The following is a 72,089-nucleotide window of genomic DNA, read 5'->3' as shown; positions in this document are numbered from 1 at the left end:
GGAATTAATTGTATGTAATATCCTTTAAGTAACCATTGAAAGCATAACACACCAAATGGCTTTTGTGTCATCTGTCAGCAAGCCAGGTTTTAACCTCTGCATCTTGGATTAACCCCTTCAGGGCTGCTGCTGCTTTTGTTGTAGGGTGATTAAATGCATAAAATAAAAACAATCTGTGTTTAAACACTTGCTTGACCTTGGGTCAAAAACAAAGTGTTAATTTTCCCAGATTCTGGCTGGTTCAGAAATAGGGGAAAAACAATTGCTCTTCACTGATAGCAGATTCTTATTTCATCCAGAATGTTAGAAAACTAGCAAATTTAGCTGTCTAGGTTTATACTAGAATGCCTTATATTCTTATTAACAGGATTTTGATGCCAGCTCTAGAAGGCGTACCTTCCGTTTGTGTTAGGACACGAGCTACACATCACTTTGAATTTGTTTATTCATTTGTGAGGGAGGAAAGCAACACTGATAGGGAGAATACCTGACACGAAGGTGAGTCTGCAAGGTGTCTGCTTGTGCCATAGGACAGCATGGTAACTCTGTATGGGCTTTTGGTCTTGCCTCAGGCTGCAGAAATCCCTAAAGCACCGTAGTTGGATTTCTTGTAGCTCAGCTTCTCTTCATGCTAGTGGATTTCTAGCTGGCTGCTTGGTCAGTAGTGTATGAAAGTATGCTCCTGGAGCTTCTTCACCATCACAAGTGGTAATTCACTCCTAAATAGTGTATGTGCTTTCCTGGAGGTAAAGCACACTCCATTTACTGTGCATAGGAACAACCAAGAAAAAGATATTTTGCAGTAAATTAAGTGCTTCTGAAGGCAGACTTTCAGGATACATTGCTGCTGTGAAGAAGAGGATCATATTGTCTGAGCTTAGAATGCTTGTCTTTCTTGTGTGTACCTAAAAGGTGCACCTTGGAGATGTGTTCCTTTCTGAAAATAGAAATGGGATTGCTGTTAATAGAAGCATCTGAAATTTGTTTATATATACAACATGGCAATCAGGTCTGTCCAGTGCCATCTTAGCAATTAGATGTTCTTTGGACACTTGATATTACTCTGTTTTTGAGAATATCCCATATCTGTTGCCTTTTTGATCTCCCACCTTCAATACGAAAACTGTCCTGTTATGTATTCTTTTTCAAATGAATTAGCTTCTTCACGTATAGGTTAAGGTGATGGATTTGAAACAGTGGTGAGGGTATCCTACGGCCTCTACTCTTCTCCTGTTATTAAGTCGGGGCCAAAGGTAGCACAGCTACAGATGCGAGTGACAATGGCAGCCAGGGCTGTAGCATTCGCGACAAAGGCAGACGCTTTCTGATGGAAAACAAAAAAGCCTCCTCCACAAATCACATTAAGCCCTTCTTTGCATTTTGAGAGGCAATATGTGCTTTTTCACCTGCCACGGCTGTCATCTGGTGTGTGCCATGTCTGAGTAAGACAGCGTCTGCAAATTCATCATCTGTGTCTATGCTCCCACACAGAGTGTTGCAGCCCGCGGATCCATCTCCATTCTCTGAAAAGCTCCCACCTTGCTTGCTGGCCATACGGCATGTGGGCCTAGCCTGCAGGGTTTATGAACTCTTTCCCAAGAAGGTTCTTAGTATGCATCTGCTAGTAGGGATTTCAGAGATGTCCAGTTTTAAAGTTCATTTTTTTTGTGGGGGAGCTATTTTTACTTAATTTTGAATTAAGTGCATAATGTTTCTATTTCTATTTTAAGCTCTGGTCAGATGGCAATTTGTATGTTTCTGTGCATCATCACCTAAAAAACTGAAGAACACATGCTTCAATGTTGTATTCAAGCCAATAATCTTGGCTGGCCACTTTATTTTAATTGGAGGCTGAAGTGCCTTTGAATTGAAGCGGGTATTTAGAAACAATCAAGACCGAAGCACCAAGGCTTCTGCAGAAGCTGTGACACTGCTTCACTGGATGTGGGACTTGGAATGTGTTCACATGCCTCATAGCGATGTAACGCAAGATGACAGATTAATTAAATATTGGAGTTGGGCCAAGCAGAAGACATGGTGGCCCAGCAGGTGCCCTATTCCCCGTGTGATAAATCATGTTTGTTCATGCACTCAAAAACTCATTAGGCTCAACCTGAGTTATTTGGTAGAAAGCATTATTTGGGTGAACTCATGTACAGAAGGCTCTTGCAGGGGGTGGCACTGCAGCCTTGGCAGGTCAGGGGCTGCAAAAATAGAAAGGGTTAATCCAACCAGGAGCTCAGTAGTGACAAAAACAAAACAAACAAACAAAAAAACCAGCAAGAGGTGTCCATAGCTTGCTTGCCTCTGCAAAGCTGTGCCTGTTTGGTTCAGGGATGCCACCTGGAAGGAGACATGGGAACTTATCTTCCACAGTACTTTTTCAGAAAAGGACTGGAGGTGCTGCTTGGATGCCCTTTCCCCTCTCTGCCATACTGCTGGAGGATTTTGGTATTCCATACTCAAGCTTGGAGTTTGAGCCTGCTTTTCTGCCTCCTCCACTTTTGTCATGGAGACTGCAATGAGCAGAGTCACAGAAGACACATTACTGGGGGGAGAAGAATAATTTATGCATTTAGGAGGAAAAAAAGAAAAAGAAAGAACATTGTTCCTCCAGTCTTTGATGTTTATTTAGTGACTGAGTATCAATTATCTGTTTAAACAGGTTTCATTACAGAAAGTGCAAAACCCCTGAGCTTGTTTTAAAATATGCTAATCCTTACTCAGGCAGGAAATGGAAAAGACTCATTTACAGTTTAATTTCTAATCCATGTGGCTTGACATGTTGTATGCTGGAACATAAATAGAGAAGCTGGAGAGGACAGCTCTCTCACAATAAACAGGTGCTGCAGCTTTGTGTTTGCTGCTTACCCTCTCTGATCATATGTCAAAGCACGAGCTGCGAAATGTCAAGCGCAAACTGTTGAAATCGTTCATTCTGGGCTTCTCCTTTTGATGGATAACATACAGCCCAGAGCTTGTAAATCAACACTGATGAGGAGGAAATGAGGAAAGCAATAAGGAGCTCATGTGGTGAGCGCCCACACAAAGAGCTCTTGGAGCCCATGTTTTTGGCTGCAGATACCACTGGAGGAAGGAGCAGCTGCCCTTGAGCAGCTCCTGCAAAGGGGCTCTCCCCATTTTGACGTGCACAGAGATTTGGAGACATGTCTGAGACACTGAAGAGCTTACCTCCAGGGAAAAGGCAATACATTGCTCTTGCACAAGAGCAAACTTTAATCAAACTGGGACCATAAGGCAGGCCCAGAAACATCTGTAAAACGTGCATTTCCCATGAAGGTCCCTTTGGCGGCTATAAATGTTTGGGGATAAAAGAAATCTTCCTTTTTCTTGTTTTTGTTTTCCTTTCTCCACAAAGAGTTGAGTTGCACACGAGCTCCTATCCAAGTTGTCCCTTTCAGTAGCAATTCATGACATTTGTAACTTTAATGGGACCAACTGATCCTTCTAATGAAATATTAATTGGTGGGAGATAACCAGGGCTCCCATCACAATGTGCAATCCATTGCCAGATGCTGTTGTTTTCTGGATGAAACAAATTATAATCCTAGCACCTTCAGACCTGGGTTCTTCCCCTTTGATGCAGCTGGGATGAGGGTGGAGTTGACAAACCTGAAAAACTTTACAAAAATGGAAGTGTAGCTCCCTCTTGAAATACCTGGCTCTGAAAACACTTGAAAACCTGGGGGGGCAGGTGTGTTGGAGCCCAGTGAGGAAGTCTAGCTGTGGTCCTTGGTCCAAATGGTGCCCAGAAAGGGGGCATCATTTTTTGCAGGGTTGGTGTCAGCACATCTCCCATGAGGGAATGAGGATATTTGAAGGAATGGGATGTGGTATATTTGATGTAGAGCAGCAGAGTTTAATTATGGACAAGAACCAAATTGATATTCATAGGGTGATAAATAAATAATGTATATGCACTTGCAGGGAAGGACAAGAACATTTTTCTGAAGCGGTAGAAATAAAATCAGCAAAACAGAAATTAAAAACAGATCTATTTAGTAGAGCTCCTGGTTACATGACAAATAATCAGTCTGAGGGCTCAATACTTCTGTTTTTCAATGAGTCATTTGTGTCTGGCCTGAAAAGGTGTGAGATGGACGGGGTCACATTTCTCATCCTCTGATCTCTGCTCTGAGATTTCCAGCTGACATTTTCTCTAGGGAGTGACTTGAGCCTTGGGAGGCTCAACAGCCACAAAGAGTTAAAAGGACAAGAGGATGCCCAAGAAGTTGATTTTATGGTGATGGAGGCAGAGAGAAAAGTGAGGCGGGATTTTTCCTGGTTGGCTGAGCTAGTCAGGCAAGCCAGTACACAGCTGTTCAGCAGGAGACAGTTTACATATGAGGATCACTGCAGCAGCACCGTAGCTGCCACTGCACATCTCCTAAATAGTTTGTGCTTCTGAGCAAGCTCCCCTCTGAAATGTGTATCTTTCTTTAAGAGAAGTCTCACTTGCACATACAGCTGGATATTTCTTGTGTATGCTGCTGCAGACGTGAGCTTGAAAATGAGAACGAAATCGTCCCAAATGAGAAAATGAACAGCAGCAGCATGTTGTACTCTCAGTGCAGTTCTTTAAGCTTTACTTTTGGATTTGGGGAGTAGATCTGGGGGGTTGCCTCATAATAATACATGGTGCTACTAGTGTTGCATTAAATATTGAGAGAACTGGCAAAGACTGACAGAAAAGAGCAGGTGGGATGCATTAGGGACTCAGGAGACATGTATTTGTCCCCTGAGCACCTTCCTGTGTTTCAAAACTGCTTATTCCTAGCAATGCCTAAGACAGCATTTTGCCATAAAGCAGAACACATTATATTACTGAGTAACATGTATTTCTAGAAATAAAATGAGGGAGACCATCCTTGCCCAAATCTGAGTATTTTTATATATATATGTAAATATAAATGTGTATCTGTAAGAGTTTTAGGATAGCAATGCTACATGGAGGTGACAGCAGCAATGTACTTGGCCCAACAGGATGAGGCAGCTCCTCTTGCTTTTCTTGAGCACTGCACAGAGCCACTGCTGTCCGAGAAACTGTAGGAGGCCTGAAAATGCTGTCTTGGCAGAGAAGGGTTTGACGAGTATGAAAAAATTCACTTTTAATTAATTTTCTTCTTGTTTAGTGAAAGCACAGACAATGTAGCGTGGAGGAACAAAATCCGAAACAAATTGCTAAAGGTAGTAATAATAATTTTTCTCTTGCTGATACACTTTTTTTTTTAACCTTGGCTGCTGTATCTACACAAATGTCCTTTAGTAAGAATTAAAAGAATAGGCAAAAGCATACTAGATACGTTGTTTGAATTTCAAGGGATCTAGGAGGTTTTCCAGTTTTCCAGGAGATGTCACCAGTACTTTAAATCCTTCACTTTCTGTTATGGAGATTTCTGTAGAAACTGTTCTTCAGAAATACAAACAAGGAAGACTACAATGCTAAGGAGATGGGAAATGTTGGGTTCTGTTTGCATCCATTGTGGGTTTGTAACTGGCTAGGTTTGCAAGCCTTTAGGCACTGTGTATTTTGGCAGTCTCCTGCTGCTGGGCTTTTGATTGATGTGTGCTGCACTGTGGTGTTTCCCTTTCTTTGCTGGTTCTAAGTGTTAGGCTCATAGCTGGCTCTGCAGGTCTCGCACATCATGGGAATTAGCAGCCTCCAAATCCTCCCAATCCCCCGCTTTCATGACCATAAAGCAAATTTTTGCCCATGTCCTCATAGAAGCCTTCAAATGTGATTCAGCACAAATCAATCAAAAGGCAATTTAAAATGTTTGAAATGTTTTTTGTTTTTTCTTTTTTAATTAAAAACCTCATGGGGGTGTGTTTTTAGGATTGGAAAAACTGTTTTGGGGTTGAGTGGAGAAAAAGTTGTATTCGTATTTCTGTTTCATCATCCATACTTGATTTCTGTAGGAGAGGTAGGAAGAATGTGGTCTGGGGCATAAACTGGCAGAGCTCAGTTGGCTTTGCAGTGGCTGTGCCAAGGTACTTGGCTGCAGGAGCCAGGAAAATAATCACAACCACAGATAGAGCACTTTCCACCTGAGGATCAGAACACAAACAGGGAAGCCCATTGAATCATCGTGGCATGTGTCTGCAAGGGAGAGCATCACTGGGGGTGTCAGTTAATTTTGCTATCATAGGTATCTTTGTGGTAATAAAGGTAAAAAAAAGGGATGTGCAGCCCACATATGGCACAACTGTGAGAATAGAACGCTGTCCTTTGCATCCTGCTGCTGGTGAAGGCAGCAGCATTACTGAAAGATACAGGTGGTAATATGGGGGTGTTGCCAGCCTGGATGTTTTCAGTCTGTTTTTATATGGCTAATTGGTAAAGATACAGGATAATGAGTGGAATAAAAGCCTGAAAACATTTCATTTTGGAGCTCACTGTGAGGAAGCCACAAAAGCAGGCGCAGGCACTGTGAAGAGATGGGGCTTCTGTCTTCCAAAATCCAGCAGAGTCCTATAAAAACCAGTCAGCAGATAGGCAGAATTAGAGTCAGTTTACTTCCGAAAATGAGTACTGTTGGGTTGAAAGTGGGCAGATCCACTCACAAGGGTCTGCTTTGGGGCTATCTGATCTAACTTCTACGTGGTTGTAGATAACATCATAAAGTATTGAAAGTGCTGGTGTATGATTTTTCACCTTGCAATAATTAAATGCTGGAACACTTGGTAACTGCTAGGGAGAGCTTGGAACAGTGCACAACAAGTACTGAGCTAAGAAAGCTGTGCTGGTGTAACATGATTTCACAATCATTTGTACTGGCTTCTGGCAGGGCATTTTATTAAATGATCTTTTAAAATAGGTTGGTTGAATAAATACAATCAAAAAGTCTTCTGGTGAGTTAGATTAGCTTAAAAAAAAACACTGCTAAGTAATGGCTGGGTTGGGCTTGGAGGTGGAAAAGAAGACAAATCTATTACGTAGGATTGTGTGGGATGGAAGGATCTCCAGAGATTTGCTGCCTTATGTCTTTTCCTGTGCTGGCAGGTTACTTGGCTGTGGTTTAGAAGTCTGATCTTAACTGTTTCTTCCCTTGTTTAATTTTAACCATTACAGCACAGATGTTGATGCAGTTGTGTCTAAGTAGATAGGAAGCTGCTCTCGGGAGAGACGTGATCTTCTTTCCTGTCAGTGTAAGATCAGGCAGTGTCATTTTCTAGACCCGCTTGTGCTACTAAACTTAAGAAATTTTATGCTGGAGAGCAAGCTTGTTGCTTGAGATGGTCCCTGGATCTGGTGTGAGACTGGGGAGGTGATCTTTGCCCTGGGGAGATGATCGCTTCTCTGTACTCTCTATCTCAAGTACTCTATTCAGTTATGGGTCTCTTACTTCAAGAAAGACGTTGAAGACCTGGAGGATATCCAGAGAAGGGCAATGAAACTGTGAGTGGTCTGGAGCACAAGTCTTATGGGGAGTGGCTGAGGGAGCTGGCGTTGTTCAGTCTGGAGAAGAGGCTCAGGGTAGACCTTATGGCTCTATACAACTGCCTGAAAGGAGGCTGTGGTGAGGGAGGGGTCAGCTTCTGCTCCCAGGTAGCAGTGATGGGCCAAGAGGGAATGGCCCCAAGTTGCTCCATGGGAGGTTCAGGCTGTGTTAGAAAACATTTCTTCTCAGAGTGTGATGCATTGGCACAGGCTGCCCAGGGAGGTAGTACAGCCATCATCTCTGGAGGTGTTGAAGAAGAGGGAAGATGTGGCACTGAGGGACATGGTCAGTGGGCATGGTGGGGATGGGTTGATGATTGGGCTGGGTGACCTTAGAGGTGTTTTCTAATCTTTATGATTCTAAATAGGCAGTGGATTTGGAAAAGCTGATTGCATTGGCACTGCACTAGCAGGAGCCTAGTGAAATCAAATCCAGCTCTCTCCCATGTGGGTTTTGTGGTGTTGTATAAGGAGTGAGTGCTTTCCCTCAGCAAGATGTTGGTAAGGGCTCTTCTTCCTCCCAGCACTAGTTTACAAGAAACTTGCAGCATTAGCAGAACAGAAAGTACAAACTGCTTGAAATTAGGCAATGGGCTTAAAACTTTATCACTGTACATATATAAGTTCTCTTTCCTTAAAAACTCGTATTCATGAGGCAACAGCCTCTCTGCTGAGATGGAACCTGAAAGAAGGAAGAGGAAAGGCAAGTAAAACTTAGTGTTAAAACATACGTTGAAGAGTTCATAAGGGCAAGCAGAATAACTGTGAAGGCAGAGGAGCAGCAGGGTTTGATGGACATGGCAAGAGAGAGGTGAACCAGGTTTCTTGCTGCAGCTGGTGCCCATCTCTTATCCTCGCAGCCTTTAATCCTGCTTGGCCCTGCCACTTGTCTGGGAAATTATAGAAGAGAAAGGGCGCTCCTTCTTCTTTCCTTCTTCTTTCCTTCTTCTTTCCTTCTTCTTTCCTTCTTCTTTCCTTCTTCTTTCCTTCTTCTTTCCTTCTTCTTTCCTTCTTCTTTCCTTCTTCTTTCCTTCTTCTTTCCTTCTTCTTTCCTTCTTCTTTCCTTCTTCTTTCCTTCTTCTTTCCTTCTTCTTTCCTTCTTCTTTCCTTCTTCTTTCCTTCTTCTTTCCTTCTTTTTCTTTCCTGTTCTGAGTGTCCTTTCTGGCTGCTGGGCTCCAGTGCGCCTGCGTGCTGCACTCCCTGAGCCATGCTTAATGTGTCCCCGGGAAACCCAGCCCTCCGTCCACTGGGACTGAATTTCAAGGCATATCCCTATTAGCTTATTTTGATGTTTTTATCTTTCCGTGATTGGGAACCATTCTCTGCAGCCAAAACAGACACTTTCCCAAAGGCGTTGAGTGAATTTTTAGCTCTCCTCTGAGGAGTGGGCTTCAATAAAAGATGAGGCTGCTCACAGCACTGACTGGCTGCAGCGCTGGAACATCTCCGGCGGTTTCTGCCTCTTGCTGTAAGTTTACACTCGTATGAACATCAGCTTGGCTGCCCCGTGTTGCTGTAAGTGGAGGTTTGCACGCAAACATGGCCTCCACAAAAAATGGCCTCAGGCAAAAGCACTTCCCAAGCCAGCAAAAGGCCATGCTCTGCAGGATCTCCAGTGGGTAATGCTGCTGGCAGTGCGGACATGCTTCATGTTTTAGCCATGAGGTCTGGGAGTCTCTCCCCTCCCAGCAGGGCTTCTCCATCACACAGGCAGCAGATTGCTGGTTACTCACAGTTTGCACCAAGGGGCACATTGCACAGCCAAGTTTGGTTCAAGTGTGAGAGTTTGTTGGGGTTGAACATGTAAGTCCTACTCTCTGTGGGAATGCCCGGAGGCCCTGGCCAGGGTCCCCAGTGGGCTGAAGTAGAGATAGGTGTGAAAAGGGCATAGCAGAAAAGTGGAGATGAAAAAGCTCACGGCAGCAAAATCAGATGAAGTTAGTGGAAGTACACTCCCAAGTCGTTTCAGTACTGATGCACTCAAAATAAGGAGTAATTAAATCTATGCCTCTCTTAGTCTTTCTTATGCATTCTACATCTGCTTTCTGGGAATTAAAAAAAAAAAAATTGAGATTCTGACATGCTGGAGCAAGACCAAAGGAGAAATGCAGCAAATTCTGGGGGAGTTGAGACCTGGGAGTATTAGAAGGATACAGGAGCCACAGGAGAGAAAAGTGATGCCCGTGGCAAAGAGGATGAAGCCGGTAACTAAGGGGAGATGATTAGTTTTGCTCTATATTTGCAGGACTGGTTTTGAAAAAGGCATTTTCTCAGCTGAATATTTCATTTTCCTTCAGCAGCTTATCCTTTCGCGGCTCTCTGCACTGCATCAAAGCACGTGGGAGAATGTTGTTGCTGGAAATGGAAGTTGGTAGAGGGGAAAGTTTTCAAAAGGAAGCAGCTTCTTGGGGTCCCAGGACCCACCGAGTTCCAGGGAGGCTGATTCAGATACTTTTGAAACAAGTACGGAATTGTCTCCCCCTGTCATTATTGCAGAGTCCCCAGCAAGCAGCTCAGACTTCTGTAATTCTTAGATCAAAGATGACAGCTTCTTTTCAGTGTGGGGTTCATTTCCCCACTGGCTTCAGGGTGGATATTTCTTTACCCTCGTGTTACCATAGGGTTGTTGATAATCATGTCAGAAGAAACAGCAGATATCGCCCGTTGTTGCGCATTGTCCTGCTGCTTAACGCCGCTCACTGCAACCAAGGGTAATTCTGTAGATTAAAACCATGGTGCTTTGTAGGGAAAAGCCAGAGCAGAACCGAACACAGCAGTGTTATTTATGACCATGTTTGTTTCTGTTTTCAAAGTTGGCATTAAAAACCATCTAAAGATATCAGAGTGAAGTGTGTAAGGAAAAAACAATAACTTCCAGCGGCACATTTTCATTAACTTGGAACTAAAAAAGTATACTGCAAAATAGTGGAATGTTTCTTTGAAGCTTTTTTTTTTTTTCCTAACCTTTCTATCAGTGTTTTCTCAAGCAATTTAATCAGGCAAAAGCTTACTTTATCATTTGTCTTTTTTTGACTCCTACTGTGGTTTCTGACATTTTGGGAAATAGCTCATTTAAAGTGTTGGAAAGAAAGTGGTGTCAGTTATTTATCGAGTTTTATGCCACAACTTGGGAAAAGTGATCTTGATTCACTTATGCCAGTAGAGATTTCATCACAGGAATGAACGAGCATTTTTCTACGGTGCCTTTAAATGAAAAGAGCAAAACCTTCCCGTCACTTTTTCCACTTAGCATACTTTAGAAATATTAATTGGATTGTTAATGATATTGGTAGATCCATAGCTGTTTTAAATGCCATAGCCTGGTTAGTTAATATTTGCTCGTATGAGCAGTATTTAAAAAGCGTTCCTTATTTCTCATACAGTGCTCTCCAAACTCTGTAACTGCAACAGGAGCCGAGAGCTCCTCAGAGCCCAGTGTTCTGATGGGAAGTGTGGAGGGCAAAGCCACCAAAGAGCAATTATTTCGTTTTGAATGCTTTGCTGAACGAAACCGTCCTGACGGGAAGCTCAGTGGGGTGCGAGGAGGATCGACGTTTGGGGTCCGGGAGGGTGAGCGCCACTGCCAAATATTTCTGAGCACTGTTAATCCTTCTGGGAATGCTCATGGGCTTAAAATGAGGTGCCCGCTTGAGTACCTTCCCCTGTCAGAGTCCAGGCGTAATGATGATGTTGGTAGCAAATGCAGCAGGAAATAAGCAGATCAGGAGGGTTTGGCACCCCGCCGCTCTTATGTTACCAACGTAGGCATGTAATTTTTAAGACTTCCTCCTGCTCCCTGCATCCCCCTATATCAAAGCTTGGGATTTTTTCATTCTGGTGTATGGGGCGATTCTTAAATGCAGGAAGAAATACATCCAGTATCCACTTCTCCTCCGTGCTCGCTGATTAGAACTGGAGAGACTCGAGAAGTGCTCACAAAGGACTGATTAAAAAGTCGGGAAAAATGAGTGGTCCTTCAAACAGTGCTCCTCATCTGCTGCTGTCCGCACTGCGCCATTCTCTTCACGCTCTTTTCTGGGGGGTTCACTGAACCCGCTGCTTGTTGTGGGGAGATCCTTGGAGAGGGTAGAGGCATTTTTTCAAGACTCAGTCTGGTCTCTGTGTGTTTAACGTGAACAAATACTTCACAGCTCCGCTTTGACAGCTCTGAATAAATACAGCTCTGGTGTCGCCACACAGAAAGAGTCAGTGGTGTTTCAGCAGGACAAAAGAAGCAGGTTTTTTTTGGAAGAACTTTATAACCAATAACCTCTTTGGGTTTTGTATTTTAAATGGTTTATGTCTTTTATTGTGCGTGGACTGAGGTAAAATGTACACACACTGTGTTTTGTGGGCATTTCAAATGTAATTTTTTTCTGAGCAGGACAAAACCAGCAAACACTTAAAGTTCACATACTTTCAACTTTCCCAGAGTTCCCACTTCAGAATGAAAACAACATTATGGGCAGACAACGGGGCTGTGCTTTGCAATGGGAAAAGGGAACGGGGAATGTTTTGTTCAGGCAAAAAGAGGTTAAAAAGTACCAGATTGTGGCATAATTACCAAATTACGGCATCTAATTTGTAGGTTTAACTTGCTAATTATGTGTGATACATGGGTGGCTAAGGGTGAATACCAAGCACTGGAAGCCTTCCTTTTGTCTTTGTAAATTTGTTTTGATTAGGGGGAGGAAGAGGGAGAAATCTGGCTTCACCACATGTGGCTGCGCCTCGTTCTCCCATGCCAGGCAGAATGAATGGCAAATGCTCAGCATTGCAGCGATTTGTTCTTATTAATAGGAACAGAGGGCACGGCAGTCTTGTGTACTTAGGGGGCTGTCGCTGCCTCTAACCTACATACATGCACTTTTTCAAGAAATAGTCTGGCAGTGAGGACTGGCACCCTGAAGCTTTCGTTTTCCAAGGCTGTCAGGAGTGCTAGCGCTGATATTTAGGACACGTTCGTGTGTTCGTGCCAGCCCTGTCTGCTCACAGCCACTCCACATTCTATTCTCCCCTTTATAAATAACTGTCAGTGTTTGCTAGTCAGCATTAAGCAAGATTATTTTCCTAGTCAAAAATGGATGCTGTTACATTCATCTTGAAATGGGGAGTACACTGTTCTCCTCTGCACATGATCAGCAGCCTTAATATTCTTGCCGCTGAAATCTGGGGACTGGAGCAAAATGCAAATGGCCACAGAGGAGATGGCTGCTTGTGAACCTGACAGCGAGAGAAGCGAGAAGGAGCGAAATGACCTACATTTTGCTAGAGCAAACCTGGTCACTAATGAACGACAAGAGCACATGGTAATTCCTGCTTCTGTAGGTGTGCATTCATTGTGCCTATGCCTGTAGCCAAACCATCATCTGCTTTGAAATCACCCCGAGATATTAAACAGCTTTCTAGAAAAGCTGCTTCACCCATACAGCAGATGTATTGAAGCTGAATCTTCTCGGATTGCAGCAGTGGACTTGCAAAATTCAGCCAATATTGTCAAAAACCAATGAGGCAAATGTAAACATTTCAGTTGTTAAAGGAGATGTTTCTGTGCAGCTCGTAGCTGTGTTTTAGTTTCAAACAAAACCAAAGCAGAACACAAATCGCAACCAACCCAAACCTGGCAACTGTTTTCATTTGAATTTCAGTTTTAAGAACTTGCAGCCATTCGAGGGGGGTTGCAGCCTATGCTGATTAATCATTAGCAGCAGCACAATGCACTCATATAAAACCTCTTCAAATCAAAAGCAATCCTGATGCAAGACAGATTTAAAGGGCTGTACATTGCACCAGAGAACCATGTTTTGCTGTGCAGATAAGGGAAACTGTTATACTAAGCTTAGCTGTATTAATGATAATAATTAAATATGGAATTAAATACATTCTGCCGCACATAAGAGATACTGCAGCAGCAACACCTTCATTAATATGAGATGTAGAAATGTGTTGCCAGGAGGTTGTGAAGTCAGTATTTCGTTTGCTGGGCTGATTCCACTCTTATTCTCCCTCCCATAAATTCATACTCTTAAAGGAAACTGGTTATGACGGTATTTATTGCTGCTACAAACAGGAGCCGCAGGCCATATTGTTGTACCTTGGAAATTAGAGAAACTTATAGTTTAGAGTACACGTGGGAGGACTGATACTGCAATTATGGAACATTTCAGTCATTCAGAGCAATCTTTATTTTGGGGAACTGTATCTGTCCTCAAAAGCTAGATAAATAAATATGTATCATTTTGGAGAATGTGCGTGCTGAAGCAGAGGAAGAACTGAAATTAAAATGTCATAACTAGACAGGCAAATGCAGGGTTTTTAGCCTTCTCTTGTAATTGCAGATCTGTTCTTATAATAGCAGATGCACTTTTTCAGTTCCATTTACTTTCTGCTTGGGCTGGTAGTTGGCGTTACAAATCCTTGGGTCATCGATAGCCTCGCTGTCGTGAGACCCTGTGGCTGGTGTCCTGTCACAGCAGGCAGATGTGACAAGTATTTAAGAGAAAGGGGAGGCACAGAGCCCCAGAAGCAGATAAGCTGCAGTGACCCAAGGGAGCAGTTGGGCTCCCTGGGCAATGCAGCTTTCCTTGGCCAGCCGATTTACCTCTGCAAGTGGCATTTGCACAAAGCGGGTGCACCCTTCAGGGACACCTTTCATGTCTTACACAGAGAAATGAGAACCATCTCCCAGCCATTGTTACTGAACTGAGGGGAAAAGCTGCACTTCCAACATACATCGTAATTTATTTTTCCTCACTTTTACCTTGTGTGGCTCAGCGTGAGTGGGACATGTTTGATTCAATCCTAATTATTTTTTTTTCCTATATTTTAAATCTCAGATGCTGAAGCAATTTACATTAATTAAACTTCAGTTGGCTTTAAAATTGTCATGTATCAATTTCAGCAGCATTTACAGAGAACAAGATAGATGATTTAAATTACACGCCATATGGGGCAATGCTAGGGACATTTGCTATCGTGTTAATTGCTTAAAGCTACGTTTTCTATCCCCCTTCTGAGTGAAAGACATTTGCTCTCATGCTTACTGAATTAGGTGAAAGGGTTTCCTGCTCAAATGGAGTATGTACAGATTTCTGCCACTGCTGCTTTTTGGAGGTGCCCCTCTGTGCTGCTGCAGGTGTGTTCATTTTTGTGAGCTGCAGATAGCAACGTGCAGGTCTGTGATGAGCTTTGCTGAACTGGCACCAAATGCGCTGTTGGGGAAGGGATGTGAGTAGGAACCAGTGTGCTCTTAGGTTGACTGTGCAAATACAGGTGATGGGTACCACAGCTTCTCTGGGCTTTCCAGGGTGAGCTGCAAGGCAGCATAGAGTCACTGGTTTTCTAAAGTTTGTGAGCAATATTTTTGAATGAGGCTGCTGATTCTGAGTGCTTTTATTTGGGGAAAACCAGTTTTAAATGCGTTCCCTTCACGAGGAGCATGGACTGAATAGCATCTTCCAGAGAAATTTTGGACTGGAGACCCTCTTTGGGTGAAACATCACTCTTTTCCTCAGTTCTCCAAAAACATTCACATCCTTCTAAGGTGCAGAAGAGGGCTTGGTGAGAGTGCAGGAATTCAACCCACTGAGCAGAGCTTTCCTGCTTGGAGATGTCTCCAGCTGAGCGCTCAAAGGCTGAAGGGGCTGAAAGCAGAGCTCTTGGTCTCGTTCTGAACCTGTGCTGGGCAGAAGCTGCTGCAAAAAGCTCTCCGAATATCAGCACAAATCAATTTCCCTTGCCTGACCAAAAAGCACTGGAAGGTTCCCCCTCAGCCAGCTTCCAAAAAGTGGGGAAGTAAGACCTTGCAAGATGTTAGGGATGTGCTGCACAGCCACATATTGTGCTTGGCAATAAATTTCTGCTTCTGTCTGGTGCTTCCCGCTTGGCAATATTGCGATGGGATTCTCCCACGTTAATATTTTAAATGAATAAATAAATATCTGATGAGGTACTGTGCATCTCTGCTATCTTTCCATAAATCCTGCGGAAGGTAAAAAGAGAATTAAAGAGAAGATTAAAACTGCCTGTGTGATGTATGTCTGCGGTGTGCGGTAAACTCTCGAGGCATTTATGCTGTACCATGTACATTCCAAGTTACATCCATTTAAAAGAGAGCACGTGTGTGTGTATCTCTGTAAATGTAGACGTATCCATAAAGACCGTGCAAGAGGGTCCTGATTTTTTACTGTATTTCTAATGGGACACTAACAATGATAGACTGTGGCAGCAGACTGTTTGTAAAGCATTCGTGTTTCATAAAAGATATAGAATCATGTTTTCACTTGATTTTGCTCTAAATCTGCATTAGGAAATAAGCCAGGTGTATAGGGGTTGGGAGTCTTTTGTTACCTTTCGGGGAAATGTGATGCATTTTTTTCCCTCTGGCTCTGCATTGCAGAGCCTGGTTCTGGCACGAGAGGATGCTGAGCCCTTTGGTCACTGCTAGTGAGGAGTGCTGGGCAATGAAAGGCTGTGTAGAGTAGCTGCCTGATCTCCATTAATATAAGTGGAATTCCCAAGAGCTGTGCTGTGCTTCAGTGCAAATATTAATATTATTTGCAGCATTATAACTACGTTGTCCTGCCCTTAGCGCAGATCACACCTGCCTCACTAAGTTTATTCCTAGAATCAAGTCCCTGTTTTCTGTAGACTGCACAGGAATATTCCACGTTGGCACAAGTCCCCCTAAACCAGGAATGAGGCTTGCACGGGCTGTGCCATGGCACTTCCCATCCCGTTGGAGCATGCTGGAAACAGGGTTTGAGGGCCAGTTCCGTACCATCCAAATTGTTAATTTCTCTTGAGTCCTATGGCACTATTTCCACTTCCTAGGGAGGGTCGGGACTTTTGTGGACAACCTCTGCATGTCAAGACCTTTCCCGATTTAAATTGGCTGCAAAGTAATGAAACTGTTTCATCTGAAAATGAAATGCATGGAGAAAATCCATCTGTATTTCCCAGTTGTAGAGCACCCCATGAGTTTGTAGGAGATTGGTGAGGAATGATGGCTGATGAAGATCCCTTAAAGGCATCACATTCTTGCATTTGTATACTAATGGGGAAGTGAATGTCCCTCTGTACTCAGCGCTAAGGTCGCATTTTGAGTACTATGTTCAGCTGGGGCCTCTCACTACAAGAAAGATGTTGAGCCCTGGAGTGTGTCCAGAGAAGGGCAGCAGAACTATGAGGGGTTTGGAGCACAAGTCTTATGGGGAGCGGCTGAGGGAGCTGGGATTGTTCATTCTGGAGAAGACGAGGCTCAGGGTAGACCTTATGGCTCTATACAACTGCCTGAAAGGAAAGGAGGCTGTGGTGAGATGGGGGTCTGCCTCTGCTTCCAGGTAACTGTGATAGGCCAAGAGGAAATGGCCCCAAGTTGCACCAGGGGAGATTCAAGCTGGGTGTTAGAAAACATCTCTTCTCAGAAAGAGTGGTGATGCATTGGCATTGGCTGCCCAGGGAGGTGGTGCAGTTGCTGTCCCTGGAGGTGTTGAAGAAGAGGGAAGATGTGGCACTGAGGGACATGGTCAGTGGGCATGGTGGGGATGGGTTGATGATTGGGCTGGGTGACTTTAGAGATCTTTTCTGGCCTTAACAATGCTATGATTCTATGATTACTGTCACATCAGCTGTGCACACAGAATTCCTGAAGTTTCTTCTAGGAAATTCTGTATTTACACATGTTACTTGTTGTTTACCACCCAACATGGAACTTTGATCGATATTTCTGAATAACAAAGGTTTTTACTGATGGGAAACGTACAGTTGACAAACAAATTGCAGTTGGGAACAGCAGCATTATTTTCACCAGGAAAACTCTTATTAGTGATAAACTGTGACACTGGCTCATTTTTCAAAGTGTTTCTCTCTGAAACTTTATTAACTCCCCGCTGCGTGCTTCAGTCATTTCTCAGCACAAGCTGAGAAGCTTTCTGTCAGACAGGTGGAAGAGCCTGGCCACATTTTGGCCATGTCTTTCCTGTGCCCTTCAGGTTCCAGCCCACAGATTGCTCCTGACTGAGCCACACAGCCCTGAAGCCAGCAGCTCCCACACAGACATTGTGAGGAGCTGCAGGAGGAGGTCGTTGCCTTGCAGCTCCCCAAGCATTTTTCTTCCCTCTGGTTCCATGTTTGTGTGCTGTATTCCTGGTACCTGCATTCATCAGCTGTGCTGCTGTAATAGGCTATTGCCTGCACGCTAATAATCTCCTGTTCTTTAATGCTCTCTTTCTATTTAATTAATCTATTTATGATAATAGTATGTCTCGTTTTGCGCTTTCACTCTAGAGGGTGTGTTTGTATTATCCCACTGCATAGCATTGACTGGCCCTATTATCAGTTATCATTAAAGGCAGAGGCCTGGCCTGCCAATAATTTTTCAATTAATTGCTTAGAGGTTGCTTTTTCTCTGCTTTCATTTTTTTTTTTTGCCAGTGAGTATGAGGTCTCTAAGCTCTCTGTCTGAAGTTATTTATTTTTTTTAACACAGCAGCTGTGTTTGTTGCACACCAGGGGATCACAGCTCACGGTGGGAGGGGTGCTGGGCACCGCAGGTGCTGGCTGTGCTTAGCCCTTTGCAGGCCCTTGTAGGGCACACACTGGCCTACATTATGGGAAACATAAATACTGATGGGATGTCAGCATTTAACATTGTTGTGTAGTGTCTGAGAAAGGGACTGCCACATTCAGGTCCCTGGAATGAATGTATAGGCTGCCAATACCCAAATGATAAAAGTCACTGTGTTGCATATGAAAGAATCTTTTGCTAGGCTCCTGAGGTGAGGTCTCTACAAGGCCCCTGAATAGCAGAGCAGCAAGCTGTTTTGCATCTCCTTTTGGTGCTCAGCCAGCAAGGCATGACCTGAAGTTTTGTCAGGGGGTGTTCAGCTTGGCTGTTAGGGAACATTTCTTTTCAGACAGAATGGTGATGCACTGGCACAGGCTGCCCAGGGAGGTGGTGCAGTCACCATCCCTGAAGGTGTTCAACAACCATGAGATGTGGCACTGAGGGACATGGTCAGTGCGCATGGTGGGGGTGGGTTGATGGTTGGACTGGACGATCTTAGCGATCTTTTCCAGACTTAATGATTCTATAGGTCCACTCTGTACAGTACAGCAACCCAAAGCCCAGTCAGCTTGTGGGAACCTCGCCAGCACCTGAGGTTGTTATCTCGCTGACTGTGCTGGCTGCCACTGTGCTCTTTAGGACTCCTTGTAAGAACTCCCCTTGCCAAAGGGGAGCTGTTTGTACATAGGTTTCCTATAAACACTGGCACCATGGAACAGCAATAGACCACCAAGTATGGATATTGGGAAGGCTCTTGTGAAATAACGAGGTGATGCATAGTAGAAACATTCAGTGTTTTTACTGTTGTTTATAAACACTTCATTATAGGCTTGACCTGATTACCTTGAATCATTTTTTTCCAGCCGCATGGCTACTTATTTCCTTCCTGATTCTTCCAAGTGTTTTATTTTTAAGCAGATGCTCTTTGGAATCGTATTCATGCCAAGTTTTGTCTTATGCTCTTTATCAGTACAACAGCATGAAATATTTAATAAGAAGTTATCACTGTGGCCAATATGAAAGATTAAATAGGTCTGTCGGCCCCAGTTCCTGAGGAGGAAACCTAGTATTCTGAGTCAAAACAAACAGCATCAAATACACAGATAAAAAGTCAGATGCCAAAGGCAGAAGGAGCAGAGCTATTTTTGATTCTAAATTTGCTGTCTTTGAATTTAAGTCAGTCTTCCCCTGCAGAAGAGGGAACACAATAGGGAGCAAACACAGAGGGAACAAACCCTTGGGTGTAGGATCCCTGCAAACTGGTGGTCACCCAGTTGGTCTTGTTCTGCTTTTATCCCAGCTCCTTGTATCTCTGCCTTTCCCTCTGCCTGTATAACCAGCTGGCTTTTACCCCACACTCTCCTGGGGCTCTGCCCAAATGATTTAAATCTTTTTGGGTTTTTGCCATGGTGCAAGGAGTTGCAGAAGCCGCCTCCTCCAAAGACTGTTAACGGGGAAAGCCGCTTCCCGGCATGTCTGCTGGAAGCCCCCAGGGGATGACGGCAGGAGATGGCTCACGTGGTGATGGTATGTCTAGACGGGAAAGTTGTTGAGGCTTCCTTCCTGGCAGCCCTGTTGGGGCCAGGTGCCAATGTGAGTTCCTTTTCCTGGGAGTCGTGCTCTCTGGCACAGACATCAGTATTTCCCGGTGGTTTGTGGGGTTTCTGTGCTGGCTGCCCCACTAGAAATGCTACTTCTTCCCAGAGAAGCTAATGCTGATGCACTCAGTGTCTGCTGGCTATTGGTGCTTGTTTCCCACGTGTGATGGCTCTTAGGAAGCTACAAAACAGTATCTGTGCTCTGCGGCTGTAATAGTGTTTTAATTCTTGTAAAAATGTGTACGTGACAGGCGGAGGTGATCTCAGAGGGGACAGATAATCCTTGCAGTGTGATAAAACGCATGTAATTTTTTTTTCTCATTTTGCTCTCCATGAGAGTCATATAAAGACTGGGAAAAAAAAGTCATTTCATTTCTTACACACATGCTCCAGTGTACAGCTTGTACTGGGAAGACCCTTTGATCACCTGCTTAGCTGCTGCCTGTCAGCATTTGATATTCTCCTCTGTGTGCCAACAGACCCACGGAGATGGTGGAGTTACTGTACCTGGAAGGGTTAAAGAACTGTGGAGATGTACTGAAGGACAAGATCAGTGGGCATGGTGGGGATGGGTTAGAGTTTGGACTGCATGATCTGAGAGATCATTTTCCAACTGTAATGATTCTGTGACTCTATGAGCCTATGAAGCATTGTTGCCAACGTGACTTTCTGCAACAAGAAACTAAGGCTAAAGTAAAGCTGATCCAAGTCTGCATGGGAAAGGTGTAGGTGCTTCAGGTTTCTTCAGTTCCTTCTGGTTAGGAAATTGCAGTCCCTGTCAGGGAGGAAAGGCCCTGGCACTAATCAGCCCTACACAGCCAAGCCTGACGTGCAGCCATCGGCCTGAGATACTGTGAGCAATAGAGACCCTGCAATTATGTCTTCTGCTTTCCAGAGCTGCGAAGTCTCTGAGCAGATAAGAAGCTAAATTCATTGAGTAAATTATTCCACTGTAAATTATTCTCTCAACTCTACTGATTAGTTCTTACCTTGGAGCATACTTCCTGCCTGCCTGCCTGAAGGAAAGATAAAATATTGAATTATACAGTTCACTTCACAGCACCATGCATTCCTAATCTTATAGGGATATAGGGGTAGATCTTCAGATGATGCAAATCAATATGAATAGACAAAATCAAGTTCTCTCTTGAGCACAGCTTTCCTTCTGAACTCCTCAGACCGAAGTCGCTTTATGCCAGCAGAGAGGTTAGGCCCTTATCCTCACGGCAAGCTTTGGTTCGCTTGTTCTTTTTTTTGCTGTTGTAGGATTTTCAGTAATTACATTGATTTTACAAAGGAAAACATCGCTGTCCTCTCCAGCGACCTCCAAATGGATTTTGGTATTTGTTTGCAAAGGGTGAATAAACATTAGCTCCTTTTGGACAGTTTAGACTGTCCCCAGGAATATCAGATCTGCTAAAGGGGAGACTCTGCCAGTTTTGATCTGATTTAATAATGCAAAACTTGAATAGAGGTAACAGATGTTATTAGATCCAACCTCATGCTATCTGTCCGTCAAAACATTATGAAGTCCTGAAATGATTAATAATGTCACTGTAATAGCCAGGAAGCTGTGGCAGTGAGTAGCTGCTGCTTCTGGAGCACTATTGTGGCCATGTGCTGGCAGCGAGCTGCCTGTGTGCAGTGGGCAGAGGATGTGTGCAGGTCAGCGTGCCGTGCCAGTGCTTCTCAGGCTGCAGAACCACTTCCCTGTTGATTTTTCTTTTGCCAGTGGTGTTCGTGTCCCATAAGCTTCCTGTGCATCCTCTGACCACAGCTATTCTTGTCTTAGTCTCAATGAATGACTGCATCTATCTGAAATGCACACATACCCTCCCCGCTTCCTTAAATACATGGAAGGTTTTACTCTCAGATGTGAAGTGACAGCCCCAAAGGCAACCCACCCCCACAGAGAACACAGGTGCTCCAGCTTTTACTCTGATGAAGCATCAGAGTAGGACAGCAGCACTGAAATGCTGCTGTTTTGGGATGAACCTTTTTTGCTTGATGAGTGGATGTTTCCATTAGGAATATGTTGTGAACCACATTTCCGGTGCAGCCACAGTCAGAACGATACGTGCAGTCATATTCATTGGAAGGAGAACATCTGTAGCAGTTGTAGTTTATGGTTACCTGATCCCACTGCGTGGTTTCTTTCCTCAGTGCAGAAAGATAGATGCCCCAAACTTGCTGCCAGAAGCGATGTTTTATGTATTCTTGTGGGGCAAGAGCTGCAGGCTGGAATCAGCTCAGCAGGTGACAGCTGTCTGATGTGAGTGGTCAGTGTCTTACACTGGTTGGCAAATCCAAGATGCTGTTTGTGGGATGCAAAAAGATATCTGGAATCAATCCCCACGCTGCACTTCTTCAGAGCTCAGTATCTGCCTCATTCTGCAGAGGTCCTTGAACTCATTCAGTACAAGGTCTCATTTCTCCCACATTAATGGTAATAGAGTTCTCTTGGAATAAAACACAGGGGAAATTGGAAGGACTTTTGGAGTCAGTCCCAGCTTTTTTCTCCTGTACGATGAGTGTCTGATTCAGTGGCGGCCGGATGAGACAAATCCTGCTGATGCTACTGTCCTGGAGATGATTCTGTATACAGTGAGCTGAAGCTTCTCATCTACTGGTGGTTAGTGTGAAGCACCTTGAAGGATCATGAGTAACTTCAGCAACATGAACAATAGTGAGCTGTAAATAGATAAGCATTTTTCATTATATGAACACTACGTTTCCTGGGACTGCAGCTTTTAACCTATGGAGAAAAGCACTGGTTTGGGTTTTGATTTCAGGCGTTCTCAGGTCAGAGATCATTAGTCCAGGACAGAGTGTGAGCATTGCAGGCTCAAAAACTGTTTTCAGCATCTGCACACCCCTCAGGACATTGTACTGCTTGGGCCAGGCACGCACAGGGCTTTGCAGCCACATAATCCCTCTGCACTTAGCATGTTGCTGCTCCTCTAGCAGGCTGTTTTTCCTGAAATAAGGTGTGCTTTTTATCATCTGCCTTCCTTCAGCACACACAGCTGCAATGTGTGGTATTTGTATGGGCCAGGGAGGCTGCAGTTGTGCCACAATGTCCCACCCAAGACCCAGACCCGGAGCATTCAGTAATCCTCTTACCAAAGTAAATATCCCCTGTGCTTCCATGATAAGCAAGAGTGAATAGAAATTCTCAGTCTGCTCTATATCTTAAAGTTCAGGAGAGAAATTAACATACATGTATAATAAGCTATATTTAAATAATAACAGCATTGTTTTTAACTAGAAAAACTTTTATAATGGTATCTCCATTTACCTCTGCTATACAAACTTTCCATGGAGTCAGACATCCTTTGATGCTAATTCACAAACGCTCTGTAAATTCCCATCAATTCTAATCCCTTAGCCTCCCATTCTCTGTAAATGTCTTAATGCCTTCATCCAGACCTATTAGCACTGGAAACATGGGTCTCTTGGCCCCTGGCTCTATTAAAAGGAAGCAAACTGAGGCCTATTTATAGGATAATCTTGCCAGCCACCTAATCCTCTTTCAGTGGGGTTTATTTCCTGTTGGCTTTGTTTTACCTCTTAAATCAGTGCACTGTGGCACTAGCCATTCAGAGTGCATTTCCCTGCCTTGGCCCTGACACCTGTGCTGCTGACCCCATCGCACAGCTCAGGCTTTCTGATCAGACAGGCATCCATCTCAGAAGGGCAGAAGCAGCGCATCTCGGTTGCAAGGGAAAGCTGCTCACCCTCCAACACAAATGCAGCCTTTCTTGCTCCCTTCTGTAGTTTCTGTACAGAAACTGGCTTCAAGCTTGTGTAGAGGATGCCTAAGTGCTAGGGTTCGCACTACAGTCTGTAAGCAGCTCTTGTTTTAGAAGTGGAAATAAAATGATGCGATGTTAATGTTTCTCGTTTGAACAAATGGAAGATCAGCTCTGACACCAATTTAGATGCTGCTGGTTGAAAACAAATAGTTTCAAAGTAACTTTAAAATCTGTAAAAATCAGCCTTCCCTTCTGGATGTAAAGCAAACAAACAGAAAAACCAGGCTGTTGCACTGTGTGCTAAAGAAAATAGCTTTTATTTTGTAAAATATCGTTATGCTCAGTCAAGACAGCAATTTGTAAGTGCTTACGGGTTGCAGTGGTGGACTCTGTAATGCCTGGTGCTGATTAGTCAGCACTGATTGCCTCTAATTTTAAGGAAGAAAGTCCTCTCCTACGCACGCATTTGGGATAACTCCTTGATTTCAGGGGCGAAAGGGAGAATTGACTTGCTTTTCCTGTCCTTATAATCACGGACTGTTGTATTTTTCTTATTTGTTACTTTCCTTCACGGTTTTGTGAAATGGTTATTTTTTCTTAACTAAAGAAGCCCTATGTTCTACGCAGGTATTCTCTGGCTTCAGCATCTAGATATTTCCTATTTCTTTGCTGGTACTCAGTTCTCTTAGAGATTCTTCTGAAACTGTGTCAGATGACTGTACAACAGCCATTGTACCTCACTAATGTGGCACTCATAAACACAGTTCGTATCATGTAATTTTTACTGGGTTTCTAATTGGTTGTTAGGAAAGCTTTGCTTTAGCACAAGTTAATCAAGACAAACACAGTAATGCTGACTGTTTAAAGGACTCATTGTAGTTAAAGCCACACTGGCTGGTCATTGCTAAATCCTGGTGCACTGAGCCGCAGCTAGCAGTCCTGTAAAACCAAAATGTAGGGAAGAGAGGAAAGGGTGTTATCTCTCCACTCCTTATTTTGCTGGTGATCATCTTGTGTTTACATTGCATATGGTGGCTTTGGGGTGCAAGGCAATGGGTATGAATTTGGTAACACAACTGCATTTTCTATCTATCGTAGTTTCCAATGCAGCCCAGATCCCTGCAAAGGCAGAGCTCTCTCTCTCCCTTCCCTTAATCTAAAACCTTGACCTCTAAAGTTGGTAGAAGAAACCTTAATCCACAGGCTGTGTCCTGCAACAGTGGGACTTACAATCCAACAGGATCTGTGATCCCCACATCTAATTCATGGGTTTTGAGTTGATCATGAAGTCAGGCTGCCAGGCTTGCTGAAACTGCAGTAGTGCTCTGGTTTGATGTATTTGGATGGAACATGGACAGGTTTGGGAATTAAATTGGGGGGGTTGGACTCGATGATCTCTGGAGGTCCCTTCCAACCCCTACAATTCTGTGATTCTGTGAAATTTTTCCTGAATTTCAGTGGGGTTTGTGAACTGAATTCTCTGTGGATCATTGGAAACATAGCAGTTTGCTGCAAATGAATACATGTGTATCATAAACACATCTCTTTTAGGAAATAAGGGGTTGCTGTGATGGGAGTGTTTAACCCTCTGATAAATCAAGCAAGTTTCAAACTTCAGCACTTTACTAGATTGACGTTCATTAACAAATGCACATTGCCAATGGTTTGCGCTTAATCACTATCAATCATTATCTCTGCAAACAAGTAGTCTTAAACAATCTTTCTCAAAAATTAGTGGTGCTCATAGAATGCCATGAGGCTGAAGCTGCTGCTCTTGAGGTCTGCAGGGCTTGGGTCCTTGTGGTGGGAAGGGAAGATGGGACAGCAGCGCACAGCATTTTATGCATTCACCCGTTGGAGCTTTTTTGCGCCTGCCCCCAAAATGAAGGAATGGGAATCTTACCGACTCCCAGAATTAGTTTGTTATAATCCATGTCTCCAGTCTTCTCTTTTGCAGTTCCATATAGTTTAATATAATAACTCCTGCTCAGCTGCATTGCAAAGTCTTAGCGCATTGCTGGCTGTTACTGGCAGTGATGATATGATACAAACTGCAAACACACAGCCTGGGTTAGACTGTTTTGCTATGTTTATGTTTGGGTTTAAGGCAAACAGATATTGATTGCACTCTCCTCGTTGTATCTGTACTTTATGCATCCAGCAGGCTCTGCCTTTAGGTGGAATTTGCGTGAACAGCCTTTTGTTGACATGTCAGAGTGCATCCTGCAGTCGATGCATGTTGGTTACCAAGGGTAGGGAAGTCGACACCTCCCAAAGAAAGGGCAATTCAGCCCACCTGTGTAAGATGAATTAGCGCAGGATGTGCCCTGTACTGAATTCCTCTGAAAACCTAAAGATCTTGTTGGTAGAGCCATGTTTCATATATAAGCACGGCTCAGTGAGATGGGGAGCCTGCACCACCCTTTACAGAGCTCAGGCTGCCTGCAGGATGCAATGAAGCTGTCACTGCAGAGCCCACCAAGTTAGGTGAACACACAGCCGCTCTCCTGAAGCATGACACAATTTTAAATCAAAGCTGATACTTTTGAAGAGTCTTGAATTTTGCCAACTCTGTCAGGCTGCAAACAGCTAACATTTTCACCTTTGTCAAACTAGATTTAATGTATCTGGGAAAATAGACAATCTGATAATGCATTGCTACTATTGACTTAGAGGAAGGAGAGGGAGGCTCACTCGGCTCACATAGATCTCCCAGGGAACTCAATATTTGACTACAGAAGCCATGAGTCCTTTTATCCAGGCACACTTGATTTTAGAGGTGATATGCAGAGCACTGGCCTTGCTAACAGCTCGGCTTCAGAGAATTTCCCATGGCTGTCACGCCTTGCTTTGCTCTGCCATGTGAGACTGAAGTAAGGCCTGGGTAGCTGGGGACTAAACTGCTCTGCCACCCAGCTTCTGTCCCCTCCTCGGAAGTGTCCACTCTGCAGTATTGCAGAGGTGCCTGGGCTCCTGCCAGCGTCTCACACAGTAGTAGCAGTGCTTCTCTGAGGCTCAGACTTCACCAATAAGGTTCAAAAAATAAAGAGAGGGCTGACGCAAAATTTAGTGTCAAAAATTATTAGTCTAAAACTGAAATGATCAGAGCCTGCAATTATTCTCCAGGTATCTTTTTTTACCAGAATACAATGCTGATGCTCTTTGTCACGAAGCAGAAACATGCAGCGAGGGCTCTGTCAGTACATTGGATAGGCCTTTGTGAAGTGTTCCCCGGAGAGCTGTTTTCTGAGGAAAAAGTCTGAGCCTGCATGAATAAATGATGTGCTGATACGTTTGTCCGGCAATACTGGCTCTGCAGTAAAGCAACCTTAGTTGGTTACTGTTCCTCAAGACTCTGTTGATGCTCAGGGCAGAGCAACAAGTGTTTCTTCCACTCTGCTAGCAAAAGTACACAGTGCTGAAAGCCACAGTGAGAATGAAGTGTGGGCAAGACAGCACACAGATGTCAGGAGGAGTGCATGTTCTTCTTTCAGATGCTACCAGCAGTTGCACTGTGGCACTGCTCCAGTGCAGAGCACTGATGGGGAGATGGCTGCTGGCTGTAGCGTCTCCTCTGCATACCAAAACAGAATTGCTTTCCCAAAAATGGATTGTGAGTCATTTGACAGCCTTCTGTGGCACATAGGCCTTGTTGGGAAAGTCCTGACAAGTCATGTCCTCCACCCTGGGCTCTATTGGAGCTTTTTGCCTGTCACTTCAGGGCAATTTGGCCGATCCCGGCACTGTCACTCATTGTGAGGTAGTCTCTGGTGTAATGAGGGGATGCAGTAACCTGGACCAAAGCTATTAATAAAAGCTCAGGCCATCAAACTGCTCTGGACATGGGCTTTGCCACTGTCCCTTCTGAAGTGCAGCCAGAGGATCCCATTGGCTGATTCTTCCAAATTATTTGCTACTACAATACAGTAGTTGAGCACATTTCCCATTAAATGCAGCTACTTTATAGAACAATGTTTAAGTTGCTGGCCTAAATTATCCCTTAATTAGGTCATTTTTCCTAATTGATTAAAAATAGGATTTCAAATTAAAACAGAAAGATTGAGTAACATCACACAAATGATATTATTCAAATGTGAAAGGGAAAAAAATCATCAAAAAGAAAGGATCATTATATTGAATTGCAGATCAGCTGTAGATAAGACGTTTGGGATTGTTTTTCAGAAAATCTATTCTTTTCCATCTTTGAAATTAGGGCAAAGAAGCAATCAAATGAAAAAAGTTTAAAGCCCAGTAGAAAAAAAAGAGCCATTACAACGCAGTTGATCAAATACAAAATTATTATTACACATCATTCATGGTACGGTGGCACCTAGAGACCTACACTAAGCCCAGCAGGCACTGTGCAGAGACAAATGAGCCCTGCCCCAGAGGACTTGCAACTGCAAGTCAACAAGCCAGGTGATGAGACAAAAATTAGAGAGCAGGAGTGAGTTAGCTTCCAAAGCCTGCGAGCTGAGTGGAAGGTAGCTCTAGAAATATGGTCAACACAGGTCCGTGGGCTACCAGAGACAGCTCCAGCACAGACATTTGGTGATAGGAATGCAGTAAAATGCAATGCTTAAATACGTATTTTTACTCTCATCTTCAGTAATGTAATTCTGCCAGCATCATAAATAACTAGAGCAACAAAGCTCAGATTTCTTCTGCTGAGGGGCCATTTGGAGACAGTTTTCAGGGTAGGCTGTTCTTTGTGTGGTCACTCAGTTGTTGGTTTTGTTTTGGATTTGCTTTTTATTTTGGTGAAAGAAAATAAACCCAGGCAGACTGTGCACAATAGGTGAAACCTGACACAGGTGTACTGATTTTTATTTTTATTTTTACTTTTTTTACAGTAGGCAATTTAGGGATGTCAGCACTAAAGGATATTGACTTCAGTGAAGGTCTGTCAAACACCTGATTTTCTGGCTTCACTCCCACCATTCTGATCTGAATTAAGAAGCAAGTCCCCACTTCAAGTTCATTTCTGACAGTTTCAATACTGTTTCACTGAATAATTTCCTTAGGAGAGCAGAAGTGCAGACTGTGTGCTCCCATTTTTGTCTCCTCCAAGCAGCTCTCTCCCAGCTCTGTTTTCTGTTAGTACCCAGCAGGGAACCCATGTAGGCGTTTGTTTTCATGTCTGGATGAGCACTCCATCTCTGCCACACTTGTGATTTGGCTGCAGTCTCAAACTGTGTATCAAAATTGGGTGTCCATCTGCTCACATCCCCTTAAACTTGCTGTCTTCTTTTAGATCTGGCTTCTTAATCTCTGTTTTCACCCTAAATGCTGTACGGCGCCATATTGGATGGCTTTCTGCCGTCGTTTGTAGCTGGTTGTGCTTGAACCACAAATGCACCCGGTAAAACCCCAGAGATTGGCTTGGATTTACCACCCTCAATCTCATATGGGAGCAGTCAGCACCCAGGCAAGGAAGAGGATAAAGACAGGACAAATGTACAACAATATCTTTGCAGCTTCTAGTGAATCCTCATCTTGGAGGTTCTCCAAGCTGGTCAAAGCATCTTTCCTTACTACCCTAGCCCTTCATCTTTTGTCTTGTATGAGTTGTACAACTACATGTTGCGTCCATACAAATTTTTGGTATACATAGCACAGAGTGTCTGTGTGTATACAGCATGTATTCTTGGTCTGTTGTTTCCAGTTCTCACATTGAGCATTTAACATGATAGCTTCTGGTTCCTGTATTCTGAGGGTCAGCAAGTCGTAACCGGTTTATTCCTCTACTCTGTGCCATCTGAGATCTTCTCCCATGTAACCCTTTCTGTCATTCCTTTACCACGGTACAGAAGCTCTGTCTGTGACTTGTGAACAGAAAGCAGTTGTTTCCTTCAGTTGATTTCATTATCCATTTTGGAACCCTTTCTAGCCATTCTTGGATCCTGTCTGAGACCAGGACAACAGCTGGTTTTTAGGGTGCAATGGCATGTTACATTTTTGCGGTGTCACAGCAATATCTCTTGTTCTGCTTTCTTTTTAGCTTTAATTTGTTGACTTTTTAGATCAACTCTGACATGCCTATATCTTAGGAAAGTTTATCTGATTAGTGTACCACTGAGCATGCACAATTACTGCAGTTTTTATCTATGATTTGTTTTGCATTTATTGACCTTGAACTTTATCTTCCATTTTATCTGGCATTTTATGGCAGATCTTTCTGCAGCTGTTTACAGTGAACTTCTAGCTTTAAAACTTGAGTAATGTGGGAATATAGACAAACCGTTACCTTGTTATGCATGACACCTTATCAGTAAATTATCTCAACAGGTTGCCCCAAATCTGTTGTGGAGGAACACTAGCAATAACCTGCCCCATTCCTTCTTATTTTTTTCTATTATTTATTTTAATCAGTGGTCTACTTTGTTTATTTGCATGATTGCTCAGTTTTTTGAGCTGGCTGCTTTGACTCCCCAAGGAGGCCACTCCTACCCATGTACCCAGCAATTCTTTCACACTGTGGGGTGTAAGAGTCCTTTTCTCTTCCAGGTCTGGACTGACAGACCAGCTTCACCCAAGACTGAAAGCAGGGTATTCGCACAACCAGGCAGGAGCTCAGCTCAGTGCCAGCTTAATGCGGACTGTTGTCCGTGCCAGGCTTAGCCCTACAGGTGGGAAACAGCTTCATCTGTCTGTGAGTCCTGAATCCTCTCAACTCATGTCACTGCTTCCTTCTTGCTGTGTTCTAGCCATCAATGACTGCAGTTTGTTAGGCACTAACAGGTGTCTCTAAGTTTGCAAATCTTAAATGCGTATTCCCTGTATCTCCCAAGCAGCGACCAAACACTGATCAGAAAGAGGGAGTGCAAAATCCTTGAGGTTCTGTAAGTTGTTCTGTAATCCTGAAACAATTTTGACATCTTAATAAGATCTTTATTGCAAGTGTCTCTGTTAATTTGGATATTCTTGCATATTTAACTTTCACAGTGAGCATTCTTTGCTGGAAAATATTTAGTCCAGCTATGAAAGGGGGAGGTTCAGGTTGGGTATTAGGAAAAACTTCTCAGCCAGATGGTGAGGCAGTGGCACAGGCTGCCCAGGGAGGTGGTGGACTCACTGTCCCTGGGGGTGTTCAAGAACTGTGTGGATGCGGCATTGAGGAGTATGGTGGGGATGGGCTGGTGCTTGGACTGGATGATCTTAGAGGACCTTAGTGATTGTATGAAATGTGAGGAAGAAAGTTGTAATAAATTGTAGTGCTTCGTAGAAGGAAGAAGATGGAAAATACAACCATGAGGTTGCTTGCTGCTGGAGGGGTTGCAAATATTTTAATTTAGAAATGCAGAGAATTACTCAATTCTTATCATCTTTTCAGTTTTTCTCTGTGGCAGTTGTACAAAATTTTGGACTTCTGGGAATGCAATCAGAGCAGACTGGAAGTATGACAATTTCTCATGCAGAAATTTGCTAGAACAATAATTCAGTGATTGTAGTAACTGGGAAGGAGAAAAGCACATGTATCATTCTGCATTTTTGAGCAGAAATTCCCAAATGCTGAGTTTTGCAAACTTCGTTACATGTTTACAGTACTGTCATCCCTGTGTTTGCTGTGTTTATAGTGGGATGATACCCCCTTCTTAGTCATTTACGTGTTCACTATGACTCACACTCTTGTACTGGCAACTGGTTCTCCTTTTCTTTTGCTGCCCAGGCTGTTCTTTCATGACACCTTCTATTTACTTCCAATACTCCATCCTATAATAAAATGTGTGTTTTTGCTTTATCACCTGTGGCTTTCTGTTTTGGTAGATGGGTATCAGACACCAGAGCACTCATCCTTTTCCTGGCAAAAGTCTGCTGTTGACCCAGCTGGTTGATCCCACAACAGTCTGAAAAAGCCAAGCGCATGGGAGTGCATTGGATCTTTTCTGCCTCTTTTCCCAGAGACAAAATTAATTCTGTAGACATTTTGACTGGCCCAAAATCATGCCACTTAGAAAACTGTTTGAATAAGACTTGTCTGTCACAATTTAATTTTTCAAGCTACTCCAAAAATAATTGATTTATATTTATAGAATTCCTTTCATCACAAAGGACTCCATATGCTTTTCAGAAAGATATTTCCATTCAAGCTATTGCTGAAACACAACCTCTGCTTAACTGCAATATTAGTTTACAGCATGAGGCAGGAAAAAAGGTTACCTGAAATACAGCCATTTTCACTCAGAATTATCCCTTTTAGGAGTCAAAAACTATGAAAATCCACATGATTCTGGTGCATGAAATTGGACCAATTATATGACGTTTAGGAGGAATATTAACATTTCTCATTCTGAGAGCTATAAGTACTTTTCAAATGTCTCCCATGACATCTTCAATTCATTCTCATGCCCTGAGATTTCTGCCACCTGAAATGTATTTTTACTTTATTTGTTGCAGCTATTCAGGAAGTTTTATACTGACTTAAAAGCAGCTTTCTTTATAGCATCAGAAAACTTTGGGCTGTGGGTAAATGTGAACTTGGTAGGACAGGTTAGGATTTGTTAAATTCTGTACTGGGGAATACTGTGTCTGAACCTACCTATCTTAAAAAGAAAACTGAGTTTCAGTAGGGTTTTTTTCAGTATTCATTTTTCACTGTCATTTTCTTAGGAGTGGATTGGAAATAATAGACTATTAGTAATTGCTAAGATGATTCATTTTAGTTATAGGTCTTTACATCCATTTACACTGAAAGTAAGCTCAAAGTATGCACAATGTTAGTTGCTAGTGCAAAATATCATCATGAGATCATTTCTGACAATGATTCTGTGGGTGCTGACTTACATGATGTCCTCATTTCTGTTTTAACAACCTGGTTGGACTGCAAATGAGGGTGGAATCTGGTCTACTGAATCATGTACATTTGCTTTTATTTAGCGCTATCTCTCCAAATCTTTTCCTACCTGATTGATAATTGGATTGAAATTATCTTTAATTACATTGTCTGGGGCTTTGTTAATATCAGCCCCTAACCAACTGTACTGCATGTTTGGGTGCCCACTTAAGATTCTGTGAGGTGAGCAGGGCTGAAGGGCAAACTCCAGAAAGCTGCATCACTGCAGTCTCAGAGCCATTAATTTTGTGCAATGATAACTTTGTACTCAGAGAGCAATATTCATTACAGGCAAGAAGGGAAGCATGCAAGTCCTTAATTAACAGTAGGATATAATCAGCATAAAGTAATAGTTTAATGTTCTACAGAATCAGTGTTATAGCCTTTTAGACTGTTGGTTTTTCCATTTTAGACAAGGCCAACACAACACTGTAATTGTCTGGATGCCATTACCCAACTCTCATTACTCTCCAGGTGCTAGCTCACCACCCTGTTTCCTATGATTGACCCACAGGTTCAAGTATGCAAACTGCTCAGGCTCCCCAGAGACCTCCATTTTCATCATGTGCATGAATAGCAACTGACTTTATTTTTTTCCCATAATCCAACCCACCAGACAGATTGTGCCTGGGTTTATAAAAAGGACATGTTTTATTTTCATCATAGGATGTGCTACATTATGGAAGCACTAGCAGAAAGCTATCTAGAATGCCTGGACTTGCCCCCAGTCCCGCTTTGCCACAGGAACCTGGGCATACAGCAGCTCCTCTCCACTGTGCATGCACAGGTAAGAAGCTGAATTTATGTCCATGCCTGTCCACAGGGGAAGGAGGTGAAGCAGCAGCTGCTACTCTAACTCCTTTGGGGGGACCTAAGTACCAGAGTACTGCTTCAATTCAATGCCTGAGTTCTTCCAGGAGGCAAGGATGGGTTTTGACCTCAGTTATGTTAGTTGGGAACATCGCATCTCTAGAGAAGGGCACACTTTCCTCAGTGTGGCCAATCCTGGTGGCAGTCCCCCAGACAGAGTAGACGAGCAGTCTCCTTGCTGGTACCACCCTAATAATAGCTAGAAGGATTCACTTTTGAAATCTGGTCTATCTAACAAACTTGAGAACCTACAAATGAGCCTGAGAAGCTCCAAGACAATGCTGGTGAGAACAAGTGAGACCCACTTGCTAAGGGAATACACAGGGCGTTTTTGTCCTTGCACAATTCACTTAGACTACAGAGGAAGCAGCCACTCAAAGCCTGCCAAAACACCACTTCTGCCCTTAAAGGCAATGTCTGAGAGCCTCCTCCAAGGGCTTTTAAGGAACTGTCCCTCCCTCTGCTCTGTCATAAATACCTGTGCTGCTCCTTCATTCTTTCTTGTATCCCTCTCCGTTTTTTTATTCCACAGGCCAGAACTAAGGCATCTAGAAAATTCTAAAAAAAATCTAGAAAATCTGCTTGCCAGCACAAGGAGGCCTATTCCAGTAGTGTATGCCTGTTAAGAGACAAGAGTTAAACATTTATTATTTTTTTAAAATGGCAATTAATATCATACTTCCCAGGGGAGACTGACCACTCTGGCTGTTCCTGCACAGCTGGAGCCTTGCATTAGCCAGGACTCCTGGAATTACTCTATGAAAGCAAGACTGTGCAATTGCTAGTTCCTCAGCCTCACAGATAAGGGCTGGGATTGCAAGGCTTAGTTTCAGAGAGGCTTAGGAAAGACAGAAAGATGTTTCAAGGTTAAAATATCTGTTGTGTGTGTCAGTGAGGAAGGGAGATATATAATTCCCAGAAGACTAATTCTGTGTGAAGGGAAGCACTAATTTTGGAAATGCCATACCTCTGCTCTGTGGGAGCATCTAACACTTGCAGTTCTTCAGGTGAGCTCCAGACTGTACTTCAGGAAGTAAAATGACATTGAATTCCTCCTTTCCCTTCAGTCTCCTGAAAGTAATGCCTTCAACAGAGCACTTCATTTTGACTAATGCAAAAGTTCCTGTGAATATAAGCATTAGATTGCACATCTCTTCCGTTGCGTTCAGGGAAGATTTACAGTAGGGTAGTGAGAGTTAATGTGTCAGACAAGACTAAATGTGCCTCTCCGTGCTAAACTGCATCTTTTCTGTTTTTTAATTTTCCTAGGCTGAGAAGTCTTGTCAGAAATCTCTCCAATGGATTTGGCCAACCCATGTCCCTTAGTTTTTCACTGAATCAGACTTAAGGTATGGCTTTTATTCTCTTCAATAACAAAAGCCAGATGCTAAAAAAGTAGAATAAGTAGTCTCTTGGTGCCACTTAGTAGACTAGGCCATAGGGAATTGCTTAAAATAGAGCTTTTGTTTCTTATTTAAGTCAAGACAGTCTATTATCTATCCACTGTAGTTCATGTAAGCATTTGTGCATTCTTTGATTCAGAGGGTTGGTTTGTTTGTTTTTTTCCCAAGCCTACTCTGTCTTAAGCAAATCCTTTTTTTTTTTTCTGAAATAAACCACTAGAGCATATTGATATAATGAAGCATTGCTTTCAGTCTCTGTGAGACTACCATGCGAGTACCATCTACCATGGAGAAAACATATTATGATTAGAAAGCATATTTATTCTTGATTCTGCCCAAATGGTTTCTTCACACATTTGTATAATGAGGACTAGAGAACTAAACATTCCACCTAGAATTAAAACTGTGGAACATTTATCCTGGCCCTTAGAAAGGACTGAATGTTTTAAAATAAACTGACAGTTAACAAAGAAATGTTAGGACCACCTGCAGTGACTCGCACCAGTCTCAGCAGATGAGGTTTACCTTGTGGGGGAGCTCCTCTGAAAATATAGCTACCTGCATCCAGAGCCAAACGTGAGCAAAAAGCAGAATTGCTCCTACCTGTGTCAGGCTTCCTGGAGATCCATCACGGGTAGCTGGATGTAGTCCCAGTGACAATCATTCGGTGTCCAACAGAAAGCAGTAATTCAGCTCGTGTTTAGTGATGTGCTCCAGGTCAATGGCTTTGTCCTACAAGTAAAAGGTATAGGAGGTAACTTATGCAGAAAAGACGTAACGCAAAAACCTACTGAGATAATACAAAATTTGCATTTTCTCCAGCAGAGTCCGGTTAGATGTGTGGTGAACTCCCATCTCATACAGAGCTTGCACTGCAGGGCACAGTTAGCTTTGTTCAAGATTTCACTGCCAGCTTGGCTTGCTTATTTTTGCTGTGTTTTGTTTTAAATCCAGGCTAAAATTCTTACAAAGTCTTGACCGCACGACTGCTGCTTCAGCTCTTTCACAACCATCCTTTTGGTAAAGCCAATTCTCTTTTTCTGGAATTTTTAAAAATGTTTACCCATCTAACCCCAAAGTAGCTGGTCAGCACTTTGCCCAGGCTCACTTAAACCTGGAGTCGATGACCCGTGTCTGACTTGGCATTTACACTGTGCCCACTGCAGTTTGGTGTGTGCTGAAACTGAAATCAGTGACAATATCCCTGATTTGTGGCTTGATAATTCATTTGTAAAGGTTCTACTTACATTTACTTTACAGCAGTCCTTATTGCAGACCAAGTTCATCACACACAAAAAAAGCATTGGATTTCTTTTTTCATAGGCTAGACACTTAATGAATACATCTGTTATTTGGAATTCAGATGTTTGCAGATATAGGAGTGGGATTTACAGCTGCAAAAGAGAACAAATTTTAGAAGACACTGAAACCACCTTGTGTGGATCCTGCCTTTTATAAACACCCAAAAACACACCACCCACTTGGACAAAGGCGATATATCCAAAAGCAAATTGAATGAATTGCACTGCCTGCTTTTAGGAAAATAATGTATTTATTCTTCATATGAAATTGAGATGTTCTCTCTGTCTTGTTATGAAATATCAATTTAAACTTTATAACATATTCACGTTTTTACATACACAGCTTCAGACCTCTTGTTTGAATAAATGTGCACCTTTACTGACATGACTGTGGGCTGCAATGCAGGCCAGAGGAGCCACGTTTAAATTGCAGGAGGAAAAAAAAAAAAAAAGCAATAGATGAAACACTTGGAAATTTTAGTCCCAAGCTGGAATCTGACAGTTCTATAAACAAAGCTGCAAAGCTGCATCTATGTCACACTTGGAGGATGACAGAGCGCTTATACCATCCTACAGTTATTTATCAGCTTAGAGAACATTCATTCATTCAGAAATTAATTGGAGAAGAGTCAAAGAGTCTTGTCCTTGTGACCACCTCCTACAAAACACCCTGGATAACAGCAGCATCCCAACAGTCACCCAAACATGGCTACACAGTGTGCCTGCTCACACGTACTGAAGTAAAGTGAACATGTGCAGAGGGTGGTAAGCTGTATTCTGAAAGCACTGCATCCATGGCTTGCAGCTATCTATCTCCTGCAAATCACTGGCACAACATTTTCATGTTCAAAATGCTCCAAGACATTAGCGAATGAATGAATCAAAAGACGTTCTCAGGAAAAGCAATAAGTACACTCACACAGTCACAATGGGAATTTCATCATGGCCAATACAGCAGTGCATCTGAATCAAAGTGGAGAGATTTTCTTTCTGAAAGGGCTCCTTTTCTTAACAAAGCAACGTCATCACAGACATTTTGTGAATACTCTTACAACAACCACGATTAATAAACACTGCTGGATGCTAGTGGGGTATGGTCTAGAAATCAGGACAAGTGGAATCTTACCTTTGTTTCTCTGACACGGTCATGAGACGCATCCAGGATTTTTCAGAGCACTTTTTACCAATTCTGGATAGCCAGCTTGCAAAGTAGTGCATGATCCTGAGGTCTGGAGGGAACAGAAAACAGCTGTGCGTAAAGTGAGGCACCAAACCACAAGTACCCTAAACCACTGGTCAGTTTGGGCGTATTTAAAGATTGCCAGCTTATATACTTATTTTTTGAATTGTAATGAGTTTTTGTAAAGCATTCTGAGGTTGCAAAATGGAGACAGCTATTAAAGAGACTTTTTTTTTTTCTTTTTGACATTTTCTATTTCTGCTGCTGTGGTGTTTGATTACATTTGAGACATGGGAATATACAAAAGCACACGCTTACCGTGGTGTGCTGTTTACAAGGTTATTCTTGCACGTGCTCACTTGCTTGCTCACTTCCACATACAGCTACACTCCCATTACTGTTACCATTTCCAAGGCAAGGAGATGCTGTGCTTTATGGGCCATCTGTCAGGCAGTGCCGGGGCACTGCATATTGATGCCATGTTTGTAGCTATCTCTTATTTGAAACAAAGTTCAGTTCAAAGCACTTCCAAGTATAGAAAGGGGAGAAAAAAGATGTTAATGTGTTTAGATTACATTAAAATTTTAAGATTAACTAAAAGAAAGGGAGAAAAAAAAGTCTGCTAATGGGTAGAGCTCAGTGGAGAGGCATTATTATATTACTACTAATGCACATAAAGCATCTCCTATTAAAAAGGGATGGCAGTTTTACATCCTATTAAATATATCAAAGCTGTACTTCAATTACAAATCCTTTCATATGCATGTTTTAACAAATATGTCTGATAATAGAGTGCAGCAGTAGCTTTTTAAATGCTAAACAAGATCCCTACAATACAGCTCACAGATAGAAAAGTACTAGAAGAAGGAAGGTCTATTTGACAGGGAAGGGAGAGATGTATTTCAATATTTTCATTGCCTTTATAGCTCGCAAGACAAAGTTTATAAACCATTCCAGTGAGCATAGTAGGACATTGATAAAAGAGCACAACCTGCAACCAGCATACTGAAAGAGTTTGCAAGCTGCTGTTGTTTTTCCACACTGTTATCTTGGAAAACAAGCTGTGTCCTAATAATGCTAGTAACAACAAAAATAAAAGCAGGCCACGGTTGGCTGAGCCCTGCCTTAGAAAACGTAAAATCTCAACCAGCCCCAAAAAAGTGTACCTTCCCTAAAGAGAATCCCTATGCCCAGAGGAAGCTGTGAGGTGCCGACACGTGGTCCTGGCCTCGTGGACTTGACTCACCTAGTGAGCGTCTCTTCCACAAAACAACAAATAAATCCTGATGCTGCCCTGGAGAACCCAGCAAGTGAAACGGTGTTCTGCATCAGCAATCTGGTACTCTGTGACCTAGGGGGAATAACAGCAATAGAAGGGTCAAAAGCAAGCCAAAGAGGGATGCAGCATGACCCTGAATTCAAGCTAATAGGTAAGTCCCTTCTACCCCTGCAAACAGTTGCGAGGGCTGGGTAGAGGCACTGCAGAGTCTCCAAGGCCCTGTGGGTAAAGGACTCTGCTTATTGCATCGTTTTCCCATATCTGATCCCAGTAACAGTGTTAGCACAGCAAAACTGAGCCTCTGAGACACCAGAGTTCAGCTCTGCGTTTCTAATTGTGCCTAGCCCCTAGCCTTAGAATTCTGCAAAACCTAAGCTCTGTTCCTACTCAGGGTGAACTGGAGTCACAATGTTAATCAGATCGGGCAGCAGTCTGCCACAAGCCAGGCTCCATTTGCATGGATCACATATTTCTGACATCTGGCATGGGAATGAATGAGCCCGTGCCTATGGAAATGCGTATGAACCCACAATAAGCTTTTTCAGTTTGCTGATGAATCAATTAAATAGAGGTTCATAAATCTTAAAAAAAAAAAAAAAAAAGAGGAAAAAATTTTGATCATAATAAAGAACAACAGATAATTCCGCTTAGCCTTTTTTCCTTGTGGATTTTTTTTTTTTTCTTATGGAGATACAGAAGTTGTAGAGATTTAGTAAAGTGTAGTCACTTACTTACCTAGGAAATAATGACGAGCAATAGTACTGTAACGTTGTCACTCTAATATCCACAGTGCTGGGCAGCAGGGTGGCCTGGTACTCACATCGCTGGGCCTTGCCTTGCTTTGCCTGTCTCCAGCTGCTCTTCATGGCTGTGACTTATACTGCCTTGCTGGGTTCTCTGAAAAGCAAGGAGGGTGGTTTGTGACATCTGCCTCCTCTTTGGTAAGACAGAAGGGAAAGCTGGAGCTGGGTCATCTCTCTTCTCTCAGATCAGCACAGGGGTCTGCACAGTAGAAGTCAGTATGTGCAGAGAAACCATACCAGGACTGCAATAAGATCATAATAGCTCAAAATAGAGGGATAGAGCCAGAGAAAGAGGCTGTTGTCCCTGATTGCTACCCTGCTTGAAAGTCCAGGAAAAACAAAATCTCATAGTACTGTGTGGGCCATATACACCACTTCTAAGACAACCAGGCTTTGTGAGACAGATTCTGTCCACCTTGGCCTTCAGGAAAGTTGTCACCCAAAGGAAATGCAACCTCTCTTTGTCTCTCAGCCAACTCCTCTGGGTAATATAGATCAGTATCACACCATAGAAGTCAATATTACAGATTCCAGCTGGCTAAATTGGCTTCAATCCACTGAGTCAATGAATCAGATGCTCAGCAGGTGATATACAGTGTTTGACTTGCCTAAGCAATCATTATGTCCAGAGACTCAGAGATCTATTCTGGAGTCTAAGCAAACAAGATAAAATGTGTTCCTCTCCTGGCCTCATATATATCATTTCACATTTAAAAGATTTCTTGAGTTGGAGGCATCAGCATTTACTTCCAGCAGCTCCTGGTTTTGAAAACTGAGAGTACTTAGTAGTTATGTTTATTTGTGCTGATTTTTTTTCCTTTTCCAGCTGCCTCTATTAGCACAAAGGCTAAATGAAAATTCAAATCACTATGGTGATTAGCTGCAAATATTGCTTTTTGCAATGGGTTTGGTGTCCCAAGCAAACAAAGGACCATTCTTCAATGTGCTGCAGACAGCACAATTGTGTACCTCACAGATGTCTCAGTGCAATCAGCTTCTCATTACTGGACTAAACAGAACTTTTGATGGAGCTGAGAGAATCGAGTGACCTGGGGCAGGAAGCAAAGGTTCCCTTACCTGGCACTCTGTATTTCCTCCCCCGCAGGCATATTGATTACTGAGAGGCTGTTTGCTGAATGAGATCCTACTCAGCATGAATGTAGCTGGAACAAGTCCTATATAATTAAAGAAAGGAAGGGAATAAATGATCTGTCTAACACCTTACAGTTATTATCCCACAACTTTGTAATCCACAGCCAGGTTCTCTTTCTGCAGATTTTATCTGCAGAGATTGGGGGGGAAAAAAAACCAACAAACAACAAACCCACAGCTGAAAGCTTACAAATTACACATGGAAGAAAGGAGTTGTTTCTTGTGCTAAGGGGATGCTGAGAAAACAATGCTGCCTCCTGAAATGGGAGCTAAGGCATCTTGCATCAAATGTGAAACCTACCTCTGAGATCATTTCAGCTGAGGTAACCACAAGCTCCTCGAGAACTGAAGCAAGCCTGCAGAAGAGGGAAGAATCAAAATCTGTGGTGCTTCAGCACATTTTTATGTGCTTGCTAGGCTGGAGATGGAATTTTTAAGGCATGGAATTGGAATACTGGATGAAGAAAGAAAAGCTGTATGGAGAACAGGACTATTGCACGGCTTCAAGATTAACCAACGTAACTAATGGCAAATTATAAAGCAAGGAAGTATTTTAAAAAGTCAGAGCAATAGTAGGGAGATTTCTAAATACATAGCCACGGACTGCAGACACCACGGCGGCTGAAGATCAACTTCTACTCTAACATGCCACAAGTAGCCAGAGAACAAAGTGATAGAGATGAAAGGAAGTACAGCAAGACAAATGCACACAAGTACACCACAGCACCTGCTAGTAATATGCCATGCCACTAAAAAGCTAACCAAAATAAGAGAAGCAAGATAGACAGAACTTATCACAGGGATTTCCAGCTGCTCCCAAGAAAAGGACTTGCAGCATGTCTCTGTTCCCAGAGAAATAATCAAGAAAAGTAGAGCCTGTCCCCAGCGTTGTCAGTAGATCACTGTGTTGCTCTGCATATTATTACTTCTTTCTTGCCTCAGTTTCCCCACAGTCTGTCTGTACTGACTGTGCAAAGAAGAACATGATCAAATCAATGAGTAAGGAATAGGAACAATCAGAAAGGACACAGTACAGGACAGCAGGCGAGTCTCTGCCTGTGACTGGGCCCAGAGGAGCATTATGAGGGTCCCACTCATAATAAAATTTCTTAATATTAATGTGAATTCTGGCAACAAAGCAGATGCTTCGATATCTGAGAAAATGACGGCTACAATAAAGACCTTCTCAATGCTTCAAGGTCTAAGCAGTCTCCCAGACACCTTTTTCTTAACACCCCCTTGTCTCAGCCCCAAACAGTGAGGAAGTTAAAAAGAAAAGACATGATCAATAATTAAAAAGCTGGAAATGAACAAATGGAATGAATTGCTCCAAGAAGGGTGAGGAGAGAAACCTGAGAAATATCATCTATCTTTATCTCTCAATCTGGCAGAGGATTTACAAACCATCTTTAAAAAGAGAGATTCTGAGGTTACACATTCAGGTTTCTGAGCGATGCCAGGTTTTTTATTTTATTTTTTTCTTTTTACATTATGCTTCCTCATTTTATGACACTTCTCAGACTTAAATCATTCACAGCAGATGGCTCCATGAATACTGGATATTTCCATAAATAATGACAGATTTCCCTTCAGTCTCCCCACCCTCCCTCCACTCCACATGCCCAAATCTTTTGTGTGCTAGCTGCAGATACACATTCAAATTCTGGTCAGCAAACAAGCCTATCTAGTGCCATTGTCATTCCTGCAAGCCCAGTAGAATCAGTAAAATAATGAACTTATCATCCCATTTGATTCAAGAGCATTTTTTTCCAAGCAATCCTTAGATAGAAGGGAAATGCAACGCAGCATTTAATGAAATTGAATACTTTTAACACTGGAGAGCCACTGCAGAAAGCATCTGAGTGCTCTGCGGCAGTGGGAAATGCCGGAGATAGCTGGTGAGCCAGATTAGCCACACAGTGATGGCAAGTGATTGCCACCACAGAAGCTCTGAGTAGTGGGTGAGGAACTGGCCCCAAATTTAGCTACAGAAATCCTGCTTGCACAAGAGGGACAGCTAACAAAACAAAGAACCTCACAAAAAGAGAGGAGTGCACAAATCCTTGCTGTTGGGTCATGGCATTTGTTTGATCTACCTGCAGTAAATGATGCATGATGCTACTGTCTTACGGAGATAAAAGCAAGGTGGCTTTTAATTCAGGACATTAAGAGAAAATATTAAAAACTTCTTATCAGAGCAATAATTTATGGCTAACTTCAAGTGCTCATAATCTGCCATCTATATACATTTCTATCAAATGACCCTGTAAATAATTAATAGATCTAATTCTGTCAGTGTTGCCAGGGCAGGTTTCCCTGCGGAAGGTTAATGCAATGATTTAATTCTTTATTTATGTGATTAGCAGCCCCAATCAGGCTGTTTTAATGAGGTCGCAGGCAGCGGATTATCTCAGCTGACTTGCCTGGCAGGAGCGCCAAGTGCCCCGTTCTTGTGGTACGAGGTACACTTTCTGTCCAAACCATTGGCAGCTACTGGGGGCAGAGCAGGGGCCCCAGCAGGGCAGCGAATGCTATTTAGCACTTTTCTAGTTGCCCGAATTGTAGCTGCATAGTCCAAGTAAAACACAGAAACAGGGATTCTTAAAGCACATCTGCCTCAAGATTCATCTATGCCTGTTCAGAAAAGGGGAATATCACTATGAGGAGACATGGGATAATATGTCACTAGCAGTGCCTTAGGCTCATCTGTAAAACTTAGTGTTTGGATTACATCCAAATGATGATCCTCCCTGTGTCAACAAGAGAACCTGGCAGTTATTAGATTCTTCCGGGGAAGGAATTGATACAAGTGCTGCTTTCTCGAGATCTCATAAATCTGCATTTCTATGTACACAAAAGCTTGACACACACAAATAAAACAGAACCAGAATACATTTCTTTCATTCCTTCAGTCATTTTTCTTTCAATTTTTCACCAAACCCAGCCCACCAGAGAAAAGAGATCTCTCTGCAGGCTGCTTATGGAATTAAGAGCCCAGTTGCAATACTCAGATTCACTGGGCCACCTGGGATCACTGTAACCCCACACGTAGCGAACAGCCTCACTCCTGTGATGAGGGCCATCAAGCAACTCTGCTGTGGGCCATGCTGATGTCAGCAGATCTGATAGCAGTAAGGGAGCACCAGGAAGGCCCCACCTGCCTGGCTGGGAAACAGAGAAGTCTCGGCATTCCTTCATTCACAGCCTCCATTCACACTGACTGGGAAGGGCAGAGGAAGCAGCTTGGATATTTCTTTTCCTTCCTCTACTTTTCTTCTGTCAAAGGCATCTTTCCATCTTTCCAGCTCTCTACTGACCTGCTTTTTGTTTGTTTTTCTGCCTTTTTTTTTTTTTTTTTTAAAGTTATTGAACCTTGTTTCCCCTGCCAAACTGCCTACAGCTCCTGTTCTGTTTATTATACTCAGCACAGAAAGGAATGAAAAGGAACGAATCTTGAAAGAGAAACAAAAGCCTGCAATAAGCCGTATTCTCAATTACCCTGTAGCATGCCGGCTGGGAACAAGAGGAGTTGCCACGCTGACACATACAGCTGAAAATTGGGTTTGCTAGGTACAGCAGTGTTAAAGGCAGCCTTTCACTGCCTCCCTCCCAGGCTGCCACTGTGCTGTGCCCTTCCTGAGCGCTCCACCACTTACTGGCACAGGTATAAAAGCAGCCCTTGGACAAGAGACAGCTCAGGTAAGCTCTTGAGAAATCAAAGCAGGAAAAGCAGATAAAAGGCAGCAGTATTTCTGTCACTAACTCACAGACGGGTTTATTCTCTCTAACAATTTCCACCTTGGCAAGCTCCAGGTCACTAAAACAACATCCAGAACAATGAATTAAAGATACTGAAAAAGACTATACAGAATGCAGCATTCTCACAGAAATGTAGAAACTCCCCACACTTCCATGCATTGGTTATCCTCAGGCCTCCGTCAGGCTGAGCACTTTGTGCCTCACTCACACTTGCTGATTTTCAGTGCTAAATCCTGCCAAAAGCAGATTGTCAGATGCAGGAATCTCTGCAGGGAACAGTCCGGCAATGTGCTCCAGTTGTTCAGGAATAACTGAACAGGGCTGGATAACACACGGACGCTCTCTCTGTGCACAACAGTTCCCCTGTCACCCTGCCAGGTAACGTTTTGCCTTCTATCATTTTTAAAACTATGGAGGTAACTGCAATATTTTCCCTGAATGGGCAAACAAAGGAGCAAAGCACCAAGCCCTCCAGCACTGCCGGTTCAAGATATGCATTACTGCAGGACTCTGCAGAGAGTCTCCTAAAGACCGTACTGTGTCTCACACAAAGCCACATCCTCCTTATTCTCATGCAGCAGCAGCTGCAGGGACCAGGGGAGTAGAAGGAAGGGAGCAGAGCAGCCAGGCAGTGCTCACACATCCTCACCTGCAGGAGTGGGCAGTGAGCCAGCCTGCCCTTTGGGGGCAGGGGGAGGAGCAGAACATACCTGCTCAGTGTGCAGAGGATGGCTTTCTGGGGATTGGTTTTCCTTTCTTTTTTTCAGGAAGCATTTATCTGCTGACAGTTTTTTTGTTTGTTTGTTTTTGCTTTTTTAATTTACAAACAAAACCCCACGGAAGATCTCAATGCCTACAGATCCCTTTGATTGTTTTGTTTGTTTGTTTGGGTTTTTTTTTGCTAGAAGAACTAATCCAGAAAACAGAGACTGATGAGACCCCCCTTGTCCCATATCTGCCACTGATTCCTAGGGCACATTCCCCTTGCCCTGTTGCATTTTTACAAGCATTGTTTGCAAAGCGCTGTTCTCTGATAATGCATCTTAAGACTCTGTATCCCTGAAGTTTCCCTCTTTGATTTTGCATCCTGATTCTCTTAAAACACATCCTCATCGGCCCCTTATTTTCATTTCTGGATCTCTTTTCAGCTGCGTGTTCACTTCTGTGCCTGTCTTCATAGAGACATATCTCTGCATATGTAGTGTGGAGGACAAAGCAAACAACTTCTGGATCCCCACCCAGGCTAACCTGTGGAGAGGGGCTGCTCTGTATTTGGGAGAAACCCTAATTCTCACATGACCCTGGATCCTATGGCACTACAGACACCTCTCAGAGGAGCCACCACAAAAAACAAAACCAAACAACACCCTAGAAAGCTCAGCGTACCCATGCTTTGTGGGATCTTTGTGCAACCCCTCCTTCCACTGGCACAACACACTTTCATTCACTGTATCTCAGATTTTAGGAGGAAAAAGGCTTACACTGAATGTTACTAGCCTATTTTCTTCTCTAGCAATGTGATTTACCCATCCTGAGGGCAATAGTGATGGCTTGATGTCTTAGGGAATGTACAATACACACACTTGCCATAAATAATGGATAGCATATTACACAGCACTTAATATTTAAGTACCTGAAGAAGTAAAAGAAAATGGAAACAAAATGTCATTAAGGGACTGACCTGTTTAAGTACTGCAGAAGGTAAAGAATATTTCAACTTCATTCTACTTCCCATTTGGCCGCAGATCCAAAATGAAAACTCTTGAGATGTTTCTCCAGCCACACTTAACACTACTACTTAAAACAAAGCTGCCTCGCCCAGCACCCTGCATCTCATTGTACAGCAAGCAGCACAGACGTCTGTAAGACTGCATAAAACCAGGATGAGCTTGTGGAAGAATATTCTTCCAGGCTAGTTTTTACCTTGGACACTTAACAGACCCAAAGCTGACATCTTTGTGTTTTAATCATTCCTGATGTATTCTTTTTCATCCTTGAATTTTTGGAGTGCTTTCTGAAGCTGTGTGACTCTTGCTATAACAGTAACATGCCACACAACTTTTTTGTGACAAGGAAGTCCCCAACCTTGGCGTATTTAATTTATTTTGAATTCATTTCCTTCGAGCGTTATTTGACGTGATTCCTATCAGATCTTTGCCTCCAAAACAATCTGCAGAACATTTTGTTTTCAGTCACTTTCTCCAGGCTACATATGGTTTTATACACTTGTATCAAATCTCTTCCTTTCAGCTATCTCTTTTCGAAGGTGACAAGTCTTAATCTACTCAGGTGTCCCTGTCACAAAAGCCACTGTGCACCCACATTGCTTTGGTCATCCTGCTCCGTTCCTCCTTCACATCTGATGTGTTTCCTGAGGGGCAGAGGGCAGGGCACCACGTGCTAGTCGCAGTGGATGTACTGCTTGGATTTAGAAAGTGGCATAATTACGGTTTCCACTTAGTCTATTCTGTTCCTAGCATTCAATTTTATGAGTTTTTGACCACTGCTGAAAGCTCTGAACTGACAATCACTTCAATTTATCTACCAATATCCAACAAAACAAAACAAAACAAACAAACAAAAAAACAGAAAAAAAAAACCCACTGTTCCTGAGTGATAAAAATATTGGGACTCTTTCTTCCTATTTACATTCCTTTCTGTTTATCTGCACTGAATTTCATCTGCACTTTCCTAACCTGGCTCTCAATTTAAGATGGTCATTTTGCAAACTGATTCATTTCCCTGAAAAAATTGAGCTCATAATCCAACTTCACCATCTGACTGCAGCCCCGCTTCACCTTGTTTGTGAGCCTACCAAACACCACAGCACAGATCCCTTCAGAACCAGACTTGTGGCTTTCCTCCACAGTGACAACTTCAACCTTTTACTTCTACCTCCCACTTCCCAATTTTAATCAATTTTCTGAAGCACCTCGCTGTCGTTTCATGGCACCTGCATTCCTTAACAGCCCTTTGATGCTTTTTGAAAATCCATGTAAGTTATATCACCAGTCTGGCCCATCCACTCCTCCAGTCCTACCCGACAGATCTGTATATCATGATTTTCATTGCAAACCCCCAGATAGCTCTTTGTCACTGATATTTACTGATGTTCCCACTCATTCCATTATTATTACAGTTTTTGCTAACGTATTTATTGCAAATACTAGGTTTACCACTGTGGGATTCTGGGAACCTCACAGGAAACACTTAAAAAGGATGTTAAACTGGTGTTTGTCTTCTGCTACCAGGACATAAGCCAGGAGTGCACACTGGAGGTAACACTTGCCCTATTTCATCAACCTGCCAGGAAAGACATCCCACTGTGGGAGTCCCCCATGATCCTCCACAGCAAATACCATGAAACATCTCACTTTTCTAAGCACTCCTTCTGCATAGTTATTGCTTACTGGTCCTACAGACTCCAGAAAGCTTCCTGCTTCTCCTGTGTTTGAAACAGGATTTACTAGGGATTTTTTGGTGCTTTCTGTAAATTTCTCCAACTCTTTTGGCCTTTCTTACTGCATTTTTCCCTATTATCTGCTTGTCTGGGTCTACAAGCCTTTCTATTTTTCTCATTTGTCAGGCCCAATCTATCTGAAGGATATATTCTTGCTTTTAGTAATAAACTTTTCCTGCTGTTTAGCCATCTTAGTTTCCTCCTTCTTTTTTTTCTTTTTCTTTTTTGTCCGCAAGGTGATAAATAGGATACATTTGCTCTAGGATTCCATCACCATCTTTAAACTGTCTCTATGTTACACAGTAGGACTTTACTCTTTTAGTTTTGTCTAGCTTCTCCATTTTAAAATCAAGCGTGACAGCAGTAGATGTTTTAGCTTTCCTTGCATCTGCAGGAATGCTTAATCTACCTGCATCACGGTCCCTTCAGCAGAGCGGACCTTTGACAATGATGTTATAAACTAAGCACAGTCCTCTGGCCTGGCTCTTAGAAGCTGCTCTTGTGGCTTCCTTGACTGCTGCTCCATAAAGTGGTCACTGATGGTCTCAAAGAACAGACTTGACGTTGGGCCTTGATATGACATTTACCCAAGCTACAAAGGGGTCATGGAAATTGTTTATCTTTATTGTGTTTGCTGCCCTTAGAAGCACTCTGATCTCTCTCAAAATGTCACAGTCACTGTCTCACTGTTACTATCCTGGTCAGTCAATGGATAATTTAGTCGTAATGCAGTATTTTTCCTATTTAAGTGTAAAACTTGAGTTGCTGACAGGGCTATTCTATTGATCTGATTTGATTTCAAACTTTAACACTAAGCAACATCCACCACCGCTATTTGACTCCATCTTTCATGAACACTGTGTTGTTTGGTCTTACAGTGCCCCATGACCTCCGTATTCCCTCCTGGAATCTTTCAGTAGGTCTGGTAAGTCAATACCATGGCTTACAGCTATTTCTTAGGCATTTTTACAGAATCACGTGACCCACTGCTCTGGTTTCTGACTTCTGACTCTGCAGCTTGCTTAAATGGCACGTGGTTGGCACCAACAGCTGTTTTTCTTTCTTGATTGACTGCTGCTGATTCCTGCCCTAACCTTGAATTTAAAGACACAAAATTGTTATTGCAAGTGTTTCATCTCAGAAGACACCTGCCTTCTGTAAGAAACTAGTTTTGACTTAGATTCTTATGCTAGCTGAGATTTTTTTTTAATCTCTAGGTTCAGTCCAGTTTTGAGGAAGTCTGTGCAATAAATTCCTGGTGACATCAGAGAAGCTGCATCTTGCATGTGCCTTACTAGTACAGATCGCATCTTAAAATCTGTGCTCACTTCCTCTTCAACAAGAAGAGGTAAAGAGCAGAGCTCTTACTAAACCACTCTATTCCTATTGAAGATCTCTATATACTCATACATTCTCAGGTGCCCGCTGATAATAAACTTGTATCACGCAGCCAGAACTACAAGAGCACTATGAAGTGACATTCGCGCTGTGAAGCCTTAATTTAGGCACCACAATGATTAGAGTGTTTTAATATTATAATAACTGATAAATAGACTATGTGTCAGACATTTCATTCCCTTTTAATCAAAACTCCTAGTCTGCTAAATTAATCACCCCCTTGGGGTACAGTAGCAGATTTCCAATTTAGTCATAGAGCATCATTAATAATGAAAAGTTCTGGAGGCAAATTCTTCTGTTCATGTTCTTTTGTATGATCGAGCAGGTTTAAAGAGACAAGACGGAGAACACAGAAGACATCAACACCTCCTAGCAATCCAAATAAATAAACATCATTTTTGATGTCAATCCTTTAATGACTGTCCTCCTCCTTGAATATTAACAATATCATTACAAAACCTAAAAAGCCAGCCAGAAGAGTTGTGATTTTACTAAATGGTATTAACAAAACCAAAGCTTAAAAAAGCATGAGAAATGGAGAGGAATGCTGCATTTTGAATAGCTCTTCTATTGTGGCATTGTACTTCTGGTTTCATTGAACTGTCTAATTACAGAGTGAAAGTGTTTCTGAACAAGCTTTCTTTACATATAAGCTTTCATTTTTTCTTCACTAAAGTAATTCAGTAAGTAAACTCAGTAAGTTTGCAGGTGACAGTAAGTTGGCAGGAAGTGTTCCATGTGCCTGGGAATAAAAGGCACTTCAGAGGGATCTGGACAAACTAGGCTGAAGCCAAAGGGATGAAGTTCAACAAGATGAAATGCCAGATCCTGCATTTTGGCCACAAGAACCCCAGGCATCATTACAGGCTTGGGGCAGAGTAGCCACTTCTTCCACACGTGGAAGAAATGGACCTGGGGGTGTTGGTATGAGCACAGCTGAATGCGAGCCAACAGTATGCCCAGGTGGCCAACAAGGCCAATGGTATTCTGGCTTCTAACAAAAATAGTGTTGCAGCAGGAACCAGGGAGGTGATCATCCCTCTGTACTCAGCTCTTTTCCAACTTTAATGATACTATGATTCTAAATTTTTTAGAAAAACATCTTCTGTTCCACTGAGTTTTAAACATACTTCTGTGTAAAGAATAAACTTATTCTCTACCCACTAATAAACGTGCTTCATTTCCTGCTCAAGAGGTCTCCAACTACAGATACAAGTTCTTGACCTACTTGGTGACGGTGGTATTTGAGAAGAATAAAACGCTTCGATAACATGAAGCGGCAACACTCATTTTGCACTCATTTGTAGGGAAGCATGTTTCCTTTCCATCCCTGTTTGAATTCTTTAATGCAAAAAGAATGGCAGGCTGCCTGAGCCAGTGAAACTTTCAAAAGACACAGGCTAGGCTACATTTTTATCTGTCCATTTGCTTCTCCTTACCTGCTCTGCTATGTGCAGCAAGGGCACAGGTGCTTGGGACTAAGTCAGAGTAGCTCCTTTGCCATGCTCACCATTCCCCAATACCTTTACCCTCTGGCACTTTTGCCAGAATCAACACAGTGAAGGTGGTTTTAGGTAGCCACCAACTACCTTGGATTTACAAGTTGATAGTCTGCAAACACTGCAGCATGCATTATATGGTGGGTTGTTAGAATGCCAAAAAATAATGCAGGTTCACCTCACACGCTTGGATGTCAACTGAAGTAAATACATTGCTTATTCAGACAGACACAGCTACAAATGTTAACACAGCAATTTATCTCCATATCTCTGTATCTAAGCTGTCTGTGTTCAGAGATCATCTCATCCTAATGGTGAGCTCTAATGATCTCTTCTTAACATTATGGCTCCATGAGCAATAGGCCGGCCGGTTCTCCCTAAGAAGGAGAGCGCCAGCTAGAAACAAAGAGCTGATTAAAGGACTGCCTTCTTTTCCGGGGCTCTGAGGAGTTTCTTTAGGCATGAAGCTATCAAATAAAACCCTTTGGCAAATCACTCTGGTGTGCTGGCAGCGCATCCTGCTCCTGTCCCCTCCTCCACTTGAACAGCCATAAAAGTCCAAGGCCAGAGACTGCTGCTGAACCAACAAGCAGGAAGGATTTACAGCCAATAGTAACTCCTGACCTCATCAAACTCCACTCTGGGCCATTTATCACTCCTCTGTTGGAAAGAAAAAGCATCAAAGTGGAGAGGAATCAGGAGAGAAAGAAGGAAGGGAGACTGAATCACAGTCACTTTACCTTCACTAAAAAGTACAGAAAACCCCCCAGCAATACAGACGCGTGCCTAAATGCCCTCAAGTGCCAGCGTCCGAGGAAAAATCCCCAGTCATTAAGTGAAATGGATTTTAAACAAATGCTGAAATTCATCAAACAGCTGAGAACCTTTTGTCTGCAATTTCATTGCCATGGCATTGGGATAACCTACAGACACATAGGTGAGAAGATAGCTGGAACTATGGTGCTCCAGCATCTGAGCTGCTAGCAAATAGCACAGTCAGACGTGTGCTGCGACGGTATCTCAGGGTGGGCAGAAAATAGCTCTGTCCACACTGGACTCGCCACAGGTCTTGCTGGTGCCATGAAAAATTATAAAGATGATCAGTGAGAGAGTTGGACTGCATCCTGTGAGAGACAGAACAGAAAGATCTTGAAACCAGAGCTTGGGAGAACTTGAGTATTCTGATCATCTGGGCCTTTTACTCAAACAAATATTGCCCAGAGGAATGTTTCTTAGCATCTGCCCCACCATCAATGCACACCCTGGTTTCTCTTCTTCCACTCTGTATTTTTTTAAATCATACACAGACACAAAAGGTTCTTTTGGGACAGTAGCAGAAAGTCCCTGAAAATAGGGAATAAAGGAGGAGAACAGTGGCACAATGCCTTTTTTTCTGCCTGTCCTTCTGAATTTCAGGTCCTCCCAAGGATGCATCTAGGTGCCTCAGAAGCAAAGCAGCCCAAACTACTCTGAAAATCCTTCCTTTATGTTTTATCAAAACAATCTGAAGCGGAGATGCACCTGCATTTTGCCTGAAGGGAACGGCACTGAGAAGAGGATCACAGGAGCTTTATCAGCCTTCTGAACCACACAGATCTGCCTAATTAAGACAGCTGGGGAAACAGCAGACATTTATACATCAGGAGATAGAGAGCTGTTCTGCATCTCAGCCACCCTGTTCTCTTAAGATCAGTAATTTCTGGGGAACCAATGGCTGATGCTAAGGTGGGAAACCCCTGACATTAGCTGTGAAATCACAAATTCTCGAAGGACCCCAAAAGGTTCAGGGCAGGCAACACAATTTCTGTTTCTAAACTGAATCACTCAGTGCCATAAGTGAAATAAAGACCAATGCAATGCTGAGATGGCACAGCAAATTCCGTTGCTATGTTGCAGCAACAGGCAAGAAACGTAAAGATTACAGCACGGAATAAAGAGCAATGTAAAAGAAAGACAAAAATAAGCCACCAAGAGCAAGGAGTACTTCCAAAAACACTAACAGAAAGTTGCTGATTACGGAAGAAATATAACTTATGTAAGCACATTAAATGTCAGAGAGATTTCTGACATTTATATATGGAAACATCTACTAAGCACAGGTTCAGTGATGTGTACAGTACTCGAGGTGCTGGAAACCTCTTCTGATAACAATATAAAATTTAAGATAATAGGATTTTTTGTATATAAATATGTTAATAAGGTGAAAGCTCTTTCTATGGACTTGCAGACTATGGAAACATAACACATTTATTGCTCTGCTATTCCTGCTTAACAAACTTACTTGACTTAAACTTTGGCTATCCTTATTCATCAAGATTCTACTTATAATTTCTGCTCATTCCATCCCTTAGTGATACCATATGCTACTGCCTGTCTTATCCTCAGCATTACTTTTAAATCTAATAAACAATAAGGATTAAATGCCCTACAATAGCCAACACCTCATTTGGTCCTCTAAGTCAAAGAGTATACGTGAGTGGGACAAAAAAAGCCTTGTTTTTCTGTGTAAAAAGATTATTTGGGCTATGAAAAGCAAGTAGAAACAAAAAATCAGCCCTAATCCTGAAAGCTGACCTGTTAGAAGGAGCGAGTTGGGAAATGCAGTTTGTGCTTCTCAGCTGCTGACTCTCACCCATGGGTTGGGTGAGGGCACATCCTCAGTGCCCTGCACAGCCCTGGGGAGGAGAACCCAGCACCAGGCAGGGGCTGAGGGGCACGGTGGGCACAGCTGGGCTTCTTGAGAACCTCTTAGATTGTAAGGAAAAGCGAGACTGAGGCTACAGAGCTACAGCATCCAGAAAGCATCAACGTTAACCAAATTATCTGGGGGGAAAAAAAACACACACACACAAAAACCCGCGCTCTTTCCCTGAAACGTGTTATTTATTTAAAAAAAGATATTTTCCATCAAAACTCGGCACTGGCTGGCTGCTCAGTAATTCTAGCACCAGACAAATTACAACATTCCTCACTACAGCTTTCCAACCCAGTAATCCTACAAGGAACTGCACAATCAGAATTTTAAATGCCCTGGGAACTGAGTTAATACCAGATGGTATCCAGCTATATTCATCATTATAATTTCCTAATATTATATTAACATTTACTAGTTTAGCACTTGAATCATCTAACACGACACTGCTAAAATGTATGTCCTGAACTCAGTTCTGTGCAGAACCGTTTTGACTCTCTCTCCTTGGCTGTCATTTCTTCAAGTTTTTAATAATCTTGATCTTTTAACATTTTATGGCCTTACCAAAAGCGCAGGCTTCTACATACAATATTATTTTGTCTTTTCAGTTACAGTCACAGGATTAGATCAATCTGTAGGTGCTTCTGCCTTTTTAATAGCATCTAGGTTTTTGAATAATATCAAGATGAAAATGTTTCTTTCAAATTGAGTAAAACATGGCGCATGGTGCATCTTCTGCATGGGCAAATGATCAGAGCCTCCAATTTGCTTGTGCTGTTATCCTTCCTGACAATGCAATACAAAACAATTTTGGATATCTCTTCTTAGCCAACTTCAGGCTGTTTTCTACTACAGATGCTTTAAATTATACTTGGTTGTAAAGATTAACAGTGATTATTCTTACAGGGTTTTTTGTTGTTGTTGTTTTTAAAACTCACATAACATCCTTTCAAACTTTGCTGGTGCACATTTGGAAGAATTCTACATTTTATTCAGTTTTGGCAATAAAAAACAAAGCTGTTCAAAGCTTGAACAGCTGTAACCCAACCACCACTGTCCCAAGGAATGAGCCCTTTTCCAAAGCAGAAAAATAAAGCAAAAATGCCTGCCAAGCAGCATGTCTTGGCTTCCCAGCGACTAGCATGGTATTTTGAACAGTGAATCTGTTTCCCTTTCACTGCAATATGAAATAAATAACTTGCAGATAAACATCCCATACGACAGTTACTGTGAGGGTATGGGTTTGGCAAAGCTGTGAGCCGGTCCTGCCAGCCCCAGTTAGAGCATAGGATTTCTGTTCTCATTGGAAACAACACTGTTCCTCCTTCAATCATCATTCTGCCTTTCTTTGCCTTCATCCCCTGCACTAAGCACAGAGGCACAAAAATGCACCACTGGGGAAAAAACTGGCACGCAAAGAATCTCTGTTCTCTGTCAGCCTGATAACCCACTGGTCAGGTCTTCAGCTGGGACACAGTGCTGTCCTGTTAGGGATGCTGGCTGACTTAGAGCATGATGTGCCTCCAGCATGCTATATTAAAGGAGAAGCATAATTTAGATGACACCAAGATGACCTCAGGCTTGAGGATACTCCTGTAGTCACTCACTTTCTGATGTCTTACTAATATAATTTCACTCTGATACATAGGTCATGAGAAAGCAATGTCCAGAAGATGGCTTTGAAAGCATACAGCAGTTTCTAAAACACCGTTCTCAAAAACATCACTAAATAAAAAGCAAACTGACAAAAAAGCATGACATCAGTTTTTTGGTTTTTTTGTTTGTTTTTTTTTTCCCCTCTGAAATGGGGTTATCAATAACGTATCATTTCTTTTAAGGGAACAACTGCAGAAGTACACAGGTAAATGACTATGGTAATTTACTGTGACTCCTTATTGCTGGGTAGGCTAAATATACTTCTCAAAATATTTTTTCTGCACACAAGAGTCCTTGCTACTGTGCCTGCTGTATATCATACTATGGAGTTTGGCTCCATCTCCCACGACACACGCAAGTGACCAGCCTGCACTAAGTACCCTACAACAATACTTTTGCTGTTCTCTGTTGTAATAGTGAGACATAAATAACCACATTCCCTGCTAAGCTTTGTCGCCTTACTACCATTTTCAAAATTGAAGCAGATATTTGGGTGACTCAGGATCGAAAGGATTAAATTGCAAGTGCCACCTAGCACAGTTCCCACTGAAAACAGCAACATCTAAACATTCAACAAATCCCTCAGATTTGTCCTGCCTCAGTGCATCCTGAGTCCCATCAAAGTGAGATGTTTATAAGGATCTAAACCCATGATAGCTCTCAAAGTAGCACATGTAGGCTCCAAAACTCCTCAGTAACTGCAGAAAATATATTCCAGCAACTGCTGCAATGCAGGTCTTAAGCCACACCAGTCTGTAGCCTGCCTGCCATAGATGGCAATGGCAACAGCTGGGGTCTGATGGTTTGTCAGTATTTCACTTTCTTGCATGCATTATATTTTTGGTGTGTTAAAATAGAGAATTTACCAATTCAAACAGCAGCATTGTGAAGACAAACTGTTTACATATGCCATAACAATCATGCTTCAAGTTTGCTTATTCAATATCTTCTGCATCTACAATTTTACCTCCAAAAACCCTCTGAGATTCTCTACCTGTACATCAAAGTGAAAGGTGACCACCTCTGCTCAGTCAGACACATGCAGCTTGCTCTTGGAACAACACTTAGCCTTGCTCACCCTTATTCTAGGTCCCCAGATTAAAGCTGGTCAAAGTAAAATGTTACAGTTTGCTAAAAAGCAGCAGAAAAGAAAAACAGTGGGATCTGGCACAAACTTGCCCCAACGGGAGCAATAACAAATTTCAAGGTCTCTATGCTATGAATCTGTCCTGAGCTTCTCCTGCATGTTACTACATGCTACTACAGAGCAAGTCTCTTTTCATTTCTCTTCAGTCATCATTAAAAAATAAAAACAACACAGGCACCAAATTGGCTGGAGGGCAAGAGAAAATCTGGCTGAAACCCACTCTTGATGACATTCATTGCTACCTGAGACCAAGGCTTCAGTTCCTATTCTTTCATGCACCAGGAGAGTAACCTGAAGAGATCAGATGAGAGTAGAGGGGTTAATTAAGAAGCAGCAATTTGTGTTATACTACCAGCATAATCCACCATCCACTGAAATCAATGGAAAGGATCCCTGCAGTTAATTCAAATTAATTAACCCAACTAGGACTGGCTCTTGAGTGCAATATGCAGCAAGCTAGAAATCAGCAGCAGAATCGCACTGTACATTACTTATGCAAGGAATTAAAAGCCAGTATGGTTAGGACAAACAAAAAAGTATCTTCTATCTGTTCTTACAGTCACGTGTGCCCCTCTGAATGCTACATTTCAGCTGAAAAAAAAAAGCCAAATAATTGAAAACAGAACTATAAAACTCTCTTTCTTTTAGAAATGAAGAAAAGCATAAATTGTTGGAAATGAAATTCTCATCAAGGAAAACCTGCAGCAACAGGAAGAAGAATGCAAAAATTGAACTTGCCATTCTGAAAAATGCTTTTTCCACACACAGTTTAAAAATGTCTCAGCAGTATCTAAAGGTAAGCAGAAGCAAGCCTGACTACTGTGGATTAAAATGTGCCTTTCCTGCTAAGGCACAGCCCCCCTGATCTACAGCTAAATTGCTAGAAGGACACTTGCATTTCTTAAACCAGTGCTGAGAAGTCAGAGCATCAGCTGAGCCCTGTCCTCAGCAATTGCTCCTGGGCTGCTCCAGCCCCAGACCTGCATAGCACAGGTGCTTCTAGAGCCCAGTACCAAACCGATGCCCAAGCAACAAACGTGTCCTTCCCTCCAAGGCAATCAAAACTTCATTCTCAGTACTGAAAAGAGGACAAAACTACACCTTTGCATCCTATGACACAGCATATGAAATCAAATTTTCTAGGTGAGAACAGCTGAGACTTCCTTACCTGTGGTCGCTGGTCAGAATTACCCACTGGACTATCTGACTGGTCACAGGCACAACATGTGCCAGGCTGGGCATGAGCCATGTGTTTCAGTGATGTGACTTCAAGGCTGACAGTCTCACACCCAAATTTTTCCTCTATCTTAAGATTTGTAGATCAGTGAATGGATTTTCCAAAGTATAAAATAGCCAGCTATCTAGAGACATTTCTTTAAGCATCCAGAATGTGCAACTGAGATTAACTTTTGAGAGGAGAACAGACAACCAACCAAATTATTTGGATATTTCCTGAAATCTTTTGTTGTTACTCTAGTTGAAAAGACAGTTTTCCTGATCTTACCTAACAAGCAAAGTTCCAGTGAAACTGGCTCTAAGTCCCATGCTTTATGAGTCAGAGTGTTCCTCTCCCAGGGAGCTCCAAAGCAGAAGGAAATTCAGTCTCTGGGAATTTCCAGAGGGTCACACAACTAACAGACAACCTACATCTCTAAATGACCCCCCATGTCTTTTATAGGAGACTGTGGAAACAAGCTTCTTTTTTTTTTTTTTTTTTCCTTTAACAAATATCACACAGTAGGTAAAACGCCATGGAAGCTTTAAATCCAAATCAATGAGCAGTTATTACCTCCCCAAGGTCACTCTGACAGTTTTATTACCAATGACACAGGAGCAAATGTTGCAAAAGCGATGTGGCAAAAGCACTGTGTATTACCGTTCTGTGCATGGCGGGAAGCTAAATTACCTCAGATATTGTGCTGGTGATAGTTCTGATAATACGTTTTAAGACCAGTCCCAGGTCATGTCACATCCATGGATTATGTATGGAACTGTCAAATTTTCCAGAAAACCTTCTGCTGCTCTGTGCATCCATCTGTGGGCTGGTAGCCACTCTTGCAATATCACTTATAATTATCAAGTGCCAACACGTATAAATGTGGGAAAGCATTTAGAATTTAGTCTTGCATATACAGTACAGCAATGCAGATTGACTTCTAGCTGATCATTGACAGACCTAAAAAAAAAAAAATCTATCTATATTACGTCCCAAAAAGCTTTATAAAATGAAGACATAAATACAGGAATATGAATACAAGCCATAGAGGAATGCCACAAGGTTCCTCCTACCTAACAGTATGCTTTCAGTGAGCAGCCTCCTAAAGGCTCGAGCAACATCCTCCTTGCAGATCAGAAGAGGCATTGTTCCTCAGAGGAAGGCAGGCAGCCTCTCCAGCCTCAGCCTGGTACTCCTTCTGCAGAAGGCATGTGCTCTGCTGTCTGGCTCTGGTGTACACGCACAAAGACACATGCACACACAGTGCCGGCGCTTGCAAACACACCAACCCCAAGCAAAAAAGCTTTACGCAGTTTTCTTTTGAAATACATGCTCAAGCCAGATGGAAATATGCCCAAAAGCACTGGAAGGAGCTCAATGGAAACACACTGGTGCAGCTGAGCTGGGTTTGTTCTACACTGTTAGAGGCAGGGTTGGGCAGGTTTTCTCTCTTAGCAAGTACCAGGGAGGTCTGAATCACAGAGAGGAAACCTGGCCTGGGAGCGACTGAAAAGCACAGAATTTCTCCCATCTCTTGCCTCTCCGATTTCTCCAAGGAACTTCTGTTGTGTTTGTACAGCTATTCTCTATTGCCAATGAAGGCAGTAAACAAATAGGAAGGTGCTTTTAGCACACATAAAAACACAAGCTTTGACAGCCCCACTCTCGAAAACAATAGCTCCCTTCCTTTGCAAATTAATTTTAATAACTGTGGCTAGTTTGCTGTGAGTAGTTTTGCATGAACACACACAATTAAATTAATATGCAAATGTTCCTGCTCCCCTGAGAATACTAAGAGGCATTCTTTACAGCATGTGAGACAAGGAGGAGGAAAAGAAAAAAAACTCCAGCAGTCCCAAAAAGAGGCTTGTTGAGCAGGGTGGGACTTGTCTTTCTTTGGCTAAGCCACTGAAAAGGGTTTCGAGCCTGACTGAAACAATGCTTGTTCATAAGGCAGAAATAAAGGAGGAAGAGGAGACAAAGGGAAAAGACCGGAGCATCCCAAGTTGTTAAAAACTGACCTCAGCAAGTCTAAATCTTCACAAAGGTGGCATTTACTGTGTCAGGCCTCACAAAGGTTCCCATTCTTCCTTCGCCCATGGGGACCCCCTCTTTTTCCATCCATGTTTGAGCAAAGGCCTCAGACAATTAGCACGACCTCCAGCCCTTCACCCTTCAGCTGTCAGTCAGCTTCCCAGGCAGATGGGCAGCAGGATGAGAAAAGATGGTTTCCAAGCGGCTTTGCCTTCCTGGCTGGGAAGGTGCCGGGCAGGCACTGCGGCATGCAGGCAGCCTCTTTGTAGGGCCCCAGCATGAGAGCCAGAGTACGGCCAGACTTCCCAGGAGCCTCCATCCTCAGCCACAAAAGACCCTCCGTGAGCTGGGAGGCAGGGATGGCTCGACAGTCGCTGGAAGTTGTTATGGAAAAAGTAACCCCTTCACTCAGGCCCTTTGCGTCCTGGCTTTGTGGGTTTAGACAAAAACATTCGCTGATCAGACAGCAGATAGATCTGTGTGCCAGAAAGATGGATTAAGAAAGACTGGGTGCGTGGCAGCGCAGACACGGCTGTGGGTCTCCAGTGAGGGGAGGGGGCACGGTGGGACACAAAGGTGTTGCTGTGCTGCTGCTCTCAGCACTGCGCCTTTCTCACTCCCTGCTCAGTGGGTCTTAAAAGATAATTAGGATAACTCTGCTCACCATTCTTGGCTGGAACTAATGGAGCTGAGAAGCACCCATTATCAGTTATTTGGCATATGGTCCCAATGCCCTTGATTTGCACAGGTTTTGGAAGGTCAGGAGGCCAGAGAAAGAACTGGTGAGCACCTGTGCACCTTTTATGCACCTGCATGGTGTCACACAGCAAGGATGTTGCTGTGTCACCCAACAAGTTTTCACTCTATTTTACATTGTCCTTATCTCAGACATGGGGGTGCTATAAAAGAAAGGAACTGAAGCCGATCCAAAAGAATCTGACATGCCTATTAGTTGCATGAACATGTGTTATGCTAGACACCAATTCCTTAAAATCTCATAAACATAACCATAGGGAGAGGATGGAAGTTATTAATGCCTTCAATTGTTTCTCGTGTGAACCTGCCATCTTTCATTCTGAGGAGCTCGGTGCTTCTGAGAATGAAAACAAACAACTTCCCTCTCCCCCTGAAATCCTAGCACTAGTGAAAACCTATATGAGACTTCAATATAAAAAATCCAGTTTGTTTTTATTTACTTTCTGGTTTTAAGTCTTTAGGAAGAAAATTGCTATGCAGCTTTGATGGCCAAATGATTCTATAAATCATTAAACAAATCAATCGATAAGTAAGGTAAACAAAAAATAAATAAACCATATTTAAAATACAAACACTGGGTATTTTCACAGTTTCCCATTCCCAGAAGCTAGCAGCACGCCAGATTGTGTCATGCTCTGAGAAACAATAGCAAATTTTATTAATAGTTTTATGCATTATTGTTGCCTTCCTGCTGTTATTACTGAGCCTACCCTGCCTTTCTCCCTCCTTTCCCTACACACGCCGTCTGCTACTGAGTCTCTGGAAACTGGAAAATAGGAAAAGGGCATTATTATTTGTGGTCGCAAACTAAGACTGCAGCATGTGGTCTGCTGTAGAAGCTGAAAAGGTAAAGGCTGTCTGCGCAATTAAAAGGATCAGACGTCAAATAAGCAATGGGTGGGAGAGCATGCAGAAGCAGTGAAACCATCGCAGGGCCTCGGGGGTCTAGGCCTTGATGGCAGAGGTGATGCCCTTCATTTTAATCTCCTTGAGGAGCACAAGGAGAAGAAGGATTTATGACACAAATAAAGAAATTACTATGAATAAAACGTCTGTCTGGGCTGCAGTGAAAAATGTTTGGCTCAGAGTTTTATTGTGTTTTTGTTTAACCTCCTCACACGAGGCACCAGAAGGAGCTGAAGAGACTTGGCTCTCAGCACAGAGGAAGCCTCAGCCAACACCTCTGCACAGGCAGCAGCAAACACAGCCACAGCCCAGAGCTCAGTTCTCATTTTGAGTAGGCTTTGGAGTCCCAAAGGGATTCGCAGACACAAACACATGTTTTTTAATATGAATTTGCAGGTACTAACAATATTACTTCCCAGGCACCAAAGTACCTTATGCTCTAAACCAAATATTCCACCAAACCAGTGAATCGGAAGTGAACTGCTAGGAAGTACTCTTATTTTCTTTCTCTTCTCAAAGTCTAGTTTCTGAGAAGCTTTAGGCCAACAGTTGAAAACCAAGAATCTAATTGAAGCAGAACTCCCCTTTCCCAAGGACAGCTGCCTGGGAGAGCATGCAGGGTGCTCCAGGCTCTGCTCCCTGGCTGCCCTCCTGTGACAGCACCTCTCTTCTTAACATGGCTGTGGGCAGCCAGACACCTCAGTGCTGTACCAGCCAAAACAGGAGTTCCTGCTGTCATTTAAAGGAGTTTTAAATACTTTCCAGCCCGTTTGCTTCCTTCTTTGATCACTGCCTGGTCTGCCCCCTGATTTCAGCTGGCTGTGTCTGTGTATCGAACACCTGCTGAGGAACAGTGAGTCAGTTTTGAAACTTCAGACCTTTGCAGTTCAGTGTGTTACTGAGCTGTGTTTATTTTTCTATTCTGAAAAAGTGAGTATCTTAGAAATTAAAAGCTGTGACCTGAGCCAGGTAAACTGACAGAGAAATAAACCTATAATAATAGGCTAAGAGATCCCTAGAATGGCTTTCTGAAAGCAAGTTCTTCCTGTGAGGGCACTGGTAACACTTTGTGGTGAGTAAAAGCACTTAATCAAGTGCTATTTTATACAAAGCCTGTCTACTTATGAAAAATTACAAAGAGCAGATGAGGATGAAGTCAATTGATTCAAAATTGTTTGCATTCACACAACTGACAGTATTGAAATCTTGACTTCCCCCTGGTCTGGGTTGGTTGCTCACCCGACTTTATGAAGGAGATGAGCAGTGAGATAACAATACAATGAGAGGGGACAGAAGGGTAATGCAAACACCATGTGGTATGGCAAGGGACATAATAAAAAATACCGTACAGAGAATAATCAAGGTATGTTAATTCAACAACAAGGGGGATTTAGACTTGAAATTTCAGCTCTTCAGGAAATGACAGATTGCCTTGATCTAAACACCACTGTTTTCCAGACGCAGTAAGTCCTGCGCCGAAAGTGTTTAATACTAAAATTGCAGTGAATATTCAGGGCAATGCCATGAGTCATAGCAAAACAATATTTCACGCAAAGCACACACAAAAAATCCATGTATACGTGCTCTCCTTCCAGATTGTTAAATAAGTTGAAAATTTTACATGCTTGAAAATATAGCACCTAAAATATATGTGCATGTCTAGACCAGACCTTTCTGTATAGAGTCATACATGTATGTACATGCATAAACTGCACATGCATAAACACCTGTCAGGATACATATTGACCACAGACTTGATATTGAAGGTTTTTTCCAACCTAGATGATCCCCTAAGTGACATCTAATTTGGTTTGAACTGCTACATATATTTCAGCTAAATTCACGTACCTGATCTTTAGTGCTGTATTTGGTATAGAATCATAGGGAAACATGAGACAGAAATAGTAGCTGTACTGAAATAACTCATTGTCCATGTGGTGAAGTGCTGGCATTACTGAAGCAGGAATAGGTACATTTCAAGCAATTTAAACAGAGTAATTCTAAAAACAGGTATTTATATAATAGCAAATTACTGTTTCCATGTTTTTCAATTCAAAGTGTCCCTTATTAGATTTGATTGGCTGCTACGTAAGAAATCACCATGATCAATCTTTTAGTTAATCTCCATTGTCCTTCAAGCATCACAGTGATACGGCTGGGACATGCCAGCAGTCGTAGATGCTTCATTAGGTGGTTAATCGGCAATAGCTGTAGGGGTAACTCAACATTTTCCAAAGAGTTCAAATAGCACTTTAGGGCAAAACGCATACCTCCATTGATATCTTTCTGGGTTGTTGTGATTACACTTAATTAGGGTTCACCATCTCTCTTCTAAATAATAAAAGCACAGTGGAGACTTGTGAATGCCAGAGGGTATCTGGCACATGAAAGCCATATTTTTAACAATAGATGTATGGGAATATATAGCCTACACCACTGGAATTTAGCATGACCATTCTGGTCTTGTATTAGAGAAAATTTTCTGTGCTGAAAAGTCCTACGGTGAGTATGTTCTGTGTAAGTAGTTCAGAGGAAGGATGTGAAAGCAAACACTGATTTACTGAGTAAATGAAAAGTCACCATGTAGTAATATTCTTGGCTCAGATCAAATGCTTATCTAGGGGAGAATCCTTTTATTAACAGCAGCATAAACTTCCAGCAGCTAGAGAACATTTGGTGAGTTGTGCTCACAAAAAGCATGGTTAAAAACCACCAGAGACAGAGCAATCTTTGAGCAAGCTGCATGTGTACAGTGGTCAGAGTATTTCTAACAGCCCCAGCAGCTATCGCACTCTCCCCTCACAGGAGCTGTCAGTGAAGCTGGTCAGCTATCTATCATATTTTCAGCCATGAAACAGCACAGTTTTTGCAAAACAGTCCTCATTCCTTGGACCACACTCATTCGGTACAAGCCCAAACTACAAAACCAAGTTTCAGATTATAACATGCTTTCCCATTATTTTTTTTCACTAAACACAAATATTCAGTAAACTAATTACATGACTAATATTAGAGAAATGTTGTCCAAGAGCTGTACTCCCACAGTCAGTGCGCAGAAAGACATCTTGCATCCCCAAAGACATTAAACCATGCTTAGATTACTGGAAGGACTCGGGGAAGGGAACACGGAGTTTCAGGTATCTTCAGGTGAAAGATAGAAGTGATGCTTTCTGTTCTCAGTTCAAGCACCTTTTGGCCTTGGTATCTGTTTTCATTAGAGTGGCACACTGGGTGTGTTCAAATACAAGAGATCTCTGAAGTGACACCCAAACAAATCAAAGAGTTCAGTCAAAATAAATTCTGTGCCAAAGACGTCCAGCTGGCCAAGCTGAGAGGCACTCTGGGGCTGCTGGAGACACCAGCGCTGATGTGAGCCTGAGCAGCCATGCAAAGGAAAGACAATGCTTAGCCCTATAGGACCACACAGGTAGGGGAAAATACCACTCCTGTATTCTCCTGCTAAACCACGCTGCTGCCATCACTAGCAGTGCTTTCTTTGCCCCTTTCCTTCCACAGAAAGAGCAGCCTGTTACACATGAAGTAAACATGCACATACACATGCATGAAGTAAATAACAAGTGCTGGTGATGGCGCTGAGGTGCATCTCAGAGGAGAGGAAGAGTTTACCATAATGATCAACTAGACTGGTAAGAAAAACACCTGCACTATAAAGTCATCATGACGAATGCATGAAGGAGAGTAGGCTCTTATGCTGCAAATCTTTGAAGAAGACAAACTATAAAGAAAGAAGAAAAAAAAAAAGCTATGAAATAGAAACTTCTAGCTTTGACATATCTGCTCTTTTTCAAGGTGAAAGTATGTTTCAACTTTCTAATGGTCACATTCACATACAAATATACAACAGGATGTTTTCTCATCTACTTGCTGGACAAGCGTACTGCACAGAAATGCTGAGATATGACAACAATCAGACCTGTCAGAGCCTCACACCTGTAGTAGGCCTGAGACGTGTATCAATTGTTTATCCGTGCAACTGGTGCACAGTTAAGGCCTGCAGTTTGTCAAGCTAAGACAAATATGATAGGTTTTGGTGACTCATAGAAATGCAGAAGCAATCTCCAGCAGCCAGAACCACCCTACCATTCTGAATCACCAGCAATAGAAAGTGGGAAATGGAAACAGGGAGTCTTACTGTACCTAGCTGTCCCAAAGAACAGAAGGAGAAAGGAAAGACCAGACTGTTCCTCTCACTTGGTTTCCTTTCCTCACATTGCTTTCTTAGTGATCTGATGTGCAGGGACAGGGTGCTTCCTTCAGCTGGAAAATGGCAGTGAGAGTCATGGTATAGCACAAGAGAAAAAAGCTGGTGCAAAGATCAAGGACTCCACTTTCGTCCTTTTCTGCTTCCTCTTTGGTTTGGGGCCAGCAAGCATTACCACAACTTGTGCCCGTTGTTACAGACAAGCCTTAATTCAGCTCTCAGTACTAAGGAAAAAAAGGCCAGCATCAAACAGTGGCTGTAGAGCGTTTGTATAAAAGCTGGATAGTGTCACTTAGAAAAAGTATATGGTGTGTAAAACCATCCAGGTATATTTGAATGCTTTGTGTGAAGAGTCATTTTTCTCATTTCTGTCATCAAAACTGGCTTGCTTTTCCAAAGGAAGGAACACCTATGGCTGCTCTTCCTGTGCTGCAACAATTCGAATGCAAGCTCATGGCTGTGTACCAACACCTTCATTTCTAGGCATAAAAGGAGAAGTACATTTGCTCTGTTGTGAGTATAGGGATGCTCACAACAGAGAAAGCTCAAGCCTTTTACTGCACTTTTACTCCAGAAAGATCTTCTCACATTGTACAATGGGATTCCCCTGCAAAATTTCTTCCTGGATGTACAAAGCATCTGTGCAGTGATTGATAGGCAGTGTACACTCAAAAGTGACTCAAAAATGACTGTAAGCAGGGATACATTCTGTGAATCGTTCAGAAAAGTACAGTAGAATGGTTGGACTGGACTTGGTGTGGACTCCCAAAGCACCTTCCCAAAGCTCCTATTCTCAGCCTACCCGCAATTTCCTATTTGTTTGGGTTTTTTTCAGCCTGGTTACAAGACTGTGAGACAAAATAACGAGGTTGTTCACAGAGGAGATTACACCTGTATATGTACTCTGTTCTGTCCTTTCTGAAAGTACAGGCCATCAATTTCAGTCAGATTTCATGGCTTCTTAAAGCTAAGCATTCACTTAAATATTTGGCAATTCAGATCCTTAGCATACAATTGCCTGTTCTCTGCATGTAAAAAGAACATAAATCTGTTACCGTGGAACAGAAAACACAACTCCTGCTCAGTAACCGCATCTAATAAACATCCTGACCACAATAAAGTTTGTTCATTTGAGCAATCTCTGAATGTATATATAAACTGGCTTCCTGATCCAACCAGATGCTTCCAACTCTGCGTGCTGTTTTCAGAATACAGATCCTTTCTCCCTCCAAGATATTTGGAAGGATTTTACTGTAAGCACTGAACACGTTCTCTACATTCCATTAAAGCGTGAAGCATCATTTATTATCCAAATACTAGATTGTGAGAGAGTTTTCATATTTTAGGCAGTCTTTAAAGTTTCCCATATATTTTTTCAAGCACACTTGCTATCCTAATGACAGAATTATAGAGAATATTTTTTTCCTTACCTTCTTTTACAACGTTTTCCATTCCTACTCTGAGAATATGTTCCAAGCTTACTGATGTGTAATTCTATTTCCACATCACATGAACACTATTTTCTATGTTACAGAACACATACACTACATTACTTACAGTAAGCAGCTAGTGGAATCAAAATAAAATTAAGATTGGACGGAAATTGCTGTGAAATTATCTTATGAGTGTACTGTCAAAGTATTACCCCTGGAAAGATCCTGCTATCCACCAAAATCCAACGCAAGTAGCATCTAATTTCATAAGCAGCTCCACAATTGGCTTCATCAGCCCCATTATATTTTGGTCTAAGATAAGATACACTTTATGATGCTCAGCTGCGGAAAAGGCCTTAGAACTTGGTTCACATGTTTTAACTAATGCATGTGTATTTTACCACAGAACATCAAAGCAATTTGTAGAGAAAGACTCAGAAAAAGGAAGACTCCCACTCTAAAATTTGGTAACAGTTTCACTGGAACCAATGAATTCTTGCAGATGCAGCCTTTCCCACTCAGGGGCACTGAGAGAGACTGAAAAGGATGAAATAGATCAAAAGGATCCTGACTACACACCTATTAAATACTGCTAAAAGCATACAAACAACCTTAAATGATCATAAGACAGGGAGGTTTCAGTGAGATTCATTACTCTGAGTTGCATTCTAACATTCTTCCCCATGGCAAATGGTGCCTTACTTCTCTTCCAGACACATCCTCAGTGATGGAGCAGGTAATCTTCCTGTTGACCTGAAGGGATACTGGCAACATTAGCCAAATCATGCATGAAAAGCAAGGCTTTCATGTGATCTGCTGTCTTTGCAATCAGACATACCTGCTTAGAGTACTGCAACTGGAAAATCTTACTGCAAAACCAAGCGAGACAGTCCTGAAAATAATGACTGTGCTGCAAACCAGCTGTAGTTACTTTGGAACATTCTGAAGTGTGGACGCAGTTTTCCTGGTGTCTTATGCAACCAAACACAATCTGTGCCTGTCCAATTAAGAGGCTTGCACCAAACGAACCACCTTTACCTTGTTTTATTCTTCTCAGCCTCTGATTTCGTCTGTCTCACCTGCAGAAAGCCCATGGAGAGAAAAGCAACGCAAGAGACAGACTGAAGGGGACTGAACACGTTGCTCATGAGAGGAGAGATTTTGGAAACAAGTTTACTTGTGAAACCAAGAGAGAAACGCATAAAACTTGATGCAATAATCACAGGGTAAAATCCAATAGTCTATAGCACCCGAGAGGTCAGGCCCAATGATAGTAATGCCTTAAGAGTATGAAAATTGAGAGTTGCTTTAAGATTTGTGGACAGGTCAATAAAATTTACACTGTTTATGAAGTGCTCCTGGTAGACACCAAATTAACTCTCTGTAGTTTCTTGCTCATTTCTGCCCTTTGTCATTTCTTTTCCAATCCACTATCCCTCTGCCAGTGGCTTGTTGCCATGTCTGCCAATCACGTTTCCATTTGTGTTGGAGATGTCCTTCACCCTGCTTTGCTCCCTTACTCATTTGTTTACTCTCCCTTCACCCCACATAACAGCAAACATATATCTTGCTCTGATACCCAGCTGCTCCATACATACGCTCCCTCTACATTTTATCACTGTCAGCCTCCTCTTTATTTTCTGCCCCAAGGGAGATGCAGCAGAGTTCTCAGGAGGACAGGCAGGGACTATGACATACAGCCACTGGATGTCAGTGCATTCAGAAGTTGGGCTAAACAGATCCCTAATCCTTGTTTTTGAACTTGATTACTTGAATATTTCACCATCGGCAAAAATAGGCAAGGTATAGGCGTATCTTTATCAGACCTTGAAAGTCATGTTACTCAGCTGAGCATCCTGCATTTAAATTGAAGTTTGTGAAATTAATTTGACAAAAAGGTAAGGTATAATTGCAATTTTGGAAGGCAAATAAAATTTTGGGAACAGTATACAAGAGACTTACTCATCAAGCTATCATACCACATTTGGAAGAAGCTGTAGAAAGAGGCTAAATCCAAAAATGCTTCGTGCTCCATTTGCCGCCTATACACAACAGCAACCAAAACCACTCCACTAACACATAGCAAACTGAACACTTATAGCACAGGAGACCAAAATCTATAATATTAAAGACCAAACGGAAGTGAGCACAACAACATATTCCCAAACTTCAGCTGAGGATCGCATCAGGTGATAACATGTCACATAGTCTCTCCTCACACACATGTATTTCAGTACAGAAAAGCGTGGCATTATTTTCATCAGCCAGAGGTTCCAAGGGATGGGACACAGCCAAATGGTCATATTCTTTCTTAGAATTCCAGCCTTTTCAGCTGAACACCTTTAGGTGATGGATCTTCAATCTAAAGATCCAAGCCATAGCTTCAACCAAAGGACTGCAGAGGATCGGCATGCTTCAGACCTCTAAGACATTTCCCACTCCAATCAGATGTACCCAGTTGTGGTGCATTTTAGGCTGGCAGCAGCATGAGGCACAGCTTGGGGGTGGTTTCCCAAAGATAATGAAGTGTCTCACAAGTTCTTAATAGCATGTTGACCACCAGTAGGCAGTGCACACAGAAGTTTGTGCACACATGAAGGCATTCTAAGGGGCTTTGACACATACCTTTAAGCAACTTGCTGGACTGAGACTTTTAAGTGTCAGCTCATTCATTGAACCATGTGCCAAGCACTTGCTCACTGCTGCAGTTAGGAACTAACTGGACTAGAAGATCTTAAAGGTCTTTTCCAAACTTAATGATTCTATAATTCTATGATTCTACAACTGAAGATGTGTGTTCAGTATTGAGAGGCACTTAGAGTTGTTCAGCTGCCCAGCAGGTTAATCCTATCCCAGGAGACTAAAAGGAATTTAAATTCAAGGGGGTAAATCGGCCCCCAGCTTCCATTTGCTATGCACATGAACTGTATACTCCACTGTCCTTCATGACTTTGAGAATTTCCCCCAGTATATTTCAGTTCAGAGAGGAGCTGAACAGGAATTGGAGCAAGACAGTAGGTCGCTCTGATCAATTCAGAGTGACAGATTTTAGTTGGAAGCCATCACTTACTTATTTATTCTTGAACTGTTTGCTTGTGATAAGATTTTTCAAGGTTCCAGACAGAAACTGCATCAAATTACTGTATAATTCAGTGTTTCAAATATTTTTTCTGTGGCTTTCTGTGTCTGGTCCACTCCCGCAGTAAGTATCGAATTCAGAGAATTAGTTATCTGGCTTACAAAAACACAACTGAAACATCCATGGTCAAAAGAAACCATTCCCTCTTTCTCTCTGGTTCCCTTCCTCACACTCTGGGAGAAAACATAATACACTTGATTTGTCCAAACATTTCACTCAGCTGAAAACAAAAACCTGTCCTCTATGTGAGCAGATCTTTCTTCCCTTTAAGAATTAGAAGTTAACTTAAGTGAAAGGTTACTTAGATAAGAAAAGCTGAAATATTTCAGGCTTTCCCAAATTCTTATCAATCTCATCCTCCTTCGGCTGAAAAGATTTGACCCAAATTCATAAATGCTTTTGGCTAACACGAAAAAAAATAAAAGAAGACAAAAAGAAAAGAAGTTTTGTTTGAATGCTTCCTTATTCCTAGCCAGAGGCAAAACTGGCACTGTGTTCAGTGGGAGGAAGGCTGAGTTCCTTTGTCCTCTAAATCTCCTCTAAGGTTCATAATTCACACTCATTTTTCCTTCTCTGCTGGGGAGCAAAGTGCTTACTTTAATTTCACTGTTGGTTTTTTCCACAGTAAGGGTGGTGATGAACAATTTAAAACACGTGAAAAGCTTTCTTAATGTAAGTATGTTGGATAGGGGCGCTGAGAATTCATCAACCAGCAAGCAGATACATAGACAGGGCCGTGCACTTTTATGCATTTGTGTTAAGACCATAAGAAGCGTTTGGGAGAGAAAGGAAGGGGATAACCCCGCTGAAGATAGCAGTAAGGACACTGGCAGTAAGGACATTCAAGAAGGAAGCTGCTGTATGCAACATTGTATGCTCAAAGCAATAAAGACATTAAAATCAGTTGATAAAAATGGATGCAAAGCTGCTTCAACATTTCACGTGGGAAGAGTGAGAAATCAGGTTTTTTGGATCTGATTTTTCATTTCAGGAACACTGCTGAGGAATGTGAGAAAATAAGGACAGGGTCCTCAGTCACAGCTAAGCATTTCCCAGGGACAGTATGAGTGGGCTGAGAAGTCTGGCTCCAAGAGGGCTATAAAGCTCCAACTGACGTTGTGGTTGCCGCAAAGGGCAATACATTTCCCTTCAAGTTCAACAGGCAGACAAAGGCCAGAAAGGAGAGCAAGCCTTTTTGGTAACAGCTCTTGATAGAAACTCACAGGTAAGCTTCTGCAAGCTATTCCTCAGGGGAATGCCATAAGGATCAACTTCTACAGAGCAATATATGCACAGGCAAATGTATTTATCCAGTTTCCTTCAAATGCCATTCACCTCTAATAGGAATATATGAGTTGCTACTTTCTCCCACCCATCAAATCTTGTTTCCATAAAATTCCTTCATTTTCTTTGACTACAAATCCAAAAGTGATTAGAATTTCCTATGGGAAATTACAAATGCCTTTCATTTAAGGAAATTCGTAACTTTTATTTAGAAATTATCATTTTGATTTGTACTTTAATAGAATGGAATACCGTAAGTGGATTTGCATATTAGATTATAATTATGAAAGTGAAATTAATTACATTTAATACCGTCTGTGTAGGCACTTAATGAAGGAACTAGAAATTCAAATTTGTCAGTTGGAACCCGGTAATTTTTTTTAAATACAAGCTGTACCTGGAAGTGCTGAGTTGGGCACGACTGCATTTTGAAGATCTGGCTCCTCACTGAATTCTGTACCCTGCCTCCGATTTCTAAAGGACTGTATTTTCTTACCCTGCACCCCAAGCTACCTGTCAGAGCTGCAACCATTTATCCGTTACTGACAAAAGGAAAGGATCTTTGAAGCACAAAAGACTTGGAAATCCATCTCCAGCTGAAGGAGGAATGGGAGCTCAATTCCATTAACAATCTGGCCCTATAAATCTTGGCTAGAGTACATGTTGGATTTAGCTTTTGTTTTACTATTGTAACTGAAAAACTGCAATACGATCCCCTCTGGGATGCTTAAAACTGGGTAGTATGGGCCCTTCAGAAAATTCAAATGCCTAATTCTCACCCAGGAGTAAACTTCCATGGCAGTTTTTAAAGCTTCTGAAAAACAGTTGGTTGCAACTATTGAAGCTGAAGTGATATTCACATCCATTTTCTAATGCCTTAAAAATAACAACAGGAATAATGGCTCTTGCACAATAGAGTTGTAAAAAAATTAGATGTTTCACCAAAAGAGTTATTTAGATGAGAAAATTATAGCTGCACGTTTGCACATCTGCACCTTGACAATCATATCCATGAGAGCACTGTAATTGCCATGAATTATGCAAAATGCTAATTAAGAAGCCTAATTCACTAATCATCTCACAGGGTCATAACTAGAGCTGAATTTTATTAAGGACATACGATTCTGCAGAGTGAATTTGTGCACTATACCTCTCTTCCCAGAGGAAAGAAGGGAGGCTGAGTTGGAAGGAAGGAACTTGGCAGGAAGCTGTCCAGGCAGCCATTGCCATCCACAGCTCTTGATCAATGTCTTTGGGCCTCAGTTTCCCTCAGAATAAAGTCAGG

At 42.4% G+C, this 72,089-nt stretch overlaps 1 long non-coding RNA gene across 1 annotated transcript; it reads right to left on the bottom strand.

The window, feature by feature from the left end:
- Positions 1-36,633: 36,633 nt before the first annotated feature.
- On the bottom strand, positions 36,634-40,228 carry LOC125692358 (uncharacterized). Its single transcript, XR_007376606.1, has 4 exons — positions 40,129-40,228; positions 38,984-39,145; positions 38,216-38,320; positions 36,634-37,018 (listed from the first exon to the last, which is right to left on the bottom strand). It is a non-coding gene; the product is annotated as an uncharacterized LOC125692358 (long non-coding RNA).
- Positions 40,229-72,089: the final 31,861 nt, after the last annotated feature.

This window comes from Lagopus muta, chromosome 4, assembly GCF_023343835.1.
Source record: "Lagopus muta isolate bLagMut1 chromosome 4, bLagMut1 primary, whole genome shotgun sequence".
In the NCBI taxonomy this organism is placed as follows: Eukaryota; Metazoa; Chordata; class Aves; order Galliformes; family Phasianidae; genus Lagopus; species Lagopus muta.
Note: the sequence above shows the minus strand (reverse complement) of the source record. Positions and strands in the feature narration are given on the sequence as shown.